Source organism: Chlamydotis macqueenii, chromosome 1 (assembly GCF_036417535.1).
Source record: "Chlamydotis macqueenii isolate bChlMac1 chromosome 1, bChlMac1.mat, whole genome shotgun sequence".
In the NCBI taxonomy this organism is placed as follows: Eukaryota; Metazoa; Chordata; class Aves; order Otidiformes; family Otididae; genus Chlamydotis; species Chlamydotis macqueenii.
In genome coordinates, this window is record NC_141556.1 from 121,398,039 (window position 1) to 121,469,787 (window position 71,749).

General features: G+C 42.3%; 1 protein-coding gene across 2 annotated transcripts; it reads left to right on the plus strand.

Moving 5' to 3' along the window:
- The first annotated feature begins 424 nt into the window (after positions 1–424).
- PDXK (pyridoxal kinase) lies at positions 425–54,904 on the plus strand. Of its 2 annotated transcripts, XM_086766024.1 has the most exons (12): positions 425–620; positions 23,637–23,691; positions 31,019–31,123; positions 33,590–33,673; positions 35,602–35,648; positions 37,846–37,931; positions 38,735–38,780; positions 41,444–41,555; positions 42,934–43,070; positions 43,624–43,690; positions 44,450–44,567; positions 47,297–54,904. In XM_086766024.1, the coding sequence occupies exons 1-11, from the start codon at positions 528–530 to the stop codon at positions 44,560–44,562; spliced, it is 945 nt and encodes a 314-aa protein (XP_086622150.1). In that variant the 5' UTR covers positions 425–527; the 3' UTR covers positions 44,563–44,567; positions 47,297–54,904. The 2 variants fall into 2 exon arrangements, with proteins under 2 accessions (XP_086622150.1, XP_086622140.1); XM_086766014.1 differs by having other exon boundaries at positions 44,450–54,904.
- Positions 54,905–71,749: the final 16,845 nt, after the last annotated feature.

Sequence of the window (71,749 nt, forward strand, 5' to 3'; positions counted from 1 at the left end):
AGGCGGGCGAGGGGACGCGGCACCCTGGCTCGCCACAGGACTGAGCCGCGCGGGCCGCTCTGCCTGCGGGATGGCGCCTGTGCCAGCAACGGCGCCCGCCCGCGCCGCCGCGTGCGGCAGGGGCGGCCGGCGAGGCGCGTGACGGCGGCGGGGCGGAAACCGCGGCGGGAGCTGCAGTGAAAGGCCCAGAGGCGGGAAGAGACGGGGGGGGGGGAGGGGGGGGGTTAGGTGCCGCGGGTGGGCGCCGCGACCCCCCCCCCCCTCCCCACCCACTGCAGCGCCCAGCCGCGGCGGCGGCTGCTGCTTCTCCCAGCCGGTCAGTGGGGGCGGGGGCAGCCATTACGTCGCCTGACGGTTTGGGGGCGGTGGCAGCGGCGGGCCCGCGCGCTGCCTGTGTGACAGGAGGGAGTGCGACCGCGTGACGCCCGCCCCGCTCCGCCTCCCCCCCTGCTCCTGCTCCCGGCGCCGTCACCTCGGCCGGGCCCGGCGCGGGCGGCGCAGCGGCACCAGCGGCAGCAGCAACAGCCATGGAGCCGGAGCATGAGTGCCGGGTGCTCTCCATCCAGAGCCACGTCGTCCGCGGCTACGTGGGCAACAAGGCGGCCACCTTCCCCCTGCAGGTGAGCGGGGCGGCGAGGGGAGCCGGGCAGGTGGTGTGCCGGCAGGGCTGCCCGGCGGGCTCCGGGAAGGGTGGCCGCCTCCTGCCCGGCGGTCATGGGACGGCCGAGAGCCGCCCGGCTGGGCGCCCTCCGCGCCCTCTCAAGTGCCAGGAGCGCGGGGGAAGCCGGGGGCAGTGACCGTCCCGGGGCTCCGAGCACCCCTGGCCGAGCCGGAGCTGGTGCGGCTGCGCCTCCCGCCGGCTGCGCGCCGCAGGGCACGGCCCGGCCCGCGGCTCCCGCGAACGTAATCTCTTCTCCTTGCTGGCTTGGGGCTGTGAGCCCGCTGCGGGCGGGTTTCAAAGGGTTGGACGGTGACGGGGGTGGGGGGGTGAGGGGAGCGCTTCTGGTGGGTTTGCTCTGCGGGCCGCCGTGCCTGTCGCCGAGGCGTGTGCGGCGGCACCGGCGCCGCGCTCCTGCCTGAGGGTGCCCGCGCCGCTGTTCACAGGGGTACGAGGCTTGGATTGGGGTGTCCCGCCCGGGGATGGGGAGCTGGGCTTGGTGGACCGGTAGCCTTGTGCTGGTACAAAGCTGAGCCTCTCTGGTCCTCCTGGGCAGTGGAGCTGGGTGAACCCCCACCACTCTGTTTCTGGGGATCTAGGGAAGCTGTAGTAGACTACAGGGACCACTTAATTGCCGTACAAGGCTGGGCCAGAGAAACTACTTTACATGGCCCGGGGGTTGAGGGTATAATTGGATCTTGGCCTTCATGGCTGTCATGTGCTGACTTGTTCCTTGCTGATGTCTAGCTGACAGTGGGAAAGCATCGTCGTGCTTTGGGACAAGCCTGTGTACATCTCGCTATTCTCTCTTATGAAGTATCTGTTTCATAAGGAGCTAATCTGGTGCCTGACCGTCAAGAGGTCTTTGTCCCTTGACACACATGTGGCTGTATGAAGGTTGCTGTTTAAGAATCTCATTGCCAGAACACAGTGTCTTGTGGCATCAGTTATCTTGGTACATGCTTAAAAAACGATGGTGTAATCTCACTTGACTAGACATGCGCCATGCACGTGAGACCAGACCGGCAACAAGCTAACATCACACCCCCTCATCACCATCTAATTATAATGTAATGTCTCTTGAAAATTAGTATATGGTGAACGGTGATGTACATATGAAATCCATGTATTGTGGAAAAGTCTGTGTCTCTGGAGACCCGTGCCTGAAAGGCTGTCATGATCTGCAGGCCAGCTGTCCTTCCTTTCCTAACAGAATGATCTCTAAATTGTGCTCCTCCCTCCTCAACTCCCCCAGCTATTTTTGTGGTAGTAGAAGGACACACATTAGTTCTTATTGCAGACACCTCCAGTCTCTTAAAGTGTTGTCTTCATTTGTCACCTGAATGTTTGAACCTGCGTCAAAGGTTCTCTTTACTCTTCTGTAACTCAACCTTTTTGTGGCATATGAGCCTCTCTGTAAGTGTCTCACAGGACTTGGCAAATTGGTTCCTGTAAAGTGTCTTTAATTCCTTAACTATGACACTGTAAAATGCTACTGTAGTTAAAAAGTCTATTGTTGTTGCAGCTGGGCTCTATTTAGGAGGCTGTCACACTCACACTGTGTAATGTTCCTCAATATATAACATAACAAGAAGCTGGGGGGGGTGGGGAAGATAGCTGGTGAACAACTGAACTCCTATCACTACAGGCTGCACTTGAAAATCCTGTGTAGGCAACCCTTAATGAAGCTGTGCTTGATAGAAAATTATTTAAACTGTGGTTTTGCTAGAGCATCAGATATAGCAACTTGCCACAAAGTAGAACTTTCCTTTTTTATGTTTTCTTGAAACAAGGAAAGGAATTACAAACCTGAGTCTCTCTCTCTTTTTTTTTTTTTTTTTTGAAATACACATAAAAATGAAATCTGATGCTAGTCTTGAGGATGGGTGCAAATTTGGCATGCTTATGTTATTTCCCATTCTCTTTTTTACTTTGGTCATTTGAACCAATAGTGGTTAAATGAGGCTTCCTTCTGAGCTCATCAGTATCAGGTTTGCAAGGCACAATATGTGTAGATATGCATGTGTGTGTGTGTGTGCATGTGAGGTCTGATGGGCTGAAATCCTGACAGAACAGTTCAGGAATCTGCATTTGGACAGCAGCATCCAAATAGAAAACCAGAGGTGGTTTCACCTGCTGTTTGAAGACTTCTGCAAAACTATCCATCATGTTTGAATGACTTGATCTTTGGTGTTTATTTAATGACTTGGTCTTTATTTATTAGCTACAGCCTGTGTCGCACTGTGCATAGCGTAGAACTCTTTAATGTCTTTTTTTTTTTTAACCAGTTGGTTTTGCTTTGTCAGGCTTCCATTACATTAAAAGCTACGTTATTTTTAAAAGTATTTTAAAAGTAGGTGTGTGGAAATACTATCTCTATGACCTGTGTGGTAAACAGTTTCTATATGGCAAACACAGTAAAAAAAGACCATATATTTGAGCAGTTATAATGGAAGTAACATAGCTGAGTGAGAAATGCTAGAACCCTTTACACCATTTCAGGAAAAAAAATACATCAGTTTAAGTAGTTTGAGATTTTAGATTAACTAATAGGTCTTAGAGAGGAAACGCGCACCTGGATTTTCCAGGTAATAAAATGCCAGGAAGTGAACTGTCCTCAGCTGTGCTTTGAATTCTGCCATGTAAAGAGTTTAAATATTTTTTACTTGCATGGTTTTACTATCTCTTTAAAAGTTCTGAAGGTGGTTCTGAATTATTTTTAAAATAGTCAGAAGTTATTTCGCAATCATGTAACCTGAGCAGCTTTTAGTATCAGGAAATGGTTTAGGATTGTCCAGCCTTTAAGAGAGGAAGAGCAGCAGGGTGTACATTAACTTAGGTAGTTGCCACTGTCAATCAGGTAAATGGTTTTAAAACACCTTCTACTTGACTAAGGGTTGTCATAGTTTTTGTGATATAAAATAAAAATGCATGCTTTCACCGTGCCATTCAACATTACTTTTGTCTTATGTGTTTTCTTCCTTAGAGGGATCTCTTACCTGTTACTTTTAAATATAACTTTAACTTACCTTTCCTGCCCCACTTTCTAGGTAGGTAGAATGTGGCAATAAGTAAAGAGTGCAGTAAGGTAAAGGGCAAGCGGAGTGTTACGGTCCTCCGCAAACCACAGAGTGAGTACACAAGCACAAGTTCATTTTTGCTCTGCAGAAGTACTTGATTCTGACCATCAGGAAAATTTTGGTAGGCAGGCGAATTTAAGATTCATATACTACATCCATCATAATATCAGCTCTTGTGAATGAGTGTTTTGGTCTGTATGTTCAGTCCTTTGGGCCTCTGTGAGTTTCCAAGAAAAGAGGTTTGAAAGTAGGGACAGGAGAAAGTCCCAGCAGATTTCACCTTGGTGCTGGACGTTAGCATCTGGTTTCCACTGGACTAGGTTATACTCCTGTCTGCAAGCCAGAAACTGTTGATCTTTGCTTATTTATGGGTAACAACGAGCTCCAGAGTTTTGTACTTTCTATTCTTACCTTGTTTGATAATGCTAATGTAACATTATTATTTTTTGTTGTTGTCTCTCCTAACATTCAGAATTTGAGAAAATCTTGTCTCTGTTTTGAGTATTTAATTCTTGACTTCCTTTTATATCTGCTTGCCTTGAAGATGGAGCTAAAAGCAAGGACAAATGCCATTGATTATTTGGGTCTGGAGAATGAAATTGTCTGTTCTGAATTGTAGGACACCACCATAAACAGCTTCTACGATACAGGATAAGATGGCCTTTTGAAATGTGATCAAGGATTTCTTTCTTTTTTTTTTTTTTTCTTTCCTCCTGCTGAATGGAAATAGTTGTCTCTTTAGGTATTAATAAGGGCAGATGATTCTCATTCTTATACTAGTCCTCAGTGATTGTCTCCTGCAAAAGCAACGTAAGTGTACATTTTTAGCTCCTTCTTAATTGTAAAAAAGATGGGAAAGCAATTTTGGTCAGCACAGACGGTAATTTCTTTGATATTTAAGGATAGTCTTGAATTGCACTGTTCAAGGGCAAGGGTATAATTTGCTTTCATATGCTGAGACCAAAACCATTATCAACCTGTCTTTAATGATTATCTGCTGCCCTCACAAAAAAGTTTAAGACTTTTTTTTTTTTCCTTTCTTTTGTTGAACTGTGTAGTCAAACAGATTAAGTGTTGTACAGAAAGGGAGATAGATAAAGAGCATCTCTTATTTAAGATGACTGCTTGTTCTTTTTTTTCAAAACCTACTTCTATTGTGTTAATTATATGAGTTGAAAGAAGGATGAATCAATCAAAAGTCTTTACAGAATAACAGTAAGACATGTTCCTGCTGGCTAGCCGTTACTTTTATTATAGATCAAAGACTGAAAAAAACTAACCCTTAAAAAAAAAAAACAAACAAAGATAAAATAATCTGTTTTCTCTTTGTAGTACCCAAAGATTGTCCTAAATTACGTATCTGAAACAAGAATTGTGGCTCTAGATTCATACTTCAAATGAAGTTTGTGGAAGCATGGTTTTTTTCTTTGCCTCTGTTTTTGTTCTTGTAAGAAACATAAACAAGGGACAAATGAGTTTTTTAAAAAAAACAACAACAAACATTCCCGACCCCTCAGGGGAGGCTTATTCATAGCTATGTAAACAGCATTTTCTTGTGATGTGCATGTCGGTAGATGTAGTGGCAGAAGTCCAGTGAATATCACGTGCAAGGTGGGGCCCTGAAAAAGACTTGTAATCCAAAAGGTCCTAACGAGGTGGTTCCTGGCAGTCTGGATTTCTAGGAAAAATGCTTCACCAGAACTCCTTTACCAGGAGTGTTTGTCCAGATTAACCTGCTTATGAAGAAAGAATGGCTCTGGCTCTCTAGTGTACTGTGAGAACTTTGAACTTGTGAGAAGATTGCAGGAGATGGACTTTCAACCTGTATGGTAAACTGGAAGAGGAGTAAGAAAGGTCTGAGGGACGTCAAGAAAGTTAAAAACTTCCTGAAACTAAATAATATAAAATAGGGGTGGTAGTGGTGGTTATTACATTTTCAGCTCTTAACGTTGCTTGAAGAAAGACTAGACTGAGGCAAAGAACTGGAAAAAATGTTGGGATCTCACTTAACAGTAGTAGTTTACGTTTGTGCAGCACTGTAAACTAAGAAATCCCAGATTTCTTTACAAACTTTTTAAATAAATCTTTTCAACTACTAATGCAAAATGATAAATTTAAAAAATTTAATTTCAACCTGCCTAAAAGAGGTGCAGCTAGGACTGCTGATGTGCTGTGGATTCTGAATTGCAAGACTGAGCAGAGTCTCTAATAAACAGAGAGAGGAGCTGACTGAACAGTCATCGTATGAGATTGAGTCTAAGTGTGTGACAGTAGTATCCATAACTGCTCCTACAAATCACTTCATTGTAGCAACTTGTTAAATAAGCTTTTGTCATGAAAGTACAGAAATACTGAGGGGTGTTCCCACAAGTTGATTGTATATTACAGTTGAAAAGCTGAAAAAAAACATTTTAAGATGCATTAAAGTTTATTTTGCAGTGTGTGTATGGGGCCTTTTGACCAGTTGCCATTTTAAACTTTTTAAAAAGGAGATAATAAATATTTACAGTTATTGATTGTTATTATAATTTGCTAACTTTTTCATGGTACATAGTGAAAATTTGAACTAGGCAGATGCATAGACTGATATTTGACATAATATTTACAGTGGAGTGTCTGCTATAGTGAAGAAACAGTAGCTTTTTTCAGACATAAATATAATATTTTGATTTAACACAATGCAGCAAAGTAGAAAGATTAAGAAGAATCTCATTTGGTGTCTACAAGTACATGAAATATTTGACTTCAGAGCAAGCAAAACTGCCTTACTCTGATTCATTCACTTTCTTTGGGAACAAAAAAGAGCCGTCAAGAAATTGGAAATCTTATTAAAGGACAGGAAAACCTTGCCTAAAGGTGGATTTGCACTGTTTGTATAGAGAATATTGTGTACTCAGAGACTCAGTAGCAAGAGTTTACTTGCTTAAGGCTTTTTTTTTTATTAGGAATTGTCCTTATGTTCTATCTTTAATCCTTAGATTTTTTGATTGTTTGTATTCTTGCAGTTGTTATGTCATATTTCTGCTCCAAATGAAACAGTAGAGAGAATATTTTTTCCTATATAAACAAAAAAGAACAGACAACAGAGTCAATATTGATGAGATTTCTGAAGAAAGTGAGCTTCAAGTTAAAGTTAATTTATATATTAAAATGTACCAAAATAAAGTAAAAGTATGATTTGAAATAATGAAATGAATCTTTAATTGTATGTATGAGGATGGGATGAAGATACACCTGAGAAAAATAAATTCTATTTATATCCAACATGATGGTCACCTTTCCTTGATGTTCATGCTTAGTCATTTTAAGTAAGGGATACAGCATTTTCCATGGCCGACTGAACACACTCCAGGCAGGTATTCTTAGCCTCTTTAGGCTGAAAAAATGCAAGTGGAAGTTCTACTTCAGTTGCTTGTGTTGTCTGGAAAACAGACTTGAGTTGGTGAAGCAAGGTTAATGTGAGGAGTCAGACATTAGTCCTGCTACATAAAATGTCCATTCTTCTGAAATTACTATGTGTGATGGAGTGTGCAGCTGTATAGTAATCTACAAAGAGGAAAAAAAAATTGATGAGCATAAAGTTTGAAGCGTGCCAAGAAGATGCGTGTTGATAGATAATACGTGCCCCAACAGAAACCAGACTAGTTCATTGTCTTGTGGCTTGGCAGCAGTGGGATGACTTGTCATAGCAAAAAAGTCTTACTGAACTGAAATTTGTCTATGCTGAACTACCTGAATTTTTACAAGCCTTTGTTCAGGACTCTTATTTGTTGATGCTAATTCTGACACCTCCGAGCTCTGGTTCCCTTAACATCTGGAACAATTGCCCATACAGCAGGAGAGAGAACTGTGATACCAAAACCTCTTATGTGGATCATTACAAAAAACCCAAACAAAAAAAGCAAAACCCTAACCAAAAACCTCACTTCATCTTCTGTCATCCTATGTAAATCTTAAGCATATGGACTATTTTTGGGCTGAGTAGAAATCCTTCTCATGGGAATGCAAAGCACCTCTTGCCAGAGGGATGCATAGGATTGAGGAGCTGCTAGAGCACATACTGAGAAATGGTAAGTGTCTGCCATGTGGCAAAGGAAAAGCTAGAGAGCCACTTTCTGATCTGTAGATGCAGTGGTTTCTGACAGCAGAAGTAAATTATTTTCCTGACCAGCAGAACCTTTCCAGTCGGAGCACAGTTGTTCCTCTTCTCCCTGCTGCAGCGTCCAGTCATGTTTTCCTTCTCAGAAGAGGATCTATGTGGAAATCTCAAGCAAGGATGACATGGCTATCAATGAGATGAATAAACTGAAGGGAGGAATCCCTAACAATCTTCAGTAATAGCATTCGTAGATCATCATACTTGAAACTGCCGAAGAAGTTAAGTGCTGGTCAGTCCCACAATACGGCAGCGTTTTTTCTCTTACTTACCTTGCCAGATTGCTAGCTAGTAAAGCCAAGTATCTTCTCTTCCATACTCCCCTTAATAGTTCTCTACTTTAGTTGTTTATTTATTGTTAACCCCAAATTATTTGTTTTCCTTCTGAATTTTACTCTGTTTGTTCATAGCTCCTGTACACGATAATTTTGTCCTCATCTTCTGGAATGAGGAAAGAAAAAGAATATAAGTTGTAACAGAAACAAATGGCTAAATTATCAAAATTTGATACTGGTTTTGCAGAATTTTATGCTGGAGTATGTGTCAAAGTTTGGCCTAAATCTAATCAATTAAAATATCTATGTATTTTTTCTGTGTATCTTATCTATTTTACTTCATTTGTTGTGGGTTGTGGGTACTACTGAACAAGTTTAGGCATAAGGAAAACTCCTTTTCCTTCTCTCCAGCTCTTCACTGTGGTTACTCTCACATTTCTGGCAGAATACAGCCCCTGTCTCATAGGGGTGAGCACCACATTACCTGTGAAAGCCATCAGACACTCTGAGCAGCTAACATAAATGGAAAAAAATGTTTTAAAAATAGTCAGAACTGAGGCCAGCAGGGATAGTATTTCCTGCAGCACATTAATTATGTGCTGTTGCTGTTTGTGGAGCAGCACAAGCTACAACCTGTGTCACAGCTCGTTCCTTTTGTAGTCAAATGTTGCCGGTAGCTCTCTACTGGGGACCGTTGTTCCTATTCTCACTGTAATTAGTGGAACTAACATTGTGCCTCTACTCATTCATATGGCAACTAAAGAAATGTGTAGCAACTTAGTGTTTAAATTTTATAGGTTTTATATTGTCACATATCCTCTAGGGTATAGTTTCATGATCTGCTGGCTTCAGCAGCAAAGCCATCTTGAGAAACTCTTGCTTTTTCCTTCCCAACAGCAGTTGGTTCTTCCACCTGCACTATTCTGCTGTCCACTTCAACTCTTCAAGGAAAGTCATTTTGTGAGGCCATGCGGTAAACTGCTTTGAGAAGCCATCCAGGTTATAAATAACTCGACAAAAAAAGGGAAAAGAAGAAAATTTACCTTGTGAGTCAATTTCCTGATCCAGTTCCTTGTGCAGCCCCCTAGACAGCTCTTTTGGCGTAACTGAGGTGCCAGAGGAGGAGCAAGCCCCAGACTCCTGCACCTGGCATTGCCTGAGGGCAACATTCCTCAAAATATACTCTTGCTCTGAAGGAATTGTTGAGACATTTAACTGTTCTCTAGAAGCACCATCCTGTTCTATTTTTAGGAGTATATGTTATCTTGCAGTTTAACATCTAAAGCTTTGGTAGGAGAGTGGGATCCATTCATAATCCACTCAAGAAGGCCAAAGAGAGTGTATGTGCTGGATAAACAAATCTCTCTCTTGTAGGATAACTGCACTTCAGATGTGTGTAATGTGCTTGCCACGCCTTGCTAATGGACTGACGGTTAGAGAGTGTGCTCTCTCTCTCTCTCAACAGCAGAAGTAAAAATAAAAATCAGAGGAAAAGAAAGTGTTGTGGAATTCCCCACACTTTTATTCACTAAAATAAACAAGAGATTGAGTCCCTGCCTATTAGACCTGTTGCTGCTGTGAATGTCTGCCTCTCCTAATCAGTATTTGTAAACTTCTAGTGTGGCACTGCGCATGATTCCAGCTGGCAGGAGTTTGGAGTGACAAGTATGGTGTTTTTGTCAGTTACATCCAAGTGTAGAAGGAAGCACACGCAGATGGTGAATCTGAAACTTGCAATGAACCTGCAGATTTTATAACTCTTCAAAAGAATATGTGAAGTGCAACTTCTGCATCGAAAATTAGTGTCTGAAGTCACCCTTACCTAACAGTAAACAGAGTCTCAGGATAGGGAAGAAATTGTATTTCTTGAGTGGAAGGCAGTCAGACACCCACAGCACCACCTCATTCTCCTTTTTTTAATATTTGTCCTTTAGTGGGAAGAATGAAGGGAGAACAGAAGATGTTATTTCCCTGTCTTTAATTACCTTAGCCCTTACAAATCAATGTCTTGCAGATCCATCACTTGATCCTACTCCAGATGGAAGGAATGACCTCCTGCCCATAGGAAGGTTAATAGAACAGCTATACCACAAATCTTTCGACTCTGCAGTTGGGTCAATCCTGAGCTGAACTGGTGTAATGCATGGAGTAATGGTGATGAACATGTGCATCTTGCAGGCACAAGAGGCTGTTTGAGTAGTTTATCAACAAATGCTGATGATGTGGTCAAGGAATTTTTTAGTCCTGAACAAAGTGGCTTAGAGGGAATTTTGATAAAGGCATGTATCTTGCCTTGGATAGTTAGCAGTGCATGCCAATCAGTCAGGGTGGAAAGTAAAACTGAGTGACCTGGTGGCATTTGCTCTGAAACATTCTTGTGTTTCCAAGGCTCATTTGGAGGAGCATCTTTAAGGCACTATTATCCTTATCTTGAATTTGTCCTGATTATGTTTCAGATATGTACTTATGTAGCAAGTCTTTTCAGAAAAATCAAGAAATATATGATTTGAGAACAAATTCACTGCAGTCTCAGGCTGTTCTAGACTTTTCCATTCAGATGGTCATGATGTTACAGCTAGATCAGCCCATTTGCAGATTCTGAGTAACTACCAATTTTGCCAGAGCACTTCGACAAAAATTGCAGTCTGCTCTGGCAGAAGAGAGAGGCATTTGTTTTATTCTCCAGTCTACAGTATGTCCTCTGTGGTGTCCAATGCTGAAGTCAGCTTGTAAATCCTGAAAATTGGTATGCAGTTGATCAGAGGTGAAAAAGGAATGTCACTCAAAAAACAGGCATTAGGCTACTTGAGGTGATCATCTTGTCTTGTTTTTTGCTGATGTGGGGCTAGTTGTTGATGGACCTGCAAATTTGTGTCCATAGAGCAACAATGAAGCATCAAATAAACATGGCTGCAGTGTATATCAAATATCCCAGACTCCTCCACACCTGTCTTCCTCTCATGTATGTTTTTTTTTTTGTAACTGGAAAGCTAATTTGGGAAGGAAAGAAAACAGTTTAAGAGATGCATGGAGTTTTGACTTGACAATACAAGAAGTTGAGGTGAAAGGTAGGTTCAGGTAGGGAAAGGCATGGTGGCTTGTGGGTTTTCAACGGTTTTTAATTTTTTTTTTTCTTTTTTTAGTGTGAGGGTGAACAGTCCTAACCAGGTAGTTTGTTTGTATCTTATTTATTTATTTATTTAGTGTTTGTGCATATTGTTTGTATAGTCTTTGTAAACTGTATTTTGTAGGTTTTTAAAAGGGTATAAAGTTCTCTTGTTTTTAACAAGTATCAGTATCCCAATACTGTGATTTTATATCTGTTATAGCCTTTTCTGTGTTTCCTGTGTCTGCCTTTGTCACTGATGAAATAACTTTTTTTTTTCTTCCTCTCAAGGTCATCTGCTGTATTTTTTTATTATCTGGTTTTAAATTGTCTATTTCTAGCCTCAGAATTTGAAGTAATCTATTTGGTACCTGCCTCTGGATTAATGAATCACCAACAAATCTCCAGCATCCGTGTTCCTAAGCTAATTTATTTGCTCTTGTATTTTTATCCTAGCACAATATCTTTGATATCTTGATGATTTTTCATTGCAGTACTTTGTCAAATGCCACACTAAAATACAGCTATATTATATGTACAGAGTTCTTATTGTCTACTTGGTATGGTTTATTAAAAGCTCAGAAAGAGAAAAAAGATTGGGTTAGTCAATAGCAGTTTCAGTTTGATTTGTCAACCCACGCCAGCAATTATGCCTACTTCACTAATTGCCATGACATGCCTTTTCTTTTTCCCGAGTTCCTTTACTCAAACTGAGTTTGTCTTCTAATTTTCTACACGCAGTACAATGTAAGTTTTATGATTCAATAACAAATGGAAGGAGATGCAGTTAAGTGAAAGAGCTGGCACACAGTGAGAGCTGCAAGCTGCAACTGGGAAATCCTTTCTCTTTCTCCCCTCCAAATTATTTTGATTACAGAAATTCAGTCTTTTTAAATATGCTTCTGTTCTGTGTCCAGAGGAGTACAGTAGAACAGTGATGTTCACTGAAACAACAGTGATGGCTGGGTAAGGTAAAATTCCAAACTGTCATACGTAAACATTAGCACATACAAGCAAAATACTTGTAAGACAATGGATACATAGCGTTTCATGGCCTGATAGAGCGAGTTTCTTATTTGAAAGTATTGCTGCTATTGCTTAGCAAAAAAAAAAAATCCCCAAAACTTAATTGCTTTGTTTGACAGGGCCATTTTAACTGTGGCAAAGTAAATTATGTTAATGACTTTCAATTAAGCTCATTTTTAATATATCTAAAAAAACTGGAAAGGATGGAATGTTTTTGGGTTATGTGATACAGTGATTTCTGTAGACAAACAGAGGTATTTCTGGCTAATTCAGTTTGTGGATTCTACACATGCTGTGCTACAAGTCAGCAGTTTGGGGACTTACAACAAGATTTCTTGAAAATTCTTCATAAATTATGTCTATTTAAGTCTCTATAACCCTCTTTGTTTATATATGTCTTTATGCTATAAAACTTTGTCCTTTGACTGATGCATCTGTCAATGTTAGTGTTACATTAATTTTCCTGTTGATGTAGGACCTACATATGTGTGTCCTGTTAATAGAAATGAAGCCAGCTGTGATCTAAATTTGGAGGTCCTTTGGAAGAAAATACCATCATATAGTGGGGCTCTTCAAGCCTTTGATTGGTTTTGTGTTGCTGTCATGTACTCTCAGAAAAAGACCCTCTGAAGTTAATCAGATGTGCCTTACGCAGTCCTGAGCAGGGCAGCTGTTTTTCTTTCAGTACAAACATCTTTATTCTGGCAGGCTACTGATGAGTTTTTTTGAGATTCTTTCCCCTTGCACTGGGCACCAGACACATTCTGTTAATATACCTGTCAGCTTCTTTTTTTTTGGCTCAGATCCATTTATTCAAGTGCCTTATGCCAACTCATCTTGTTGAATTTCCTTATGTTAACGGGATTTGTGGAGGCAGGGAAGTAAGACTGTAATTAGGCAATTATTAAGTATGTTAATAAAAATTCATAGTCACAGTTAAGATATTTCTGTTGGGATGAACTTCACATGTTCTTAAGATTAACAAAAATTGTGTTTGTGTTTATTTGTATTTTGTGTGTATATATTAGAGATGTAGGATTTGCTCTTAAATATTAATTTCTGGGTTTTTTTTAAATGCTCCTGTGTGCTTTAAATTATATAAATCAAAGCACTTCCCCATTACTTGGAAAGCTTGACTGGCTCTTGCAACTGAGGACCTTTTTTTTTTCCCTTTCTGTAGAGCCCCTAGGCTTCTCATGTGCTTCCATTAACTTTTGAGAATTAAACACTACTTTTTGTTTTGAGTATATTGGAAGGCATCCATAAAAAGCCATTCATTTGTGGAGAAAAGTAGAGGATTTTTGAGTCTATTGTAGTTGTTGCAGCAGCAGGTGGCATGGCTTGTGTTCTGAAAAACAAAGTACGAGACCACACATGTTATACAGTTCTGTACAGATCATGGCAGTACACAGATAGAGTATAATTGATTCTGTGCAGCATAAATTCCCTAAGCTGTTATTTGGCATCTGGGAAGGACCAGTGTCTTATTCCTGGCTGTATCCTTACTGTGTGTTTGAACAACAGGACATTGACTTTTACATCTGAGTTCAAGTGACAGCCGTTTAAGCATAATGCTTTGCAGAGTGATGGTCTCAGTTCTTTGTCACTCTTTACTGATAATATGGTTTCACATGAGCGTAACACTTGTCTGCTTCACAGGGCTCTGTGAAGACTTATATTTTTAATGCTTTAAGGAGGCAAATGTGCAGTATTCAAAACAACATTTATTTTTTACAACTTCTGATGCCTTCCTTCTGCTTCTTCAAATGACAGCACAATGGTTAGAAAGGATTTGGAAATACAAAATGATCTGGAGGTCAGACTGGGATGATTTTCTTGTGCTTTAGAACTTAAATATCTTGATCAAGAGCACAGCTAGCTGCAAAATCCTTTAGTAGCACTAATTGCTTGTTTTTACCGGGAGGATGAGTGCATACACTAAAAGGTGAGGGCAATACACTCTTTTAGAACTGGTTTAAAACAACATCCTAATTTCTGTCGTGGTTCCTTGCTTTCCAGGCTGTCCACAAGGACATTTTCTCTGCAGTGATAGTAACTGTAAACTCAGGCAAGAGGTTTTAGTAGCAAGTAGGTCAGAGTCTGAGCCAACTTGCAAAAAGACAAGCCTGACCATCACTCCTAAGTGAAAGCTGTGAGATTTGCCTGGATTTCCTGACTTTATGAATCATTCCTAGGCATCACAATTTAGTCATCAAGTAGGAAAGCAGTTGAAATTAGTGGTTGTTTCTGAAAATATGCTTGCATGTTGATCTTGCCCAGTAAAGGAAAATTAGTCACTAGCACAGCTGAGTTTTCATACCTGAATCCTTGATTTGGAATCCCGCGCATAATTCACCATGCTGCCTTTTTAGGCTTTATCTGGATGGTTTTGATTCACTTGTCTAGTCTGTGTTAATGTTTTTCTCACTGTTCTTAATATTACTTTGCTCTAACTCAGCAGTTTGTTGCCATCTCTTGGCACAAAGGACAGGACATACCTGGCTTGGATGGTTCATCATTTGAATATTGATTTAAACAGAGTCATTCATTTTCCATGAACTTTACTTATAAAGTGAATATCTTGCTACAAAGCAGAAGAGTTGAAGTGCAAGGAAGTTAAGTGTTGTGATATAATGCTGCATTTATTTTGGAGCAATCTAGATCCATACAGGTCAAATCCTTTCAAAAGTGGAGTCTCAAAGGTTCCCTTCTCCTAGTTAGAATCTTATTCTTTCTTTCTTCTTAGTCAGTGCTCTTTTCTTTTCAAACTGTGTTTCCCATGGAGATAAACTTACCTTTTAGAGACATGAACAAAGAAATTATATAGTAGGATTTTCACCTGTGGCACATTTGTAGCTCAGATCTGGATGTGAAGCTCTAATTACGCATACAAGAAATGAGGTACTTTGTGTTCACAGTAAAAGAATTGATAGGAGTGATTGGCTCAGCTTGATTTGCAATTTCAGCCTGTGTTATTTTCCCTGAATTTGTGGTTTACAAACAGTTTGGTTTGTGGGCTCGCTTGGGGAAATTTGGTTTGATGTGTTTGGTATGGTAAAGCTAACATTTTCCAAAACTAAGAACTTTAAAGGAACTGGAGGGTTTGGATGGAGGTCTCGGCTTTGTTTCATGACATGTAGATACCAACCTGTGAACATGTATCAGGGAACATAAAGGGAAGAAACATGTATGCAATTTAGAAAGTCTTTTTTTTTTTTTTTCTTCCTCACACAGCTTTTTTTTTTTCCCTTTCTCTGCTTTTGCTCGTTGTTCTAGATTTTTCTTCTGACTTGAGTTGCAGTACTGCTTTGTGTTTTTAGTTTCAGACCTTAAAATGAAATGCCACCAGAGGCATAAACCCAGTGGCCAAAGAAAGAAATATGTACTGACCATGTTGCAGAATAGAGAGGTATTTTTAATTGAATTTAATTCTTGCAGAACTAGGTCATTGTTCTCTAAGGTTGTCGAAATTAAGTACAAACTCAAGCATTCTAGTTAAATTGGTCCACTGATCGTTAACAGCAAAGGCCGTATTATCTTTATAGACAAAGCTGGCATAGTTAATAGTGTAAACATACCATACCACTGTTTTTTGTCCTTAAAACTTTAGGATAGGTAGCAGGTGATGATATTTTGTGTAATGTTACACATGGAGTTTGACAACAGATAAAGCTCAACATTTTGTACATAACAGTATCATCAAATGACGGAGTGACCCAGACTGGAAGGGACCTCGGGAGGTCCCCAGTCCAGCTTCCTGCTCAGAGATGGGTCAGCACTAACTTCAGACCAGGTTGCTCAGGGCTTTGTCCTCTTGAGTCTTGAAAACCTCCAAGGCCTGCAATTCCGCAGCATCTCTCTCAGTCCTCTGTAAACCTGTTTCTCTAAATATGTACATATAATGCATTAGAACTTGTTTGTTTTGTTTGTTTCTAATGTTTAGAACCCAGGAAAGCAATAAAACATCGTTCAGTTCAGAAGTTCATGTAATTCCAGTGACAGTTTTTCTTGCACACTTAGGAGATTTTAAGATATTTATGTATTTTTTTAAAAACTTTTTTTTTTCCCCCCAAATCAAATACAAGCAAGGAAAAAGGAAAACTTGAGTCCTATAAAGTGTGTGATACTTTTGAAAATTTGCTTTTTTCTCTATGGGAGCGTAGTAAAGCTACAACATATTTTAAATGGAAGTAGTTCAGTAACAGCTTTTCACATTTCTCTAAGCATTTCTCAGAGTAAATAAAATTATTAAATGAGAATTTATATTAATATTTACTATGAGGCAGAGCTAATCTTTGAAATTAACAGTTTTCAGTCTCAAGTGGTGTTAACAATCAAATAACAAATAGGATTAGGAGGTAAAAATGAATACTTTTGTTTCTCTCCAGACCATTGGTACATAATGTGGATTACACAAGTATAAACATAGAGCTTATCAGTCATTGAAACGGAATTTGAGATGTTGCATTTGCTTCACAATCTTCCTGTTAATTTCTCACAATTTTCCGTAGTATGGAATATTTTTCTTCTTGTTATACACCCCCTCACACTTTACATAACAGGCACAACTTAGGCTGTCCTCTTGAAATAAATGCATGTTTAGAATCATAGAATCATAGAATGGTTAGAGTCGGAAGGGACCTTCAAAGGTCATCTAGTCCAACCCCCCTGCAAGAAGCAGGGACATCTCCAACTAGATCAGGTTGCTCAGAGCCTCATCCAGCCTGACCTTGAACGTTTCCAGGGATGGGGCATCCACCACCTCTCTGGGCAACGTGTGCCGGTGTTCTACCACCCTCAGTGTAAAACTTTTTGTTCTTATGTCCAGTCTGAATCTACCTCCCCCCAGTTTAAAACCATTACCCCTCGTCCTATCGCAACAGGCCCTACTGAACAGCCTCTCCCCATCTTTCTTATAGGCCCCCTTGAGGTACTGGAAGACCGCTATCAGGTCTCCCCGGAGCCACCTCTTCTCCAGGCTGAACAGCCCCAACTCTCTCAGCTCTCCCTTCTCTCTGGAAGGGAGAGGAAGAGAGACTGTAAATTTCAAACAAAGCTCTAATTCATGCGCTAACACAGTGGCAAAGTCCAAAAGGTTGCATTTTTAGAGGTGAACCAGAACTGAGATCTAGCTATATATATAACCCATATAACTGAAGACATTTTCTATCTGTCTAGGTCTTTAGGTTGTTATACTAGTAAAACAATGGGCATGATTTGTAAAATTTAAATCCTGAAGGAGATCCCATTTTTGGCTTCTTGTTTGTGGCTTGGTGGCTGGATATAAGTTTAAATTACTTCTGTGCTTTTAGAAAAGCTAAGCTGTTGGTCCAGTTTTCCAAAAAGAGTCAGCACCTTTAGAGGTTGTCTGTGTATTCTGAAGTCTCCTCGTGCATTGATTTTTCCCTTGAGCCTTTGCTAGTTTGGAGATGGGTGCTTAATAGTTTCTGTAGAGTAGATGCCTGCACAAGTGACACACCTTCTCTTTGCAAGGCTGGGATGGCACTTTCTGCATTGTGGGAAGAACTGGATGACGTTTGTCCCTTTTCTTCAGTTATTTGTGGGGAAGAACTAAGCCCAATTTGATCTCATGCATAATGCTGGAGTCTGTATTTCATGCTAGCTGTTTCTTCAAACGCATTCTGCTCCAGTGTGAGTATTTTGATTTAATCTTCCAAATATTTTTCTCAAATGTGTCATTCAGACCTGCCAGCCATGCCTTCCAAATATAAAACTGCTCTGGTTTTGATGTTTTGTGGTTTATTTTTAGAAATGTAACAGTTCTGCCTCCTTTGCTTGAAGACACTTAAAAATAAATTAGAATCACCCATTCTCCTCTGAGACTTCAGTCGCAGTAAATGCCACTATATGGTATGATGTAGGCATCCTTAGTTTGGATCTTAAGAATGTTGTTTGACAATGTTCTGGTTTTATTTAGTGAGGGGTGGCTATGGTGGCACCTTCTGTAAGAAACTGCTAGAAGTTGCTCCCCTTTGTTCAGTGGACTTGGCCGGGCCTAGTGCTGGCCACTGCTTAGACTCAAGGCTGAGAGATTTAGGATGAACTTAGTTACCTTTTTCCTTTGAAGAGTGCTTATCATCCTTACCCAAACTGGCTATGGCTTTAGATTTGCCCAGGATTTGCAATTCCGTGGGCAAATGATATTTATACTGAATGACAGCAGAGGGAGGGTATGGAAACTGTGAATTGTTCTCTGCTGGAGGGCCTGTAAGAGACCAGATCATCCAAAACAAGGGATAGTGGATGTGTGTCCCTGGCAGCTGGACACTTGCAGAGTATCTGCCGTAATGGACAATTCCAAAACCAGAGGCAGGAGTATCATCACAAGATGCTTTCTATAGGGAGCAGGGGAAGTAATACAGGTATAGACTGTTTACAAGTTGGTATAATGAAGCAATAAATTAAGCATTATTGTGCATTTCTTAGTCAGGTCAGCCCTCACACTATAAATAAGATCTGAAGGCATTATTTCTGATCTAGGCAAAATCCAAATGGAGTGAGTTCCTTCAGTTTATTTACTCAGAGTTGCAAGGAGCACATACATGCATACACACATGGAAAAATGACAGTTTTTGGGTCATTATCCAAATGTAGCAGACTGATAGATGAAGAAATTCAGGAAGCAAAGAGAAAGTGGTGCATCAGTGGGTATAAGGTGAAACTGTTGATATCTCAATGAAGGTATTTATCCCATGCGTAGACCTAGCAAAGTGCTACTTGTGGCTTCTGCTGTATTTTTTGAGCAAAGCCTAGAGACAGCTGCAGGTTTCAGTGAACCATGATAAACCATTACAAGCTTGAATTTGTTCTCTGTTGACTGAATGACACAAAACTACTGTATAGATCTCTCTTTATTTACCATTTCATGCGCAGTCTTTAAGGAATTACAACATTTAAATTGCTCACAAAATCACAAAAGGTGTTAAGGTGGCAATTTAATTGGCATATATATATGTAGTTGCTTCAGAAACATGGAGAGGTTTGGTTTTAAATGTAGAAAAAACATCAATAACTGTGGATTGATTTTAAATGTATTAATTAAGTTATTTAAATGTGTTTCATATCAACAAGCAAGAAACTTGATATAAATAATTGAATTTGTACTTTCTAGTCATTTTCCAAAGGAAAGGTTGACTCTTACTGGTTTATGACATTGGAAAAATTGTTGATATCCAACTGAATGCATAATTTCAGGTGATATTGGGTACTTATGTGTGCAAATGCAAGCAATGATAGACTGTCTTTCTTTTTTTTTGGTATGATTTATCTGATTCAATATATTTGCTCTGATCTCAGTTTTCTAGGTCTGCGTACGAAAATAGTGTATTTCTAATTAGGTAGTTAGCTTTCACTTAAGATTTATTTAACTTCTGGTTTCGGTAGAAATTTTCAATTAAATTTTAAAAACCTCAAACTCAGTGCTTCTAGTTAGCTCTGCCCAAGAAATGAAAAATACAAGTATATATTACAACAATTTAACAAGACATCTTTTGAATACAGCTCCCTTTGTAAACAGGGAAAGTATTCATCATTCAGTAAATCAGAAACTGTGATACGTATGGTCCTTTAGGTATGCAAGGATGATAGTTATTAGTACTGTTTTTTAATTGTTGGTTGAAGGAGGAAGCTAACATTTCCTTATCCACTTTAAATGATCAGGTTGTTAAAATGAACTATGCAAACAAAATTAAGACACAGTTTTCTCTGTAGCCATAAAAAAGATGATTACTGTCGACAACTTTTTTTAGCACTTCAGTATGCCCTGTTTTCAGGTCATCTGATGATTAAATTCCATGAGACTTTTCAATGCAGTTTGCCTTGGTAGCAAACATACAGTGGCTTAACATGACTTCAGTATTCTTTTTGATACTTTATATTAAAGCCTACGCCTTCAACATCTATTGCTCTCGTTACAAAGGTAGTACGTGTTCCTAACATCAGGGACCGGCCCTGTTTAACGTCTTTATTGGTGACATGGGCAGTGGGATAGAGTGCACCCTCAGCAAGTTCACTGATGACACCAAGCTGTGTGGTGCCGTCAACATGCTAGAAGGCAGGGATGCCATCCAGAGGGACCTTGACAGGCTGGAGAGGTGGGCCTGTGCAAACCTCATGAATCCCCAGCACAAATACAGGCTGGGTAGAGAATGAATTGAGAGCAGCCCTGAGGAGAAGGACTTGCGGGTACTAGTGAATGAGAAGCTCAACATGAGCTTGTGATGTGCGCTTGCAGCCCAGAAAGTGAACCGCATCCTGGGCTGCATCAAAAGAATTGTGGCCAGCAGGTTGAAGGAGATGATTCTGCCCCTCTATTCTGCTCTCATGAGACCCCACCTGGAGTGCTGTGTCCAGCTCTGGGGCTCCCAACATAAGGAAGATGTGGACCTGTTGGAGTGAGTCCAGAGGAGGCCACGAAGATGATCAGAGGGCTGGAGCACCTCTCCTATGAGGACAGGCTGAGAGAGTTGGGGCTGTTCAGCCTGGAGAAGAGGCAGCTCCTGGGACACCTTATAGCAGCCTTCCAGTGCCTAAAGGGGGCCTACAAGAAAGATGGGGAGAAACTCTTCAGCAGGGCCAGTTGTGATAAGACATGGGGTAATGGTTTTAAACTGGGGGGAGGTAGATTCAGACTGGACATAACAAAAAGTTTTACACTGAGGGTGGTAGAACACTGGAACACGTTGCCCAGAGAGGTGGTGGATGCCCCATCCCTGGAAACGTTCAAGGCCAGGTTGGATGGGGCTCTGAGCAACCTGATCTGGTTGGAGATGTCCCTGCTCCTTGCAGGGGGGTTGGACTAGACGACCTTTGAAGGTCCCTTCCAACCCAAACCATTCTATGATACTGTGATTTATTAGGAGTTTTAATTGTACTTTGTTTTTTAAATGACACTTTATGTCTTTTAATTACTTGCTCTGTTTCGATAAGAATCTTTGTAATGAGAAAACCCTTGAAGTAGAGCAACTGTTGAAGGGGGTTGAATCAGAACTAGAAAATTGGTAATTGGGTGTCTTAGATAAGTCATGTACATTTACTCGAAACAGAACTTTAAGGCAAATTAGAAACTGTGACGGAGTAGACTAACACCATTAAGTGATTGTTAGGGACACCTTCCAAGGCTTTTTAGCCTGCTTTGCACTGATGAGAAAGCTCTTTTGCTGAATTTGAGCTGTCTGTGACTTTCCTTGACTATTCAAAAGCACTTTAACTCTTTTTTACCAAGTGTTCAGCTAAGCTCTTGGAGACAGCTAGGTGTCAGGTTAGAGGTGGCCTCCATTGTATTTTCCCTTCTGCTGGTTGAAGCAGGTAAACCAGCCAAAACAAACTAAAAATCAAAAATCCTATGGAAAAGTTTGTTGAGAAATTGAATGATAGCTAGTGCTGGTGGAGACAATAAAGGCGGCTTGCTCTTTCTGGTGACTAGCAGCTGGTAGAGTGCTTGTCCGTACTATAAAACAGCCCTCCCTACAAGCAATTTTGCATGCTCTTCTTGCCTAAAGCACGAGGTGTAAACCTGATTAGCTAGTAAATCATAGTGTGTTCAGTAGTATCAAGTGTTTAATAGTTGGAAAGATGTGATCTAAATATTGCGCAGAAATGGATTAATTCACAATTGTTGCCAAGACGTTTGAAGGAAATTAGAAGTTCTTAGGTCGATTAATTGCAGGGAGGGGAATTGAATATGGGATGTCAGTCTCATTAGAAGCAGTATTCTCATTTATTTCTTTGAAGAGCATGTGCATCAAGGTCAAGGTCATAGCAGTATTGCCATGTTCTCATCCCTTTCATTCCTGGGTCTTTAAAATATAATCCACCAAGGTGAAATAAGAAACGGGGGTGAGAGTAGAAGCTGAGGTTAATTTTAACTTGATCAAGATCAGACAACCCACCATTCTGTCTATCATTAACGTAAAATTACTCTCCTTTCTGGTTAGGAATGAAAGAAACCTTTATTATATATTGAAAGAAGAGGCTTGTTCTCCTAAGACCTGAGTGGACTCTGAGCTGTAAAATGACAGAAATGCAGTACCTGCAGGCAGAAGGAACTACCCGTTGCAGCACGTACCTCCATCTTGTAACAGCTCAGGGTTTGAAATAAGGGGTTTAAGGCTTAACAGCTTTCACGTGTGAGAGAAAGTACATGCACAGGAAAAACCTAATGTCTGACACCATAGGCTGAGAGATTTTTAGCGTATGTGAAGGGGTTGCCTTTGTGATGAAAAGGGAGAGGCGTGCATCTTGGTGAGAAACGTGACTGGCAAAAGCTTTGTTTCTGCACTCCCCCCTCCCTAGCAAATTGCCTGAAAGTGGATCATAAACAGCAATGCATCATTACTATTATCTCCCGGTATGACTCACTGAGCCATATATAGCAGCTCATCTTTTGAGGAGAATTCTTACTCAGAGCAAGTAGGATGTGGAAACAAATATTAAATGTCAGACTGTCACTGTTGCATTAGAATTTGTTTCGTGGCACATAAAAATGTCTAAAAATGGCTTGAACAGCAATGCCTGTCTGTATTAAGCAGGTATTGTCAAGTTAAAAATCCTCATTTGTTTTCTCCTAATTCAATGCTCTTATTTTCATAATACTTACCTCTTTTTGGGCAACAAGAATGTGTTTGTTGATAGCACTAGCACATTCTTGGATGTTTCAATATTTGAATGACTGGTAATGCAAGGTAGCAGGTGGCTTTTGGAGCATGCTTTAGACTTCTTTTACTTTGTGTTTTTGAGAGCTCTCTCCCTTTGATTGCCTAATCATGCCCCAAATTAATTTTCTGTGATTTCTTTCTATTCTCCTTTAGTCGTAAAGAAACTGCTTGTGAAATCCAAGTATGGCTCATAACATTGATCCCTTTTAAGATTCTTCTGTCCTCCTTTTAGAAAGATTGGCTTTCTGGAATACTAACAGCATCCTCCCTCTGTATTTTATATTAATTTCGTACCTTGAAATTTAAACTGCTTTTCTTGTCAAGAAAGACTAGCCAAGGCTTTCTTCAGGGCTTCAGTGATTTCTGCTGGACCAGCCTCTCTGTCCTTATCCCCAGATGAACTCTAGTCTGAGGATCCAGAGCTCTGTTTTTCTGGTGCTGTCGCCAGTCTCACTTCTGTTCCACGTCCCTTGCTGTAGTAAAGTACTTCATTGTTTGTTTATGTTGCATGTATATTGACTCAGCTTTCACTTTAAAACAGTGTTCAGTATTTTTAAATATGCACTCAGAAATTAGAATCCTTTCTTGTGTTCTGTGGTATTGATAACATATTAACAAAGCTGTGTTATTCAAATAACTATTCCTGTGTTCTGTTACAGGTTTTGGGATTTGAAGTTGATACGGTGAACTCTGTCCAGTTTTCAAACCACACAGGTAAAATTTTACAAATGTCTTCGAATACCACTCCACAGTCGCTCACCTCTACTAACATGTGGCTCACCTCATCACATGACAGTGGAAAGGAGATCGGTCTTATGTCTTCACTCACATTTTCAGGATATAAACAGAAATGTAATTTTCATGTTTTGGTTAAAGTCTCACAGAAGTCTGGATTTGGGATTAAGGCATGATATGATGTGGTGGTGTCTTGTTCTGCTACTTCAGAGTGTGAGTTTCTTTTGCTAGGCAGTAATCTAATAAACTCAGACAGTGAAATATCACAAATAGGGCCATCTGTGCAGGCAGGCCTGTGAACAGGGGACTCTTCAGTACTGTTTTCTGTGCATTATGGCCCTCTGACACTCCTAATCGTATTTCCAACCCAAGCATCAGAAGAATACTGAGCTAGATGCAATCTTTCTTTATGTGCCCACCCAGATGGCTAGCAAGTATCCTAGAATTACATTCTAATGTGAGGAAGGGGATGGTGTGTTAATACATTTGGGTATATTTTTACTTGGGTTCTATGTCTGAACATGATGCACTTGCGTAATACTTTCAGACTTCCTAACACTCACAGTGCTAGAGGACTTTATTTTTCAAAGGAAAGCTGAAATTTATGTTTGTGTTAGCACTGCCTTTCACCCGTAAAGAAGCTCCAAGTGACTTGCTATTTTTGGATCAGTCATATCTACTGTCATGGTGGTGGCAGGTTGTTTGAGGGGAGCTCTACTCTAGATAAAGAAACTTTAAGGGTGTCTTAAAAAATAATCCAGGAACAAGTGCAAACTTTAACATCTTGGACAAGAGCCAACATATTTTCTGACAGGGGAAAAAAAAACAAGACAAAAGTTGAGATACTTTCCTAGTAGCTCACAAGTACAGATGTATTAATAAACTGCTAGTTTTTGGAACAGAGAGCAAACCAGGAGGCCTCTGTCCTCTCTTACTATTTTGATCTCCGTGCAACATTCAAAAGGTTATAATATGTTTCTGTCCTGAAATGAATTTTGTCATCACCCTGGGAGGAAGAAATGAATGTTTCAAAGGTAGCTAGAAAGCCATTTCTGCCTGTTGAGGAAAGACACAAAAGAGGTAATAATTAAAGAAGGAGTAAGGGTCTTTAGTGGCTCAGGCAAAAAGCTGCTTATTTTGCTTGTACCCTTTGGCACAGTACAAAGGTTCTCTCATGTTTTTAAGCGATACTTAGATGTGACTTATGTTTCTTTAATGTATTTAGTTTTGGAGTTTGGGATTTTTTGTTGTTTAGTTTTTGATAGCTGGGTAAAACTGTTGTAATCTTCCAGAAATTGAGCAATTTTTTCACATGAAATAACTCAGTGCTCAAAATGGAGAGCACCTGTCGTTTTCTGGCTTTCAGTTTCAAAATTAAATCAGCTTTATAGGGCGTTAAAAGAACTTAATAGAGGTTTTATTGGACCATAAACTGAATGTGTCTGAAGGCTGGAAAATTAAATTACCAATAAGATGATCAGGTTCTTAAAACAGAAAAGAAGGATTTTTTTTTTAATAGCATTACAGCTGGAGAAAGGTTACTAGTACTTCATTCAAGGTTTGGCAGACAATGAAGATAGTAGAAGGAACAACAAATCAGTGATTTTGTTTTTTCCTCCCTCCTAAGAAGGCCTAAATAAACATCTCAAAACCAAAAATGTCTCAAAGTTCGCAAGTCTTTAACATACTTGAAACTTTTGTTTTGTCTCGTATTTAGGAGTCCTCCCATTATTTCTTTTTTTTTCCTGTAATCCTGATTGTCTTAGTAAATGGGTTAAAAAATCCCAAAGATCACTGCACAACCTTGTGCCTTTGGAAGCACAGCTTTCAGAAAAAAATTCACAATATGGTAAACGTTTGGCACTTGCCAAATGTGAGTAAAGGGAGATTATAGTTAGAAGTATTGGTCATTTGGCTGAAGGAAGAAGCAATGGAAAACAAAGGAAGGGTACATACTCCCTTTTATGGCAGGTCTAGTTTTCTAACACTGCAGATCTTCCATGAAGTCCTTTCTACCTTTTCTTAAATTGAAGGACAGATTCTAAGCCTCCTCTTTGAGAGAGACATGTAGGAACATGTGGTATCCTCGTATGAAGACTTTTCCAAGCTTGAACATTTACCCTTGCTTGCACACAAACTTGCACTAGAACATGGAAATCAATGTACGTGCCATCTGTGCGACTGCAGGGATTAATGAGCAGAAATTGCTGTGCTGGGCTGTGGCTTGTGTTTGGAGCAGTGCTGCAGTACGCAGGAATTGTACTGGGTGAACGATTTTCTTGTACTGGATGAACTTGATTTTGTTACAAGAACAAGATCTTAGGATAACCCTTTTGGTGGTCAGTATTAAAGCTGAAGGGTAAATTTTTGGTTCAAAGTCTGCGAACTCCAGTTTCTAAAAGAATGAGAGGTACCAGAGGGAGCACAGGTAGCAAAGTCTGTGAGGTTTTGGACATAGCGTGCTTTCTTTTTCCATCCCTGTCTTTAAACCTGGTCTTGTCAGCAAAAAATAAAATGCAGAGAGAATTTATGACTAACAGGCTTTTTGGTGAATCATTATTGCTTTTTAGTAAGATACCACAGGCCTATTTCTGCTGACTCCTGCTCAGAAAATTCAGCTTTCTTCAGTCTCTATTAATCCTGAAATTTAAAAAATGTGCTTTAAATCAGTCCCCCTGGGAGAACAGTTTGTCATGTTGCTTGATAAGGAACTTTTATGATTAGAGTGACTCACTCTTGAATGGCATCGTGCTTCATGTGCAAATAAAAGAAGCTGTCATGCAACCTACAAAGATTCTGTACTTTATTCTATTTTAGTGCATTGTTTGCAGAAGCATCTCATTGTCTGATGTGCAAAAATAAAAATAGATTTTTTTTTTTACTTGTATCGTTGATTTTTGGGGTGCATTTTTAATTCTTCAGTAATTTGTATTTTTGTTTTTAATTGGTAGGTTAGTAATAAGCATATAATGTGCTTGCTTTGCCATCCAAATCCTATCTTTGAAACTGCTCCAGAACAAATAGCCTGGGTTTTTTTCTGTTCCTTTTCTTTTTGTTTTTAATCAAATAACTTTTTACTTCCACTTAGTGGGTGTGTAGTGCGTGATTGGGTTGGCTGGTAGGTCTAACACATGAGAAATTATAATTAGGTTTTGTTGATGTGATTCTGCAGTCTACCGCCCATATGCAGTCATTCACACCTGTGCAGTGCAGGACAAAAAGAAAAAGATCTCCACTCATGCCTAAAAGTGGTAGTATTTTACTCCTACACTGACCAGCTGTGAAAAACCCAATGGAGAATTTGGTACTGTATTTTGCATTTTATTGAAGGCTTTCTTGTAGCTGAAGATTAAGTCATGTATTTAGATCAGGTTATCTGCCACAGTTTGCATGTGAATTTTGTGACAGAGCTGGGACCAAATTACCTTCCCACCATGTGCCTTAAATACTACATCTTTCTTCCTTTTTCCCATGTGAAATACTTGGTTACTGAAGCCACTTGGAATAGTTTTGCAGGGAGCACCACAGGAGTAACTCAAACCTCAGAACAGAATGTTCTGGCTTGGAAAACAAAGAAATCTTACATGCCTTGCTATACTTAAATGGTAGCGCTTTTTTCAGGTTTTGTTTTCTGGTGCTTGTTTTTTTTTTTCCCTTCTGGTATGCCCGAGATTTTTTTTCTTTTCTTTTTTCCTTGTTTTTGAAAGTAATTAAGAGGCTTATAAATACATTCCAACAGAGAAAAAACTGTACCAGTGGAGGAAAGCAGTATTAGCTGCCTCTCTTGGTTGTGTGGGGTTTTTTTGGTTGGTTTTTTTTTTTTTTTTCTTTTCCATACAGATGAACCAAGACATTTTCTTGGAGACTAATGAATACGTTTATCATTTTAGAGGGATAAGTGTCAAGAGGCATCATATCTTACCTGTTTTTCATTCCCTTATCTGCTTAAAAGCAAATATATAACATTTAATTACAATAAAAGGCAGATATGCAGAAGGAGTATAAAGATGTTTAAATGTTTATGTTCATCTCTGTGTTTAAAATTATTACTAATCTGGGAGCCAGTCAGTCTGAGCCAAGTGTGGTTTTGGAGAGCTGTATCATGATTTGCAGTGTTCTCTCAGCTCTCTCAGTCCAGCACTGAGGGGAATTATTTGGTTATTATTTTTGTAACCAAAACAAGGAAGACTCAGCTTTCTTCCTTTGTGGAAGATAGAAGCCAAGATCTTACCTTAGTATCCAAGATAAAAGAGTAATAATTTCATCCAGCTGCTATGCCTAACCAGCTCTGTGATCTCCAAATAGGATGCAGTTGCTTTGCCAAGTACAAACTTGAAACTCATTTTTTAGGTTTCTTGGCTGTGGTTCTTGTACAATGTGTGCAAATAGCCAGGTACTGTGAGACTTTGAACTTGTTTTGTTGAGTGCCACAGTGGAAATATTACTGCCGAGTAGGGATTAGAGTAAGTGGACAGTTAAACAGAAGATTTTAAGTTTTTTCTTGCTGTTTCCCAGATATTCATATTTAGTGGTGTAGGCACAGGGATAACATCTCAGGGAAGCTGACTTTTAGGTCTTGCAAAGCAGCTCTGGACCTTCAGATGTGCTTATTGCCAGTCGAGTTCTCACGTCTATCCGAGGAAGATAGTGGTTCCTCGTTACCATCCTTATATCCAACCATTCATGCTTTTCCCTAAAGCCACTTGGACTTCCCATGCTTGCTGTTGGCATTCCCTGCTAACTAGCTCTGGACTCAGGGCTATGCAGTGGTTTTTTGACCACACATTATCTATCTGGATTTTTTGCATTTCCCCTTTCAAGATAGCCTTTCTCCCTCTGCCTGGAACCCCAAGGTATCAATCCTTCAGTTAGTGAAACCTTTTTTGGATGTGAGTAACTGACTTTTTCTTCTGTCCCTTTACAGAAGCTGCTTTTTGGTTTTATATTCCACCAGGAGACTAGGATAAATGCAGAGTCGTTGAATTTGCCCCTTGTTCATCATGAAGTTACCCCACGGGAAAGCGCTTAGGGTGGTTTCCATCTTGCCAGCAGTTTTGATTTTGTTTCTTCTTACTCAAACATCATTCAGCTCCTAGTGAAATCACGGTTCTTTGCAGATCCAGTGAAGGCACTGCCCTTTTTCTTCTGTCTGAATAGCTGGGGCTTCCCTGAGTGCTTCCCTAGGGCTTTTTTTTTCCCTCCAGCTATCATGTGATTTAGGTTGTATTACATGTTGTTACCAGGTAGTAAAAAGGATCCTCTAGATACCCTTGGAAGTCACTGCTACAGAGTTTGGACAATGTCCCTGCTCTACGTGGATAACTTGACCGATTTCTGAGCTAAGCTGGGCTACTACCTAACATTTTGTTTCTGCATTTATTTCTCTTCCTCAGTGGAGGATCAGCGTGACACGGATCCTGTGCGTTGACTGTTTAAGACAGCTTGATGTAGGAAGGTTAACTTTTAGCTAAATTGTGAATGTGCAAAATCCCTCTGCAGAAATAGCTCCTGAGAGTATCTAGATTTTCCAGACAATCTATCGTAGGTAGTTTTATGGCCATATGTAAGATGAATGACTGCTCTTTTGCCAGCTGACTTTGATTCTGGCTGAAAACTGCACTCAGTTTCATTAATGGGCACACTGGAATAAAAGGAACTGTTGTGTCCTCTTTGTAGTATAGATTCGGGGAAGAGGAAAGGGCGGATTATTTCTCTCTTGATGCTGTAGATGTGACAGAACAAACATCTGCATATGTGTTAAATAAACCAAATACTTGAGTCAGTTGTAGTGAAGGGTTCCTCATATACTTGGGGCTAGACCTGTGCCTGCATGTTAGGCGTTGCTGTTTTGAATATCACTGTGTTCTGCAATGGAACTAGAGCCCTCACATATGGGAATCCCTCACTTGTCTTTTTCTTCACAAAGACTTTTTAAAAAGCATTTAGGAGGAGATCACAGTGGCTGATGTGAGTCAGTCCTCCAGCCAACTGGCAGCAAGTCGTGTTTTAGAGACTAGGCCTTTGTGAGCTGAGGAGAACAAAATGATCCATCTGCTCACTCTGCATTCGAAGAAGGAAAACCAAAAAATGTGCTTGTCCTAGGCTCTAGGCATCTTTTGGCTGTTACTCTAATAACACAGTTTAGAGTGATCATCAAAGCCAACAGTTTTTATCACAAAACTTTATATCTCCAAGAGCAGAAATTAAAACAAACAAAATACCATTGTCTTCACATGAGGGTCGTGTGGAAGAAGATAACATTTCATTTCTCCCAGCTCCAGTTATTAAAAAGATAGCTTTTTAACAAACTCTGAATTTATGGAGGTTAGAAGAGTTAGATTGTGGATGTTTCATCTAATGTCCTGGAGGAAGCCTCATTCTTCTATACAAGGGAGTGATAGCTCCCATCTAGGAGAGCAGGCTTTGCTGACAAGGGGCATGGTGCAGTTACATTTTTTTAACAAATGTTTAGAGTCTGTCAAGGAAGATTTTTTTCTTTTTTTCCCCCTTGAAATTGACTGCAATGGAGCTTGGTCTGCTGTTTGCTGAAATCAGTTCAGCTTCTCCCAAGTAACTTCACCTTTCATTCGCTTCTCGGCCAAGAATATTGGCTTGTAATTCTTAAGAGGTCATTCAAGTAGAAAAGTGTATGGATATTATTTTTCTGTTCATAGTTTCTATCTCATACTTATTTGCCTCCTCCAGGATCCTTATCATTAAAACTGTGCTATTTTTGGAAGAAAATCTGTCAGATGACATTGTGTGTTTCAAGAGCGTGCATGACTATGTTCTGCTATGGTTGCTCTATCTGTTACATGCAGATACCAGTGAACGCTGTATCTGATGGGTGCAGCAGTGCTGCATGCCTGTGTCCAGATAGATTGTCATCTAGCTGTCGATCTTTTCCTTTTATTTACAGTATAAAATAACAAAAATAGATGATACTGACACCCTCCTCCAGTGAACATACATTTTTCGCCCTCCACACGCAATAAGGGATCATTGTGTAGACTCCATGGGAAAGCTTGCAGGACCTTGTGTGTGGTCTGCTCGATTTGCTGATAAGGGACAGTCTCAAACTCCAGTGTATTCACTCTAGATTATTTGGGAAACAGAGGTGCTAAGAAATTGAGCATGTAGCTGTTTTGCTGATAGCAGCTTTCATTCAGCAACAGTGTTTTATGGGAGAGGAGGTGGAAATGCTTTCTAGAGCTAATATCTGATATGGTCCCTCCAAGTGTATAGTCTGTGTGATCCCAAGCAGAAAATCTATCTCTTGAAAAATTATCTGGCATTTACTTTGCAGGTTATGCCCACTGGAAGGGTCAAGTGTTAAATTCAGATGAACTTCATGAACTGTATGAAGGACTAAAGCTGAACAAGGTCAACCGGTACGATTATGTACTCACAGGTAAGAAGAGCTTGTTCCTTGGAGTTCCCATGAGATGTAAACAAAAGTAAAGAAATATAAATCATATCCCTCCTTATTCCAAACCAAGCAATTACATTTTTCCTCCTTTGATTCCTCCTACAATTTCATCTGTATATTATATTCTAAACTACTCATGCTGTTTAGTTTGAAACATCCAGTGTTCTCCAGCCTAAAGGTTGTAATTGGCTGGGTAAATTGATCCCTTTGTATAGTTTACAGACTTGTACAGGCTAGTAATGTACAGGCTTAATTAATGTTTTGGGAGTGCCTCTACTGAAAAAAGGATGAGGACTGTCAGAGTACTATTTTTAGATTTAATATGAAGACACGAGTTTAACCCTTTCTCCAAAATCTGCTGTGTTGGCACTCTGCGGTTCTTTAGCATGATTTTATACAAAGTTGTCCATCTTTTTTTTTTTTTTTAACTTGATCTTTAAGGGGTAGTGCTTTGAATACAAAGCGAAGTATAAGCAGGTTTGGATTTTGGCTTTGACTCTGTCATCTCTCTTGATTTTTTTACTCTTGTTACTATGTAGGTCCTCTGAGTGTATACATTTCTGCAGGACACAATGACTGTGCAGTGTTTTCCTTTGCTTGCCATTAGGTGCAAAGTGTTTCTAAATATAGTCAAAGAGAACTTTCTGTAGAATGCTTTATAGAAAGGAGAGATTCTATGTGCATTTTTTATTAAAAACTGCTTCTCATCCAATTCCTGCTTCTCAAATGTAGATTACTGATTGGGTTTCACCTCAGTAAGAGCTATACATTTGGTTTAGATTATGGTATCATTTTTTTATAGAAGTGAACAGTCGCTTTTTAAAGGTAAACAGAAATATATCGCCAGATATGATTGATTTCATGGCTTCCACATGTAGGAAAGTGCTTTATACACAAGAAAAACTGTAGACTTTTAAGTGTATGGATTATAACCTCAAAGCAGTCATTCTGGCTTGAAGGGTGCGGCACATCTGAAGAGTTACTGTCAGTTCTTTTAAAGGGAATATCTCCAAAGTAAAGCAGACTAAATAGAAAATATACTGAACTAAGGTTAAGAAAGTATTTTCACCATGACTTTGTTCTTTGTGACTGAGAAATGGACAAACACCCTTTCTCTCCTTGAAAGAACTCACACAGAGGACATCCAGGAAAAGTGCACTGTACTGTAGGAGTTTTCAGGAGATGTTACCATGCAAAATTTGTAAATAATGTTTGAGTATTCTTTTAGCTGAAATGTTCCTTTTTTATTTTACTTTCATCTCTTGGAAGAGACTCCAGTTCCTTTCCTATCACTGTCTTGTACTGGCAAAACAGATATAAGAGATAAAAAATGATAGAATAGGTTGGGTTGGAAGGGACCTTTAAAATTCATCTAGTCCAACCCCCCTGCAAGGGGCAGGAACATCTCCAACCAGAACAAGTTGCTCAGAGCCCCGTCCAACCTGGCCTTGAACGTTTCCAGGGATGGGGCATCCACGACCTCTCTGGGCAACCTGTTCCAGTGTTCTACCACCCTCAGTGTAAAAAATTTCTTTCTTATGTCCCATCTGAATCTATTTCCCACCATTTTAAAGCCATTACCCTTTGTCCTATCACAACTGCCCCTGCTGAAGAGTTTCTCCCCGTCTTTCTTATCAGCCCCCTTGAGGTACTGGAAGGCCGCAATAAGGTCTCCCCAGAGCCTTCTCTTCTTCAGGCTGAACAGCCCCAGCTCTTTCAACCTGTTCCCATAGGAGAGGTGCTCAATCTCTCTGGTCATCTTCATGGCCTCCTCTGGACTTGCTCCAACAGGTCCACGCGCTTCTAATGTTGGGGGTTCTGGAGCTGGATGCAGTACTCCAGGTGGGGTCTCACCAGGGCAGAGTAGATGGGCAGAATCACCTCCCTCGGCCTGCTGGCCACAATTCTTTTGATGCAGCCCAGGATGTGGTTGGCCTTCTGGGCTCTAAGTACACATTGCTGGCTCATGTTGAGCTTCTTGTCCACCAGCACTCCCAAGTCTTTTTCCGCAGGGCTGCTCACAATCCATTCTCTGCCCAACCTGTATTTGTGTTTGGGATTGCCCTCACCCATGTGCAGGACCTTGCACTTGGCCTTGTTGAACTTCACGAGGTTGGCACGGGCCCACCTCTTCAGCCTGTCAGGGTCCCTCTGGATGGCATCCCTTCCCTCCAGCATGTCAACTGTCAAATATTCGAGCATTTTGAAGTTGTGTGAGTCATTCATATATAACATACTTAGTAAATGGATTTTTAAGCTTATATTTGTAATTGTGCAAGCACTGTCTGAATTTGTCTTCCACCTGTTACTCCTGAATCAAATACTGTAATGCCCTTGTTTTAAAAATGCATCGTTCCAAAGAATGAGAAGTATGCAGCATTCCTTTAAAAAAAAAAAGCATTCATGCAAATAGACTTCAAAAGTGTCTTTTTTTTTTTTTCCCCAAAGGATATACAAGAGACACATCATTTCTTGCAATGGTGGTGGATATCGTCCAGGAGTTGAAGCAACAGAATTCTAACCTAGTATATGGTAAGAATGTGTATGGTAATCCTTTCTGCTTCATCATTGTATATGCCCATCATTTTCGCGTTTGAGGATGAAAACACTGTTCTGATGTTACCCAGCTTTTCACAACCATCCTGTGCTCTGATCTGGCTGGGACCAGCTGAGATTCCAGTGAAGTTTCATTTCAGCGTTGCTTAAGTGTTGAAGGAGTTGGTTTTTTGTCTTTCTGATTTTATGCTTTATGTTTCTTGGGATTGTGCTGTCCAAAGGAGAACGTGCCTTGAGGACTGATTGTCTAGGTCAAAGAAAGGCTTGTAAAATCCCAGCTGACTGCTGCTGTTCATGGTTCAGAGGCATAGGCTGTAAGCGCTGATAGCTGAAGCCTCTCCTCGATTTGCAAGTTAGTCAAAAGCAGGATAGACTCTCCCATGTTGCCCTGTCATGGTTTCATGTTACGTCCCAGAAGTGTCTTACTGTGCCTTATAAGCTTTATAATTTAGCTAAACTCAAAGACTTTTTTAACTCTGGTGCCCTCTGCTAAGATTACCTAGGAGCACTCAAAAAGCAACAGATTCTAGCAACTCCTGTCATTAGCGTGTCTTGCCAGGCTTAAACCTGTGAGAAAACAAATTTCCTTCCTGATTCTGAGTGTTTTAGGACTTTCGAACATAACCAGTGCAGGCTTGAATTGAGCAAGACGTTTAGAGTGACAGGGCAAAGTCAGTGGGGATAAAAAGCTGTGAATGATAGTTCAAGCCTGTCATCTTCAGGTTCAGTAAACTGTGTGGTCAGGAAAGATCTGGAATGGTTTGAAGGATTTGCAAGGTGTTATACCATGGAGTGTGATACCTGACTTAAAATGGACAAAGCACAGTTCTCATTTAGAAAGATGTATCAAATATATAGTAATGAGCTTGGGTTTTGTTGCTTTTTAGTATTTATTAACACTGTTCCATTGTCAATTTCTCCAGAGCCTTGTGCTAGTAAATGAAAGCTAAAAACTCTATTGGAGTATGAGCAGAAAGAAACATATATCTGTATAGAACAGGAAGGAAGTGATCAAATGGTAAGAACAGAGCTAGGTGTATAAGATCCATTATATTTAATAAATAGATTATAATGTAAGAAAAATACTTAAAAAATTTAAAACAAATTACCCTCATTTTATTCATAGAAACTTCCTTAAATACTGATTAGACATTGACTTGATACTTTTGGACTTGTATTTCTTTTTTTATCTTGCTAAAAGCTCTTTTAATACAATGAACAATGTTCCTTTTTAAAGTACAAGGCTAGGCTGTTTCCATCCTCACTTTGAAGCTGAGGGCACTTGGAATGTGTTGTTAATATGCTGATGATTCAGAACCTGTGGCAAATATGTGTTTATATTATTACACCAAGTATGAGTTTATGTACTTTGGCATGGATTTTCTTCTTGTTTTGTTGTAATACACGTACGTTTTTTATGTGTACACGCAGCATTTGGATGTGTATGTTTGGCACGTATCTTTTTATACTAAAGCAAAAATAGGACACTCTTCACAGCTATTAGCTTCTCCCATGTTTCTTCCCCACTGTACTACTATTTCAGAGTTTTGGATTGGGGAGTGAACTGGAGGGCGCTCTGCATTTTCCATAACAAAAGTCCCTCTACTCCCAGCAGTCAGACCCTCTCATCCTCATCACCTTCAGACGTAACAATATGGAAGCAGGTAGGAGAGGGTGACTAGGACCCTCTGACAGTTGTTTAAGACACATGGCCTACTTGTTCAGAATTAGCAGCCACCAGTTACAAATTTGTAGGTTTAGTGTGCCACAAAAGCTGTGAGAGTATATAAGCAATTAGGTGCTCAGTGCTGTTACATAGCCACTACTGTTAGCTAAAACTTTTCCCTCCCACCAGGATCTCTATAACTGTACCCCATTTCTAAAGCTAGATTGTTCTGTTGCAGTATGCGATCCAGTGATGGGTGACAAATGGAATGGAGAAGGCTCTATGGTTAGTACTTATCTGTTCGGATTCTCTGTATAGTGAATATTTGCTATGTAAAGATGTATAAAGGTTTATTAACTTTTAAACACCAAAACTAAGCTGTTTTACCTAAGTGTGGCTTTCAATCCCAGCATCAAGTAAGTTTGTCCTTTAATTTCCTATGTCTGAATGAGTTTAGTATCCGGGAAGAATGTTGGCTGCATAGCCCTGGGATAATTTCTGACTCTCTGCTGGGACAACAGGCGGGATACAGACCCTGTCCGCAGGAAAACAGCCCCCTGCTGCCCCTCGTTGTCTCGCTAGAGTTCTCTCATCTTCTGTCAAGAGCTCTGTTTTGCCTGGTAGCCTGGCTGGCATTGTCAATGATAGTGTGAATTGACATACCACTTGAACCTAAATGAAGATGACTTATTTCATGTGAGATCCAACAGCTGTTAGGCATTGGGCTGTGATCAGTGACAGAAAGGTTCTGTGTGCCAACACCAGACTGCATACTGACAGAGGAACATGCCTTTATGATCAAAACTGGCAAATAATTTCAGTAAAAATGCAATGTGGGAAGACATCAGCAATAATGATATTTTATGTTTTCTTCTGCCCTAGCTAGTCATGCGCTATGAATTCCTCTTTCTCCTTGTGCCTTTTTACAGTTTACCTGCTCATAAAACATCACATAAAGTAGCACTTAGTAATAAATTTGCTTTTCTTTCATTTTATGTCTATTGCAATATTTATTGTCCTTGGCTTTTTCTAACAAGGCAGAGATCTAGCAGCTGTAGAGTCACCTTGCAAAGTTTTAGCTCTTGGGAGAAGTCATAACCATGGGCCTACCTATATCTTTTGGGTAGAAGATAAGGTAGATGGAAGAAGAGGAGAATATTTAACATGCAACCCACCAACTCATTCCTGCCATAAAAAGTAATAAAATCATTATTTAAAATGCCTTGATTTACACGTGACCTAGTCTTGCATTTCTGTATAAAGGCAGAGTCCCCGTGACATCATCACTTCACCATGGCTGCATGAGTGAGCTCAGCATCAGCATGAGGGCTGTTCTGGTAGCACCTAGTGGTCAACACTGCGGTGAGGTTGTACCTGTTGCTGATGTAATTGGAATGGGAGACAGCAACACATGGGCACATGTATACATGGCTCCTGCCCTGTGTAGCTTATGAGACGAACAAACATGGACAAAAGGGGGTATTAATCCTGATTTAGCAAATGGGGTTCTGCCAAAGAATATCAGCTACTAGTAAACAATGAACTTATATTAAAGATTTGGTTAAATTGAGTTACAGCAGGACTCAGGAAGGTGAGGTGACCCCTGTACCCATCTAACCCAAACTCCTAGCTGAGCTCCAGCGTGTGCCAAAACAGCTGATGCTTTTGAGCTTTGACTCTGAAGAGCATAAAGGCTAGTGGGCTCCTGTTAACGTCTTGGTGTATGTCACCTCCTTAAACAGCCAGTCTTCCTTTGCTGATGGGCCATATTTAGCTAATGAAGATGGGATAGACATAGAAGAGACAGGCAGAAAGGGGAGTATTGGCCCTCATTACTTGAAGAGCTGATTCGGCAGGCAGCGAAGTGTTTTGTTAGACTTGCGTGCAACACAAGCAAAATATTTTTAATGTCCTTATCGGAACTGCCTAAACAAATTACAAATCTGATTCCTGTTCACACATACTGATGTACATCACACTCTAGAAATACTGCACTGAAAGAAAGGCAAAATAACACATAGCATGGATGTTACTTGTTCCTAAGCCCCACAAAGCAACACAATCAATGTAGGCACATGCTGCCGCAGCAAAGGGCCTCTGTACTGTTGGTACAACAACAAAGTTTCTTTTGGAGGCAAGGACATGAGAAAGGATTCCCCATGTTGGGGCATTGTATTTCCTCATGCTGCTGTTTCACCGTGGTGAGAGGGAATGCAAAAACTCTTCATCCAGGCACCACTTCCTTTTAATGCTGCCAATTTAGGCCAGTCTGCTTAGTGGTGCTTCCCATTGCCTCCAATGAAAGAAGGGCTGCTGGGTGTACTGTCACCAGCCACAGGATGCACTGCCACTTTAGTTACTGCTGCATAACAGTACACTGGGAGCTGTCAGGTTACTCAGTGACAGTGTGAATGGGAATTGAGGGAAGGAGAGTTGCAGTCCCAGTTGCTATCAATATTTGATACTGTTTCTTCTCCCCTAGTATGTGCCCAAGGATCTCCTCCCAGTCTACAGGGACAAAGTTGTACCTGTTGCTGATATAATTACTCCTAACCAGTTTGAAGCTGAGTAAGTTCTTATTTCCTTTTATAGATAAAGAAACCTGGGGATAAAAGCAGGGGAGATTGATACCCATTATTTTATTTGTCTTAATACAGTGCCATATTTGTCTATGTGTTGGGTTTTGCTTTTTAGCAGTTTCTTTCAAGTGGTGCTTTTCAGCAAACCTCCAACTGTTCCATAATGAAACCAATTAAAAAATCTGGGAGTTATGTGAGGAAAAGATTTCTCTTGTTTCCTCTGGTCTTTCATGTTTGTGGTTACTTCTTGTTGTTTCTAAGGGGCAGGTTGAAAAAATCTCTCTTCCCTTCCCCATGCTTACCCTTACCCTAGGAAGAAAATTATTATATGTCAGAATATCAAAACTGAAATAGTTTGACTCAAACTTAGAAAATTAGATTCAGAAATACCACCATGGCAATTTCTCATAGGAGTTAAGAATTTAAATGCCTCCTGCCTGTCCTGTCTATATAGCTGTGACTCTTTGGTAAGGAGATGATCTTTTGTGATAAATCACAGTCTTCCGAGGGAGCAGCTACACGGGAGATGGAGAGAAGACACTTGTGAGGGAATTTTATGACACAGGGATCTCTACAGGAGGCAGATTAGGACTGGTGTGAGTCCACTTCAGAAGCACTGTGTATCTCTGCACCTAGCTTTTAAAGACAGCAGTCAGTACAGCAGACCATGTAGCTACAAACCATTTAGCCCTGTGTGGTGCAGTGCAAGCTTTCCTCGTTTCAAAGAGTAAACAAAGCAGTCATTGCCTGGAGAACTTGTGCTCTTTTAAGTTTCTTCTGTTTCATTCTCAGGTTACTCACAGGCAGGAAGATTCACACAGAGAAAGAAGCTTTGGAGGTGAGTAGGCAAGGGGTAGGATGTGTAAGATCTCTTTCTGTTTTCCTGCCTGCAGTGCTGCAGTTTGCCATTTGTCTTTAACCTTGAGTCGCTTTGGCCTCTATCCTTTCTCTCCATTTAACGTTAAAGCTTGTACACTCCAGGCACAAAACACTTTCTGTTCTAGTGTCAGACTTCTGAAGAAACTTCCTGAAAGAACGACAGATAAAGGCATTACAGTGGTAATGAGGAGATCTCTGTGAGCTTGTATTCCTGCAGTGTAAGAAGGGTAGCAGCAGCACACATGGCAAGTAACCACACACTGTCAGTGCTGTGGAAATGCACTGTTCCGGAGTGAAAACCCCGGGTGACCCTGAGCATTAGAAACCTGCCTGAGTCGCTCCCTCTGCTGTCCACATGTGAGTCGTGCAACAGCGATGCTGAGCGTTAGGACAGCCGTTTACTATTCTCCCATACAGACTTGCAAGGAAGAGAGCTTACTAACAAACTCTTAGAAGGATTGATTGAATAAACTCTGAATCTCTTCCTGAAGGTGTTTGTTGGTGCTCTGCTTCTCTTCCTGAAATTCACTCAGAGGGGATGAGACTTGGATTGCAAAAGGATAGATTGCGTAGATGAGAAACGTGACTGGGAGCGATGGTCTTTGGGTGCTTCCTGGTGAAAGACAGACAAATCCCCACAGCAATGACAGCTGCTGTCATTGCCACACAGAGATGCAAATGTACTGTATTGAGGTATAAGGATTTACCCTTTTACACAAATTGAAAAAAAAAATTAAAAGCTGCAGGGCTTGGTGATGAAGAACCAAATAGGATTATGATTTTATTGGTGTCTTGAGAAGGGCTGAGTTCTTTCCTTTGTTGACTAGTCGAGTGCTTTCATAATGGACTGATGTTATTTCTTCCAGTTTGGTTTTGAACTTCAAAGGAACACAAAATCTTTAAACAAACAGCAGCTGCAGTGGCACCCTGGAGAGTACTTGGGGTCTGTCAGCCCAAATGTTTGTTGGTTTTTCCTCCGGCAACGTCATGCAACATGGGTTGATTACCATCTCTTCTTGGCAAGGAAGCAGCTCCAAAGATCTCAGCTCTTCTAATCCCTCTCCCCCTCTAGTTTTCCATTACCCCACTGTGCTGGACAAGGGTGATGAACTGTGCTTCATGCCACCAGCTGCTAACTACAATGCAATTCTTCTATTCTCATCAGTGGAACCACAGTCTTGAGAGCAACACTGTTAGCTGAGAAGCCATTAGTTTTAGGGTTTGTTTCAGCTGCAAACACAAGTTGTGTGTGCTAAATAATTTTACAAGTTAGTTTTCTGACTGTCTGTCTGATTCGTATGACAGCTCTTGTACGTGATGGGTTTTAAAAAATCTCTTCTGAAGAGATTGAATTCAGAATAGAGACATTTTAAAAATAGTTGCTTGCAGGATGTTATATTTTAATCTATCTGTCTCCCTGGCTGCATGTCATACATGTGTCTCTCCCTCTGAGTAATAATCCATGCTGGAATTTGTCCCCTTGGAGGTGGTAAGAATTCTGGCATTAATTTCCATGGTGACGTGCTTTCATTCATTTCTTTAGGAAGACTAGTGACAACACTATAGTGGCTTAACATAAAATTAAATATGACATAATATTAATGTAGCAGAGACTAAGTCCTATAACTAGAAATACTGGTGATTAGGTTCTCGGTGAATTGTGCCTGAGAAATGAAATTGAGTTTAATGTTACTTCACAGGTTGATTATGTCAGTGTATGCTGGTGGATTTACTGCTTCTTTAAAACCCAACTGATGTCTGTGCGAAGAGGTCTGACAGTTGAAGAAACTTGGAGGCTATGGCAAGAAAGAAGAGCAGTGGAGAATTAAAAAATAGCAGAAATAAATTCTTATCATTTAACTGCTCATGAGTCATAGCTAGCATGAGGATTTTTAGTTAAACTTTTCTGGGAGAATTAGTATTTTGTCTGTGTTTTATGCTAAACTCATTATTAAACTCATTCTTTCTTCTGTGAAATCAGAATCACTTCTGTAGCAACCAATTGTGATGTCAGAAGTAGAGTATTAATGAGTTTAAGTGAGGAACACAGAGTGTAAATACACCTGCAAAAGTACATAACTTACAGGTGTAATTTGGGGTTTGAAACAGAATGAGGAAAGAAGATTGATACAGACACACCTGTGCCTATGATTTAGCTTTCTAACTCTTCATTTTTTGTAACTCTTAAAGTAGTAGCTAAATAAGACTTCATGACCTGGAGTTATTGGCTTTTGAGAAAGTGCTTCAAGATGCCAGCTTGGGTGCATGTGCCTGTATATTTGCTTTCTTATTCTTTTGATAATATGTTCTGAAAACATGATGCAGACAAAAATTCTGATCACAGCTGAAACAGAGTTTTATTTTCAGAGAAGCATCCAAAGATAATACAAATAGAGATGGTTGTATATTTTAACAGGTGTGTACGTTTAAATACAGCTGTTTTGATTCCCCTATTTCAAATTAATTTCCCTAATTCAGGTGAATTGAGTAGAAATTACTTTTTCTCTCTACAAAAGATGCCAAAATAAGATGCTTGTCAAAAATCCTGAGTACTATGCATGATGCAAGGTTTAATTAACACACATTGCAGTCACTGATTCCTGCCTTTTTGCACGTGGAAAGGTAATGGATATGCTCCATGCCATGGGACCAGAGACTGTGGTGATCACAAGCTCAGATCTACAGGCGCCTCTAGGAAACGACTACCTAATTGCTCTGGGCAGCCACAGAAAAAGTAAGTCATGAACTCCTTTGTTAAACTGTACTTTCTTTTAACCTGTTCTATGCTTTAGTTACTTTTTAAAGAAGTAGTTTCATCAGACTCATCTGTAGTGCATAGTAGGAGCTTAGGTCCCTAAGTGAACTTTTTCTGCTACAGTAATATCAGAGAGTGGTAAGAATGGGGCTGCTCCATGAGGGAAGAAAAGCTGGTAGCTGAGCGTGATCATAGCACAGGCAGAGCACTGCCCTCACCAGCAGGGCACAGGCCCACAGGTTCTGAATAAGGTGAGCAGAACAGGAGCGGTGATGGTGGACGGGTCCCGTTGACAGTCCAGTGATCAATGGAGAAAGGTGAGACAAGCCAGGTCTGAGATTAATCTGGAAAATCCAATCAGTAAGTCAGGACACCGGGGCTGTACACAGGTACACCAAAATACAGCTTAGGCAAGGATGCTTGTGCCCAGGCCTGAGCTTCCATGCAGCTCCTGGGCAAGTGGGCAGAGGGTGCATGGGTGGAGGATGTCCTAGGTGGGGCTGATCAGGGGTGTTAAAGCCTCTAGTAGTGGCCCTGGCAAGTAGTAGTAGTATAAAACAGGAATGCTTTTATTAAAAGTTACACTGTCCTGTTAGCAGATTGTTCCTTTCCTGACAGGTTGTAAAATGTCCTTCTTATTTATATTCTCTTCTATACCATCACCAAGATTCACTGTGTGTCTGGACTGTCACAGGATGTTTCTACCTGAGAAGGGCATAGTTATGTGGGATGGTGTATGATCTTGTTTTCTTGTTCATCTAAGGGATCTAAATGTGGGCATCACATTCTGGACTGCTGAGAGACTGAAAAAGTCTTGATATTTAGAACAGATTCCACTAAGAATCAGTTGGTGAGTCTTAGCACTCAGTGTATGTCAGGTCTGTAATAAATCTGGTCATTCCAATGCTGATTACAATATGACATATGGATCAGATATTCTGTGCTGATGTCAACTGCTTTTGTGCCTCCATTTAACCCAGAGATACTTCAGATTATGTTTTGGGATGCCCCATCTAGGATTCAGCAGTCTCCATAAATATGCAGTTTCCTGAGCAGGCTGCTGCTGCTGTCTAAAGGAGAATAGGTGGCTCTCAGTCTTTCATGAGAATGACGGTGCTAGCTACCTGCTCCCTTTTAAGTGAAGCATGTACAGCATATAAATTGCAAATGCTGTCCCAACGTGGCGAAGTTTTGAAAGGCTGCACGTTTAACAAGAGCTGGTACAAAGTTTACAATACTCCTTACAAATCTTTACAAACAACAAAGGAATTCAAATCTGATGATCACTTTTAAATTATAGTAAATGCTATTGTATTAATTGCTGGGTATGTTACTTAACTGTCTATCTGTGTTGTAGCTAAAGCGGATGGTACCAGGATGACACAAAGAATTCGAGTGGAGTCTCCTAAAGTGGATGCTGTCTTTGTTGGAACAGGGGACTTGTTTGCTGCTATGCTTTTGGCATGGACACATAAGCACCCAAACAATTTGAAGGTGTGGGAGAAGTTATTTGTTTCTCTGCAAGTTTAGACTATGTTTCTTTTTTTAATTACTTTTAATCTATGATGTTATTTAAAGACTCTCTTCTGTTTTGGCTTTTATTTCTCACCTCTGAGGAAAAAAAAGCAGAATTTCCCTTTTGCCAAAACATTTTAGCTTGTACAACTTTGGATGGTCACATTTCAGTTATATGGATTTTGCAATATAAGGTGTTATTCTCTTTCTATCTCTCCCCCCCCATGCATGTTTGTAATTTTTTTCTTTACCCTCATTTTATGATTACTGAAAATAATTTATCAGATCTATTTTTCTGTTACTTTCCCTTAAGCACACAGAGTCCTTGATACGACTGTATGGTTTCTAATACCTGTTCTGAGAGAATTAAGAGAGTTTAAATTTTTTTTTCCAAACTCTGCATTACGTAGTTACCATCTTATTTGCGTCTTGTCAGTCATGTTTGCCTCTTAATAGCAGTGGTTTTTAAATAATAGTGTTAAAGTAGGCTGCTGAAATTTTACTAAAACCTGAACATATTACATTAATACAGGTGGCATGTGAAAAGACTGTGTCGGCCATGCAACACGTTCTGCAAAGGACCATTAAGAGTGCAAAAGGTAATTAATTCAAACCTTGTTCCCTTGTTCTGTTTCGATTTGCATCAGAAGAAACATTCAAAGAGCTATCTGTGTTTCCTGAGTAAAGGCAGCCCTCAGTGCAGAAGCAGACAGAGAATTTACAGAATGAGAGCTTGATAGTCTTAGTGCACGTTCATTACTGTGTTCTCCAAGCCGATTTTTGACAACACCCAACTGAAGGTGTCACTGTTCAGCTTTGTAGTGGGAATACAGTCTTGCTGACTGTGCTTGACAGCTTCACAAAACAGTGGCAGGATAACTTAAGGAAATGCAAAGTTTCATGTGCAAGAGAGCTTCTGTTTTAAGTGTAGCTCACTCACTTTCCCTTTGAGTGCATGTGTTTAGTATTAAGAGGAGTTTATCAACTAATAATAAAATGTCTGTTTGCTGTGTTGGTCATGTGAGGAGTGATTTTTTTTTTTCCCCAGCTTCTCTCCTCTTGGAGTTCCCAACTTTCAGTTCCTAAGGAGATCCAGATGGAATCTGTGGGTTCTCAGAACATGTCTGTGTCACTTTCTAATAACAGCAGTGTTTCTTTCCTGGAGAGAGGTGCAGAACAGGGGTGATAAGAAATCACAGTGCTGACCTGGATCTTCCGGCTTGGAAGCCTTTAGGAGGGGATAGTAAGGGAGACTGCAGAGGGGAGGAGGGTAGGAAAAATACTGGGGTAACAGAACAATGTAACTTGTTTCTTTTTGTACTACTGTTTTTAATGACATTCTGATGTCATCTTTTTAGCACAAGCTGGAGATGGAAACAAACCAAATTCAGCACAGCTGGAACTGAGAATGGTCCAAAGCAAAAAGGACATAGAAAACCCAGAGATCATAGTGAAAGCCACTGTGTTATAAAGGCTGTACGTCTCCAATAACGCACAATGTATTGATGTCCTCATTTCTTTCCTGTAAATTGTAATATTTGCCTTAGATCTGTGACAGAAACCTGACTTTCATGAAATAGTGCCCAGCATAGGCAGATATCCACTCTCAAACATATGTGCTGGCCTTGCTCAGTTTTAAAAACAAAACAGTTAGTGTGCATTGAAGCATATTACCAGGTATCAAAATGGCTGTCAAATTCACTTAGTCTGTGTAATTACCCAGGGCAAGAGAGTACAATGTTCCTGCCTTGCCAAAGACTTTAGATGTGAATTTGCTAATGGAATGCTTGACTGACTGGAAAATATATTTCAAGATGGCGTCTAGTGCCAATGGAGCTGGCTCCATGCTCCCTTTTCCTGGAGATACCTGGTTACCTACTCTGGTATTTATCTCAGCTGCTACGTAACTAAGCAGGGTTAAAACTACACACAAGTTCTGGTTGTGTGTAGGAGTACTTTGAAGATATTTGGCATTTAAGTACTCTGAAGTGACCTTGAGGTGTCATTCATGTTACTGATAACTGCTCCTGTTTCTTGTCTATGAACAGTTTCAGTTTTTGCGGGTACTGGCTGCTTATTTCTAATGTCTCTGAGTGCCCATGTGATTTTCTTCCAAAAGCTGCTCCAGAAACTTCTTCTTTAATAAGATAGTATCTTTATTAAGTAGCACTGATTAGAAGTTCGTAGTTCTACCTCTGAGGCCAGGTTTGATTCTTTATTTAGTTTTTAACTAAGGACAAACATTCTGTAATGACAAAAGAAAAAGCAGCTCTTACCCTGAAAGCCGCCTACCCTAGTTTGCTCTTCAGATGTGGGTGTATTTACAAACTACATAGGGCACTTCCACTTAAGAATAGTGAGCACTATTGGCAGGCTTATCAATGAAGCAATGTGCTAAAAGTAGTAATTTTTGTTTAGTAGGTTACATATATTTACCAAATGCAGTGAAACATACAAAATTAATTTGTTCATAAGGTAAGTCTCTGCAGCCTATGCTGATTAGAGATTACAGAAATGCATTATTATGAATGCATCTTTATTTCAAAATTCTGCTCTATAAGGCTTCAAAATGGGATTCTTAATAATTTCAGTGTCCTACACATCACAGCCACATATTATACCAGTAGGACAGATATGCTGACAGATACTGACCTCTTGTACTTCCGTATGATTTCTGTATGGGACTGAGGTTCTTGCTTCTCCCAAGATGAGGTCTAGTGTGTTGTTAAATTGAAATTCAGTTGATGAGTTTTATTTGTCTCTGATGGCATAGGGAGATTAAAATTGCATTTCTGCTTGCAGTGATATGAAGCAAATTTGCATTAGAGGAAAGGGCTGAGTTTTTCTTTATTACCTGAGTACACTCAGGAAACTCAGTCTTGTGTGTCTCCAAAATACCTTTCCTGCATCCTCAGCACACCTGCCTAGCTGATAAGTGTCACTGGCATAGCTTGGGAGTCCCCGGAAGAGCTGGTTTGGAGACTGCTTTGGCCACTGAAGTCTTCATTTATCTGACCATTTTTTTTGTGTATTTTCTGCCATTGTAAAAGTTAATTGGTTTCACCTAGTAGAAGAGTAATTTATCCTTAAAGTGAATTTTTAGCTGAACAGATTTTTTTTGTAGAGTAAGATTTCATAATTAATACACTTCTGAAATCCCTCATTTTCAGTATCTCTGAAGCAAATGAACTTTAAGAGATTAACACGTTTTGCAGTAAATGTAAGAGGCGAACTTCAGACTTTCACTCTCAACAACTAATAATAATTTTATTTCCCCTCATACATTTGGCATTAATTTTTTTTTTTTAAAATAAAATTATCAAATAATATGATTAAGGGGGGCGGGGGGAAAGAGAAATGACCTACAAAACATGACTGTACTGCCACAGTTTATAGTAACCACTGCCGTGAAATAACTTTCTAGCAATAATAATTTTGGTGATGTGAACAGTTGCTAAAATTAGCAGTCTGTAACAGAGATGAGCTCATGGCTGATATCCAACATGTAAAAAGACATGAACTGTCTTAACAGTGGGTATAAGTATCTGATGGGAAGTGGTAAAGAAGAAGGAGCCAGGCTCTTCTTATTAGTGTCCAACTAAGGGATAACAGGCAGTGGGCAGAAATTTAAATACAGGAAATTCCATTTAAACATTAAAAAAATATAGTTCACTGTGGGGATGATCAAACACTGGCACAAGTTGCCCAGAGAGGTTGTGGAGTCTCTGTCCTTGGAGCTATTCAGAACCTGACTGAACACGGCCCTGAGCAACCTGCTGTACTTGACCCTGCTTGAGCAGGGGGGTTGGACTAGATGATCTCCAGAGGTCCCTTCCAACCTCAACCGTTCTGTGATTCTGTGAAGCACAATGAATCGCCTTTCTTTGCAGCGTTGTATTTTTAAATTGATGGAAATATTTTTTTTTCTTCCTGAGACACAGACTTCTAGATAGGCTAAAAAATAGCTCAGTATTAATAATTTGCCCCCTTTTTAGATAAGCTGTTTTTTGCTTGGGCAGTTGTGCCAGGAATACAATTACCTTTTTTAGATAGTTTCTTTCAGCAAAGATATTCAAATACTGTAGCTGGTGATGCATTTCAACAGTTGAACACAAAGGATTCTAACTGTTTCTAGCATTAATTAAAGAAGTGCTGCATGCCATATTCCAAACATAACTATGAGTTTATTTGTCTTTTAAAATTAGACTATTTCATTTGGAAGTGTATAATCCCTACCATCCTCTTTGGGAAGAAGAGATCAACATACTGAACTTCCCAGCCAGTACATATCATGGTCAGCTTTGCGGAATTATGCTTGACACCCTTACCCAGCTGTATCTAGTTTTGCAGCCAATATGGGTCACGTGCAGAAATCTTCAGATGGCCAAGCTTTGAGACCTCTGCTATTTCCCTCGGATTGCCAACAGTTAGATGAATCCCAGGAGCAGTTCACATGCAATAAATTATGTTTGATTTCTAGAGTCCCATGGCTCCAGCGTGGGTCTTAGCTGGGTCTGGAAGTGGCTCCTGATGCGCTGTCGCTTATAGCCAGGGCTGTGGCTTGTCTAGCACCCCCTGCAACAGCATTAGCTTCATTGCCAGTCACGTAACACAGCCTGACTGGGGAGCTGCAGAGGGACGAATCAAGAGCCATGTGGTGGCCATCCCTGCGTCTGTGCGGTGCAAAAGTGGGGTTCTTCAGTTCTTTACATCAGGGGATCCACAGGAGAGATAAGCTCAAAATTGGCCTTTTAATTTTTTTAAAGCAGCAATAAGTATGCGCTATTTGCTATCAAAGAAACCCTTACCTGTTGTAAGCACATACTACAGAAAAGCCCTTTTACTAAGTGTGAGACAGCACAATTTTTTGGCCACTAAAGAAATAGACTTTCACAAGGGAATTGAGAGGAAAGCAAAGGCTGATTTTTTTTCTGAAATAAAGAAGCTTGGAATTTAGGAAACTTAAAGCTACCTTGCAAACAAGGTTTTATCTGTAAACTGTAATGAACTGTGATCTTGTCATAAAAAAGAGATATGTTTGTTGGAGCAGCTTATACCTGTCAGGTGTGATCTTCTCCCACTGCTTCAAAGAATAGATCAGTTCAGTAGTTCACATCTTCCTTAGAACCTGTGACATATCCATGTTGGGGAAAAAAAAAAGCAGCATGATACCAATGTGCTCACTTTGCAAATGTTCATGTTCCGCAGTAGCTGGATTCCGTAGCAATGGGCTGCTAGCTTCTTCTGCTTAAGTCCCTGGGAGTTTGCTCTTGTGGTATCTGTTTTAAACTCCCACTGACCTAATATAAATTAGGTCAGGTCTATGTCTTCAGTGAAGAATTGGGCTTAACATCTCTTGCTAGCAACAAACATCAGAAATTATCTGTAAATATATTCTGTAGCTAACATTTTATAGTTGCAACAGACTAACAAGTACTTTTAAATGTCAGGGTATACATACTTAATACTTGGATGCATTTTTATTTGTTCAGAGTTACACAGCACTTTTTCGTAATGTTTGCAGAACAAAATTCAAAGACTCAGCATAGTCCTGTCCAATCTCTTCCCTCCTTTCCTCCTGCATATAATATCGGTGTCTGTTTTTGAGTTCCTGCTCTCTTTCTGGTGCAGCTGGAAAGTGTCTCAGTATTAGACAGCTGCCCACTATTTATTTAAGGGCTTGGAGGAGAATAATCAGGGTTGTCTGGTCCACTTGCAGATCCTTAGGTAAAGAAAAATGGTTACTCTAAACTAGTTTAGGTCTCAATTGATTACAGAAGAACAAGCACTTTAGCCCAGAGAGTGGAATCAATACCTAATGGATAATCTTCCATAGCCATCCTAACAGCATGAAAGGTGTTTGTAACCCACCGGTCCAGCATTCACCACTTAGGGACTGCTGACTTCACTGCCACGCATACTCCCATGTGTACGCGTGACGTTAGCAGCGAAGGATGCTTCTAATGCTGAAGTACATGTATGCATGGGAGCGGTGAATGCTTTGTGTTTGTGTCCAGTCGACTTCCCCACCATTCTTTCTTTGCTTACTGGAAGTAATTTGTGTTATATCCCTTTTTTCTGGAATTAACTTTGCAGTGTATGTGGTCAGCCATTTTGATTACTGCAAATGCACTCATTTGCGAAGCCATTGTGCAGGAGAGACCAAAAGTTGTTTACAAACGATCTACTCTATTCTGGGCCCAGATTAGTCTCTACATGTGTAAAATTCCCGTGTACATCTTTGGGAGACGTGCATAAAGACATTGTGCTAAAAACAGTGCTATTCACACTCAGTATAAACATTTAAGAAATCTACAGTATGCATTGTTAACGTTAATGTTTGTTGATTTTTATTAGAAGTGGGAGAAATCTATCATCAATGTGTTCTATAAAAGAATTGGAGGACCAAGGTTTCCAGCTACTCATACTGCCTTTTTGAGTACTTTAACTGTGTCTTGATTGGATGGTGTTAATTTGTTGTCTGAGCCTTGTTATGGTGATTGTATTGATTTATTTTAAAATATGTGGCAAGGAAGATTGTAATAAAAGCATCTACATTTAATATATCGTACACACACAAATCATTAGATCCTATTTTTGAATATGTTAATATTTCAAAATTAAACAGAATAAGAACAGTTTTGTAGTCTTGCTGAATAAAATGGATGTAATTAAAGGTTCCCTTTGTTATATCCTAGTATAGAGAAAGCTTAGTTAATGGAAGAGTGCGCGTTTGTGCACTGTAATCATCTCATTGTTAAGACAGTAGGTTTGTGGAACTGAGTGACATCCTTCTTGTCTTAATCTTTTTTTTAAAGAAGTTTCATGAGAAGGCAACTGTTGGCGTTCTGCCCCGCTGCTCTTGTATGCCTCTTACTTGCACGTGTAGGACCTCTCTGTGTTGTGCTCTTTGTTCCTGCATACAAGTTGAGAAGAAGGGCTTGGAATAAGAACCACAACTCATTTTGAGGTCTGTTTCTTGTGCAGCATTTACCTGCCCTTCTCTTCACAGAGTAATTTTTATCTTACTGCCTAGGCTAGAGCATACAAGACCATACAGTAGGAAACAATTGTTCCTGGATGTCAGAGCAAGTGCTTCTGTCAGCACACTCCAGTGTCCTGCTACAGCAGCGTTTTGCAAGAGGAAGAGAGCAGATATCCAGTCTAATGAGAGCACTAGTTATTGGAGAAGGTGCTACGTCGTTATGTTTATGCCCACTGGAGAACTTTGGCTTGTATTTATACTAAAGAAAACCACCTCTCCTGAGTAAAGGTCCTTACCCATTTAGAGAGTACTTTTAGAAACAGAGGTGTGTTACAAATTTTGGTCACTGAAACCAAAATATTTCTTCATAAATGGAAACAGAACCCCTTCTTTTATATCCCATTGCAGCCTTATTGGCTCCTTGACTAGTCATTCAACTCCTGTGGGAGTCACGGGGTAAGATTATTCAGAGAGCTGTGCTTCATGAAAGACATTTGCTTCTGGTGAGAGCCTACTGATGAACTTTCTAAAACACATCCATTAAAGTAGCTTTCTAAAACATGTCAATTAAAAACACATATCAACCATGAAAACTATGCTTTGAGATGTTCAGTCACAGCCCCAAAAATAGCTCTTCTCTTTTAAATAAATGAGTAAAACAGCGAGTTTGTACATGCGTGCAGGAGCAGATTTAAGGTGAATCCACAAGGTTCAATCAGAAACTGGAGGAGTGTGCCCTAGGCGCCCAGCAAAGGGTCTTGCATGCAGAATGCAAGGGACCTCCTATTGTCAGCACACTTTTCCAGGAGAGCCCAAGCTAGTTTTCCTGTTTTCCAGAAGGGAAGAATGTGGTTTGGCTTTCAACAGCCTAGGAAAGCTCCCGTTTGCTTCACCAGGAAACCAGTGCCAGGTGACAGCCCCAGCACCACCAGCCACCAGTTTGGTGCTTTTACTGCTCCAGCAGCAGTGGACCTCCAGGCAAATGGGATGCTCCCAGGCATGCTCCTAAAGACGCACGCATTCCTGACTTAGTGCCTCTGCAGCGCAAATACTAGTAATAAATCCAGAATTTGCAGAGCAGTGAATAAGGCAGCACATCATCCAGACAGAGAAAACCAGCAATATGAGAAGGCTGTGCCATATGTTACCACTGAAATCACGTGTACTCCTTACCTATTGCCCTTGTGGTTGCATTGCTATGTAGAAAAATCAGTGTGTAGAAGAGTGTAATATATGTACTCTCTCTGTGTGTGTGTGTGTATGTTGAAGCTTTATTTGCAATGTGGTGGGGGTGGGAAACAGAATTTGGGGGCTGGCTGTGTAGGCCTTCAGGATGTGAGCAGAAGGTCTTAAAGAATTCTATTTTTATAGATTGTGCTGAAGCTTTGGGTCCCAGCCACACATAGCCTTTTCTTCCTGAAAAGCAAAATGGTTTGGAAAGAGTCAGGTGGCTGTAATATAGTAGGGACAGTACAACCCCACCAGCCCTGGACAAGCTGAAATAACTTAATAAAAGATGCCTTTTAAAGTAATATTTTTTTAGTGCTGAATTGTTAAACAAAGAAATATTTATGAGCAAACTTCCTATGTACTTAAAGTTTGTGTGGTGCTTTGTACTGACTAGGTGAACCTGTTAAATGTTTACACATCTTAATGATTGTCCTCAAGGCGTGTGTAGTAACTCAATGACTTTTATGCCAGAAAAAACAATGAAGTTCTGTGTAATAGCAAATTATTTAATTTCTAATGAAATTGTAGGCTTTTGTAGTGTTTGTGTATTTTTCTGGTTGGCGGTTGCGAGTTGTATTCTTTCTGCAGTAAGGCTCGTACGCTTGATTGTAGAGAGAGGCAATAGGATGGTAGATACCATTGTTTAAAACGAAAACCCTAAATATTGCTCCCTTATCCATTGCAAAATCAGGTAAGTTGTGGCATAAGACTGAAATGTAGACTTTGCATTGGAGGGAAGTATCAAATGCATCTAGGACAGGTTAAAAGTAGGTGAGGGATTTGTGTATTTAATTACATGGGACTGGGGGATCTTACATGTGCTTAACAGCAACACATGAACAGCCAGGCCCGGAGACTGGATCAAAAGTAGCTCGTTCACGTTTTATGGACCTGGCCGAGCTAACTTCATAGCTTGTGCTGAATGCCTGCAAGAGGTAGCTGAGAAGGCTAAATGGAAGAAAGTAAGGATTTTTTTCCCTCCGTCTGTCCATTGTAATAAAGTGAAGAATTTTAGTAGGATGATCTGAATTTAAATTCATAAATATATTAGCTTTCAGATGAGTTCAGTTACCAACAAAATCCCATTCAGTCAAAAGGCAAGCTGTTAGCGCATTTGAAAATCAGAGCATGATTTTTTCGTCTTGCTATACTTGAGTCTTTGTTTCTTAAAACTGGGAGTCTAAGTCTAAAGCACAACCGTCCATATATATATATTTTTTTTTTTTTCTTCTTTGGTTGTTGTTTGGAGACTCTCTAGAAAGAGCAAGGGTCTGCAACATAAATCAGTTTGCAGAGTACAGCCCTCTGCTGAGTATTGTGCTCCTGCCACAACAGTTGGTGGGTTGGAAAAACTGAGCATCGTTTATTATGTCTCTTTTAAGAAGCACGGCAGCATCCTCACCGCACTTCTGCGAAAATCACTACTGCAAAAAGTAGAGGAGACTTTATCAGAAGTTTTTCTCTCAAGAGTTCCCGAGTTCTGGATATGCTAAAAGAGAAGTACTTCTGCTTTGCTGAGTTAGCAAGAAAGATATCACCGAGATTAATAATGCATTGTCGAGGAGAAGGCTACGAAAGGGAACAGCTATGTTTTGCTTGCTGCGCTGTGTCTGGCTTTTCCTCCCCTGGGGATCTGTGGGTGCAGTGTACCTGTGGTGGTTGGCAGAGTGGCTGTTTTGCCTGCACCCTCCTTTGAGGGAAATGCGGAGGAGTTACTCTGAACAAGTGGGAGATGAGGTCTGTGTGACGTTGTTGGGCTGTTCGCGTCACAGTGCTGTCCCAGAGGCCTGGTTTAGCACAGCTCTGTATGCACTTTAAAGCGTGTGATGAGCAGCACTCCGCTTTCCTGGCTGCAGTGTAAGGCAGCAGGGTATTCATTCTCCTCCCTGTTTTAGGAACCTGGTTTAGCCATGTAATTTCCCTAGACTTCACGTATAGGCCATGGAGAGCACAAGACTCTAAAAGTGAATTATTCAGATGATTTAGGCTAGGCTCTTGTTCTTTGGAAAAGAAAGGTAGAGAATTATTAGCTGCTGTGATAGATCTAACTTGCCCAGCTCAGCTACACTGCAGAACTGCACCCTAACCTTCCTCTCCCATCACTTGTGCTGGCCCTGGTACCTGCCTGTCCCCATAAGGAGTGAAGTGAAGGAGCTAAAACCAATGGGGAGTTTATCCAGCCAAAACCCCTGACGTTTTAATCTCCTTTCGTTCCCCTAACCACCTTATCCTGGGAACAGGTGACTGCTTGTGCAGCTGGCTGGACAAAAGCGGTGAGAATGAGGTTGCCTCTTTTCCTGGCAGTGAGATGCTAGTTAGGCAGAGCCTAATTGCAAAGCTGTACAGGTAGCGGTAAAGAAAGTCAGTCCCTGTCAGCTGAGTACTTGAAGGAAGAGCTGCAGATTTAGTAATCAGAGTTTGGTGTTCTGAATCCAGCCCCTCCGCTGTACCCTAAAAACATTATACCACTAAAAGATTTTGCGTGGCTGGTCGTAATGATCTGTGTGATGCTTGTGCCTAGCAGAGTAGAAAACAGCACAAATTAAAGCAGTTATCTAACAAGGGAACACAGTGGGAAGATCCAGGTGGAGAAAGTTTCAAGTCCCCTTTCATAGCATTTGTGTGGTGTGAGAATTGTCCAGGTCTGGTTCTTTTCCTTCCAGTCCCCTTTAAGTAAGGAAGAAATCACATAAATAAGTAAGTAAATAAATAAAGGGAAGTTACCTGAGGATTTAAGTGGGGTTTTTTTGCCTACAGATTTTTAAATCTTACCACACCAAAGGTCTCCAGTTCCTAAGGGATTTTCATAAGATGCCTTGCCAAGCAGCGTGATACAGCCTGTGACAGCTGGCTTGGAGCGCAGCACGCTTCTTGTGGTACCCTCCTTACAAATGGTGTTGGGACGCCACCGGCAGCAGGGGTACTCCCATCGTGTGGCCTGCATTTAGCACAGCACGTGTATTCGTGTGCCTCATGCACGCGGTATGTGAATACGTGCCTTGCTAGGGAAGAAAGCTGTAGCTGGAGACACGATGAGGGAAGGAAGCGCTGGAGAATTTAGCACCGTCCAGTGATCTGGCAATTTGCTGTTAGTGATTTTTGGTGCGATGTAGCCTCCTCAGTGTTTTTTTTCTTACCAGAAGATGGGAGGGTGACAGCCTATATGCCATTTTAATATGCTTTTAGCTGGCTGAATAGGAAATATGAATCAAGATTGTTAAAAATGGAGGGGAGGGATAGCCATGAATTTGCCTAAAATCTAAGTAAGCAGAGAAAGGTTTATATTTGTCTCTACTTCAGAAGTAATTCAGTATTGACCAAATGAGTGTCATGTCTGCAACGGAGACTAGCATCTGGAAGAGGCCAATATTTAGGGTTTTTGCCCAAAGCACATTTAGTCCTGCTCTACTGTTTAGTGAAAACGCCCAGTGCAGATGCCACCAGAGCCTCATCTCGTGGAGTAACGCTGTAACAAAGAATGTGGTTTTCTTGTGAAAGTCTTAACCTCTTCTTATGAAAATAACACAAGTCAATATTTTCATGGTGTATAAGTGAAATGTAATTTTTTTTTTCAATAAAACACATTTCCTTTCCTAAATGGTTTGTTTTTTTTTTTTTTTCTTTCCCCATTTAACTGGGAGTGCCCAGCTTTACCAGAACGGTGAGATTTGTGTGCTGGCATTTGCCCCTTCTCACAAATGCCTTTTGAGAATTACCTGGCACTGAGCCTTGTGCCCGTCCTGCTGCATGTCACCTCTCCTCTGCCTTCCACCTCTGGGAGCTGCAGGACTGGGCCGTGGCCTCTGCAGCCAGCCTGCCGCAGCTTTCCTCCTGGGAATCCGGCACAAGGCATCTCGCTCCTCCACGCAGTGCATTGCTATTAACTGCTAATTACCCCCCAGTTCCTGCAGCTCTGAGTGATTTCAAATAATGATTGTAAAGAATGCCAAGTCCCAGAAGGAAAGTATTTAATCCTACTTGTGCAGGGAGATTTCGAAACCTCACCATCAGGCGTAAACCAGTTGTAAATTATGTGGTGGGAATGGGCAGTAAATCTCAGGCCAGCATCTGAAGGGGGGATGCTTGCTGTGCAGGAGACCTAAGCCAGCCAATCTGCCGGCTGCGGCTGGATTTGGTCTCCCTCCTAATCTAATTAGAACTCCTGAAGGGCAAGCCGAGAGGAGAAGTGTGATGACAGGTACACGCCTTCCTGATCCCACCTTGTGAGCCTTGATTTATTTAATTTTATTTACGTGGCTAACTCAAACACTTTGTGTGTGCAGATCCTGGGTGTAGGGGAATGATCAAGGTGTCTCCCGGCTAATTACCTGACCACATCCATCGTGGGAGAGAACAAAATAGTAGAAAGCCACTTTCTGTGCATTACTTGTGGACAGTGTTACCAGTCAAGCTCAGTCAGAGAACGTCAGCCTTCCTAACACCGGGGTCCTCCTGAAATGCCCCCTCTCCGAAGCGGCTGCTGCCCCTGTGGGTGCTGACAGCACTGTGACGGTGCTCTGCGCTGCCATCCCATGCTGTGGCACTGCAGCAGCCTGTCACCACGGCGTTTGGAAGGGGTACGTGTTGAGCTGGCTTGGCTGGGTTCTCCAGCTGATGGGTGGGGTGAGTGTGGAGGGGAAGGGAGCACGGCGCAATTTTCTCTGGCAGCTGTTGGCTCCGGGGAGCAGAAATGGGGAACCAAGCAAAGGGGCAGAAAAGGCAATTTGAACAGATGTTTCAGGGGGCTGTGCTGAAGCTGCTGTCCCCTGCATAGCCCTGTTGTCCTCAAAGATGGGGCTCCGCACCAGCTGGGGCTCTCTCCTGTCATGAGCAGTGGCCCTTTCACATTCTTTGTGTTCTTTGCAATTTGCTTAGGGGAAGAACTGCAGCACATGCAAAGTAAGAGACTTCGGAAAAGTGGTACCTCCTCCAGAGGCAATCTAGCTGAGCCTCCAGCAGGTCCCTCTGTGGCAGCAGGGGCTGCCATGTGCTCTCTCCATTGCTCAGTCCACCCGCCCCCCCCTGCCCCCTGCCCAGTGCCATCAATACGACGTGGGGGTTCATGGGGGTGCGCCAGCCTCCAGGGAAATTGTGTGGCTGACATGAGCCATGCAGCTCTCGTGTCCCAAAAAAAGGAGTGTCTCCTGAAAAAAAAGAGCATCTCATGCATGGACAGGAGGTCACCAGGGCAGTTAACTGTGTCCCTGAGCCAGCTGGCAGCCCAGAGAGCTGAGAGTCGGGTGACAAACGCTGTTCTTGCTGCCATTGCACTGCAGTGAAGCTGGCAGGACATGGGAATTGTGACAGGACCAGGCAGAGATGAGGAACAAAATGAAAGCAGGAAAGCCATAGGAGGTAGGTGTGACTGTGGCAGGAGACACGGGAGCCCTTTTGGATATAACTCAGCTTCTGAAGAGGGAGTTTAACTACTACAGAAAGGCCACGCTCTGCCTTTGAGCGCTGCTGCTCATCCTATTTGTGCCCCAGGGGCACTGCTGTGGATGAAAGGGGTTGGAGTCCTCACATTTCTGTCCCAGCCGTGGACCGCAACTGTCCAAAGCCAAGCCCTCTCCATGGAGCAGGCAGGTTGTCCCTGGCGTAGAAACACGGTGGATTTATTTTATTTTTTTTTTTTTTCCTTTTTCCTCTGGTAAGTAACATTTGTTTCAAACAGAACAAAAAAAAGTGTTGCAGGCCACATATCCAAGAGGAGTTTCAGATAAAAAGGAAATAATAAAAGCTGCCACCACCTCTGCACCCCCTCACCCCCCCTTTTATTACAAAGACTAGCTTGGATAAAAAGCAAAGATGTGTAAAAATGAGCAGAAGGGTAATACGCAGCATTGGCAGCCTTTCAAATTGAACTGAATTATGAGTCAGGTTCGGTGAATGGCTTCAGGAGGACTGGAAAGCCATGGCATTATTCATAATGCTCGTTAGCTGCGCCTGCTAAGACAAAGGCAATGAAATCTGCTTTCAGCAATATCGGAACTGCAGAGAAGCCAGGGAGGAATTTAACACTCCCCTTCACTGGTACCCAGTGTCCAGCATTCCACAGCTAGGTCTCAGATGATGCGTGTGGTGATACAGCACTAACCCATTCGGGTATCTTCAGCCTGGTCTCCTACAGCCGGGGTTTTTCAGCTGTGCTGCTGATCCAGTAAGCCTGTCAGAATGCAAAAAAAACCCCTCCATCACTAATGCTAGTAAAGGTTAAGTTTGGTGTTTAATATTTAAATGAAGTCTTGCTAACTTAGCACTACAGAAGAACAGGTGCCCTTGTCAGTAAGAGCAGACATGCCAAAATAATCTAAGGCCCACTTTTAGAAGTCACTAATGTTATTCCCTGGAATTGAATAATTCTCCAGACTTTGGCTTTTTTACCCCGCTGTCACAATTCGGGCTCTTGCAGCTTCTGAGCAAGTAGCTGGTTGGGCAGCACAGGCTGAAGCAGGCTCTACATTCCTCAGAGGGGTCAGGGTGTTGTGGACAGGGAGAGACGAGGTTTTCAGGTGTGTGGTGAATTTTCTGAGTGCTCTGCTGTGGTTAAATGCCTGTGGTTCAAAGCAGCTGAGGATGCAGCTACACGGCAGCGAAGGTGGATTCAGTGCAGGGCTGCTGTGGCCCCAGTGACCCCTGCCCCTCAGCCCCGGGGCCCTGCCTGCAGCTGGCAAGGAAGCCCACGGCAAGCTGTTTCAAGGAGCTGATCCTGCTGGAAACCCCAACTACCAAAAAATGGGATTGCTTTTCAGCTGGATCAGTTCCCTGAGCCGCGATGCTGCCAGAAGCAGCACAGGCACGAAAGGACAGGGGCGAGGGGGTGGAAGGAGAGCAAGGAGGGACGGCCGCAGCATCCTGGTGCTGGTGGGGACCACCACATCACACCAGGCGCCTCGGGCTCTAGCCAGAGCCGTGCTGACGAGCTGTGCAAACGGCTACCTCAGCTCACATCAGAGCCCTTTCCTGGCTGTCCCTCACCAAAGGCCCTCCCCCACCTTCTTGCTCCCTTCATCACCGGGGCTGAGATCAACCCACACAGCTGAGCAGCGTGTGGGAGAACGGGCATCTAGTCACGACGTGCTTTGAAGCTGGAAAAAGTATCAGAAACTGCCCTCCCACCAGGAGGAGAGAAAGACGTTAGTTTATTGCAGCCAAAATAGTCAACATGGCAACAAAGGTCCTGAAAGAAATCCATCACAAAAAAAGTAAGAAATTGCTTGGGACCTTATCCTCAAAGCATCTCTGAGAGGCTTGTTTTCCTCCTCTGGAGCAAGCTGAGGAGCTGTCGCACACTTTGCTGAGAGGTGCCCAGGAGGACACCCAGCAGAGAGCCTGTCCCTCACCCACCAGCTGCTTGTGGGGTACAGGCCACTGTGTCCTCAAAGTCCTTCCCCCAGCCCAGCCTTAGCAGCAGGGGCTCTGTCCAGAGCTCCCCAAATTAGCTGGCATTACTTGGGCTGTGCCCAAGCAGGCTCACCTGAAACTCAGGTGGATAAAGACTGTTCTCAACACCTGGCTGAGCCCTTAACAACTTTATTTTGGAGTCTGTGAGCAAGTCTGATGCCCCTTTTTTCAAGGAAATCCTGGCTTTGCTCATCTTTGGCAATTCTGTAACACAGCTGTTCAGACATTATCCTCCTATCTTCAGCACATGAAAGAACAAAAGTCTTCCTAACCCCTCTATCACTGTTAACACTTAAATCTCTTAAATCTGCCATCAGTGGTCAGAATCACAGAATCTTTAAGGTTGGAAAAGATCTCCAAGATCATCAAGTCCAACCGTCAACCCAACACCACCATGCCTACTAAACTATGTCCTGAAGTGCCACCTCTACATGGTCTTTGAACACCTCCAGGGATGGTGATTCTACCAGTTCCCTGGGCAGCCTGTTCCAGTGCCTGACCACTCTTTCAGTAAAGAAGTGTTTCCTAATATCTAACCTAAACTTCCCCTGCCACAACTTGAAGCCATTTCCTCTCATCCTATCACAAGTTACTTGGGAGAAAAGACTAACATCCACCTCCCTACAACTTCCATTCAAGGAGTTGTAGAGAGCAATAAGGTCTCCCCTCAGCCTCCTCTTCTCCAGACTAAACAATCCCAGTTCTCTCAGCTGCTCCTCAAAAGACTTGGTTCTCCAGGCCCCTCACCAGCTTCATTGCTCTTCTCTGGATGCGCTCCAGCAACTCAACATCCTTCTTGTACTGAGGGGCCCAAAACTCCACACATTATTTGAGGTGCAGCCTCACCAGTGCCGAGTACAGGGGGATGATCACTTCCCTACTCCTGCTGGCCACACTGTTCCTGATACAAGCCAGGATGCTGTTGGCCACCTTGGCCACCTGGGCACACTGCTGTCTCACGTTCAGGGTTTACTCCATCCCTTTATACTACTTCCAGAGTCATTTGGAGGGTTAGTCACAACTGGGGACTCTGGTCAGTGATCACTCAGGAGGTAGGCAGGATGGAGCTGGGTATGTGCTCACTGTCTGCTGTCAGACAGGCGGTGCCGAACGTGTCCCCACTCTTTGGGTTTGGTAGCATGGCTGTGCAGATTCATCACAAGTCCTTGGGCTGGGGCTGCCCACCCCGTCCTCCTGGCTGCTCTGTGGATGTTGCAGCATGTGTCAGGGGGCTGTCCTCCAGCTGCATCCCTCTCGCACCCTTCCCTGTGCTGGGCCACATCTGTCCGTGCTGGCGTGGAGCTTAGGCTGTCCGTACATCCGCCCACTAAAGGCCCACCTGCCCTTGCTGGACGGATATTAACCTCCAGCAGGAGCCTAGGGAGCTCTTGAGGCCTGGTTTGCTTTTCTGCTCAACTGCTGAAAAGGCAGATGGGGACCTTCTGCTTGATTCCAGTTGACTGAGATAGAATAGAATAGATGTTGGTTAGCAGCCAGCAGGTTCAGGGGCATTAGTCACACTCTGGAGGAGGAAATGGGTCAGAAAAAGTCGTGGAAAGGTGAACTCAGCCCACTCAGCTTTAGCTGAGCCACCGATCAGACGGACACCTCGCTGCGTCTGTGCAGGGCTCAGTCCCCACAGTGCTGGAGGCAGGATGGATGGATGGATAGAGGGAGCAGCGGTGGGTTATGCTCCTCCACCAGAAGAAGTGCAGAAAGAGCAAACGAACCTCCAGCTGTCAGCTGCCTCCCTCGGAGTATTGCAGAGCTGTGGCCCAGGTTTGGTTTCTCCCATGTGGGGTCAAGTCCTGCTGCCATCATGAACATGCTCAGGAAAGCATGCTCCCCCCAGCCTGATTAAGTCAAAGGGAGCATTTCTCTAGGCTGTGGAGGAGAAACCAGAGCTGGTCAGCCCTGGAATGTCCCCCCCATGTCTGTCGGGGCTGGGATGCTTGCCTCCACAGGTTTTGATCTACCTCACTTCAACAGCAAAGGAAGGATGACTGTGCTGGCACGGGCTTTGGACCAGGCTGGACTAGCTTGTCGGAAAGAACTGTTCTGTGCTGCTGTGCCCATCTTCTTGTTATTGCTCATATTAGGTGGCTAAGGATTGTTTGAATTTGAACCATCTCCTGCTCTGCTGTAACAACTCTGTAACCCCAGATTTTCTGTGCAGTGAGCACACTTTGCCTCTCATAACTGTATGAGTGATTCTGGGATGCTTAGGTACCTCAATAATGTGCACGGATATGCCTGCAGACATAGAGATTTGTCCCTTCATGCCACACACAGCAAATTTCTTTAAGGTACTGGAGGTCTTTGTGTTTCAGAAGAGAAAGAGTTTGGCTGTAGACCAGGTCAGGTACTCTTACTGCAATTCGTTTATTGTTTAAATTTCATTAATCTATGGTGAATGCCCGTTTTAAGGGAAGATGTGCAAGTGCTCTAAATTTTGGTGCATATGGGAGAACCACTACTGACTGGGCCCAGAGTTTACCCTCCAGAGTCATCACTGGAAGAACAGGCTAATTGTGTGTATCTGACACTGATAAACTCTTCATGTCCTTTGGAAGTCTCCTGCCAGTCCTAGAGAGCAGAGGCGGGAAAAGCATCAAAGGGCTCTAATTAGCTAACTGAGGAAATTGCCCAAAACTACACAAAATTAATCTAAAAATAGCAAATTGTCATTATAATAGAGATGCAGAAACCCAGGACAAATTAGAACAAAGTAAAAGGTTCCCCTATTTGAGGGAGCTCATTTAAGTGAATCTATTGATCAAATATGACCCTGGTGTGTAAAGCATGCACTTAATTATCTAAAGCTCCAGTCCAAGTGGGAAATCCCCATACTTGGCTGGTGCCTACTGTGGTAGCCCAGGAACGTGCATCTCGAGGCTGCTGTGTAGTCAAGAAGTTCAGGTTGTGGTTCAGCAATTAATGGACCTTATCCTAAAGCTCTGACTTTGAGAACACCGTACTGTACGGTCCCGTGTGCTGTCCTGAGCTCAGGAGCTGCAGCGTAGCATGAGGGTACTGGGGAACAAGACAGGAGCTGGTGTTTAGAAAGTCATTTAATACTTTTTGCATCCCAAAGTGCCATTTTAATTAGCTGCCACACCAACTGTGTGGGCTTGCAAAAGGCCAAGGAAAGGCTGAGAGACAAGGTGTGTAAGGTGGTTTCCATTTTAAAATTAAGTGACCGGTAATTCAAGGCATTAACTCATGACCTCAAAGATTATAAATTGATTTTGGTCTTAATTCATTATTAAATGACTGGGGTTTTCTGCATCTTTTTCTTGCAGGCTCTTCCCCCACCTCAGAACCATGGGATCAGCCTGGGGAAATAGTTTATAAGCCTCAGGGAGGGAAGATGGAGCAGCCAGAAGCCGTCACAATGTGCATTGTCTTGCCAGGGCCTCCGCATGCACGTGGAAGGTACCTCTGGTGCTGCTGCTCGTAAGTGTTGCGGCTGCAGCCAGCAAGTTCTGCTCAGGTGCTACAGTAACGCTGCCCAGATGCTGCCCAGCGAACAGAAATCTCTGCTGTTCTTTCACTGCCCACTCAAACACATGCAAGTGGTTCAGGTGCTGTTTCATGCCAACCTTGGGACCAGAGCAAGGGCTCTCTCACCTTGTTGAGCTCTCATGTGCTCCGAGGCAACGGGGGTGTTCAGTCCCATGCTCAAGCCAGGAGCCAGGAATGGTGTAAACAACAATATGGGAAACTGAAGCCCAGTAGTTCTAAAGAAATGTGGGGCAGAATTACTCATGGCACAAAGAACATGGTGTCACGCTCTGATTTCGGGTGGGAGGAAGGCCCCCTTGCGTTCTAGCCGACCTCAGACGAGTCTGGGAGGCTAGGGGCGGCTAGACCAACCTCACACACACCGGAGCGTGGTTTTGTTCGTATTTCTCGGGAACAGAATTAAGATTCAAAACGGAGTCAAGCGCCAGGTAACTTTATTAACCCGACAAGAAGTTCGCAAATGCAAGAGAAAGGAGAGAAAGAAAGGAAAGAGGGAAAAGAGTTTCAGTTGCAATAGCTACCACCACGGAGCTGCGGCGTCCCGACAGTCCAGTCGACTCGGTGGGGGAAACGTTCCGTCCGATGTTGGTCATTTCTGTCCTTTTATCGTTCGTCTTATCCACGTCACATATTCCAAGAGCGGGTTTGCTTGGCCGCACCCCTCACCTGGCGGTGATACGCATGCCCAATACCGTCTCTGGGCTCCTCTGTTTTTCTGGCCTGGGTCTGGGCGCATACGTAGGGGTAAGGCTAAATTTTGCAGAATCAGCTCTGCATTCAGGTTTGTGGGAAAATAGGAGGAAAAAACAGGAAGCTTCCAGTCCTGTGGCTTGACTGGCTTGCAAGATAAGGGAATCATCTTGCAGGAAAAAACAGGAAGACTCCAGTCCTATGGTTTGACTGATGTACCATTGTTTAGGTGATGGTTTGACGCTTCGACAATGTTGAGACAAACATTTGACACAGTCTCTCACACATGGGGACTCACAAATATGACTGACTTACAGGGACTATGGCTGGGCGCTAACACCTGGACCTGCTGTGCTGCAGAGCATGATCAACAGCAGACAATTCTCACTTTAAACTGATGGATACAGAACCACAGGCAGCATTTTAAGCATAAGTGCTTTAACAGTGGTATCCCACCCACAAGCTGCCATGTGTCAGTTTTTCTGTCTACCTGCTTAAGCTCCCTCCAGTTACATTTTCTGCTGTTTTTCACCTACTGATGGGAGCTTGTGTGGCTCCATGTTGTAAACAGCTGTCTATGCTTAGCATCACTGAAGTGGTATGGAGAACAACTCCTTTATTTTGGGGGGCTTGGGGTCAATTTTTTCCTTTAGACAACCAGCTGGTGGCAGCCACGTAGCCTCTAGGACAGGGCAACATGCGCAGCTGTAGAGCGCTTGATGATGGTCCCAGCGGTCTAAACTTACACTAGAGGAGAGTATATTTAGAGTAAGGATCAGAGAAAGCAACAGGAGCTGGCAGGCATGATGCCAGGTTCTGGCGTTTTATCCAGTGGCCAGAGCAGCAGGAGCCACAGCTGCATCCCCTCGGTGGAAAGTCTCCCCTGTAAAAACAGCCTACGGGCAGCAGCCCCTGTGCCCACGGCAAACCACAGAGTGGGTAGGGCAGGTGGCATACCCGAGCACGCGGAGTACCCCCGGTAGCCAGAATGGGGCCCGGAGGAGATGTAGGAGGGCAGCTTAGCCCTTGCTTTGCTGCAGTGCCAGGTGGGAGGAGGATGCACGGCTGGAAACAGTTAAAAGGCAGAGAAGGGGCTGTGGAGTACAGGTCTGCCAGGGTATTTAGCAACACCGGCCCGAGGTGTTAATGCTCTGCAGCTTTGCTCCTTGCTCCCCCTCGCTCATACAGCAGGAACTTCCGCTGATGATGCAGGGGAGGACAACTACAGACAGATGGCTCCACTAAACGGTTTTTTTCCTCAATATTTTATTACTGGTAGTAGCAAGGTATAGTCTTTTCTGGTTCTCCAAGACGCTTTTGTGGAAACAACTCTGTCCCCACCAAACAATGTGTTGCTTGGCTTTAGAATAAGTTTACAGCTCTCCTTCTCCTTATTTAGTCTTAACATTTGCCTTTCTACAAAAATGCTATTTTGTATGTATTTCATGTCATGCATTTAATATACCTTATGTTCTTAATTGAAAAAAGAAAACTGAAAGTAAACAGCCTTCAGTCCCACTCGGCCAACGTTTACCTCGGTCTGCTCCCTGCCTCATGGTTGTCATTGGTTGCTGTCTCTGTTGGGAAGGCCAAGCCTGCACAAGAAACTCCTGTCCTCTTCATCTGACTGACCTACCTGCTCCCTGTTTGAGGCTCCAGAAAATTGCTGGACTTTCTTATCAACATTACCCTGGCTCTGGCCAGCTGAGACTCATGCTGACATGCGGAAAACAGACTCCACAATCCGTAAGATTGTAAAGTAGGTATGTTTATTCAGCGCTGGGCAGCACGGGGGGGTCCCACCAAAACCATGAGCACCTGACGCGGCAACTCACTTTAAATTTATACAACCAGGTGTTACATAGACATAAAGTTTCGCAATACACCTATACATACGCATGACCTATTCCCGCTTCGTATTAAAATTAGTCCCAAGGGGTCATTTTCATAAACTCCTCCCATCTGGGCTTGCGCAGTGCCTCCTGCTGGTGGTCGTCGGGGGTCGTGGGGATGAAGGTAGGTGACTCTTCTTCGTCACCGCTAGTAACCTTTTGTTCTTGCGCAAACTCAGTTATCCTTTGGCTTTTATTCAAGCCGCAGGGTCAGTTTTAGCTGGTTCTTGAAGCGACCCCCTAGTCCTTACCAGGAACTGTCTTTCATGAAGAATCGCAAGACTTTCTGCTTCAGATAGTTTGCACAATGGTTAGCAAATCATTAAGCAAGTGGTTACCAAAACATTAAGCACTATTTATCAACTTGATTTCTTAGTATGCACAGCAATAATTAATCAATGCCATATCTATTAAAATTTCTTTAACTCCTTCTCTCAATGCCACCCAAAGCAGGAAAGCTAATGAGGAATCTTGGGAGCCGTGAGACCTGTGTTTGCTTTCTTCTCCCAGGCAGGCATCCCATCCTTTATGGGAAACTTGGTAGAAAAAAAAAGCCAATTGTTATTCAGCACAACCTTTCCATCATTCATTAAATTTCCTGGGTTGATTACCTTCTCTACTAATAGTCCCCTATGACACAATAACATCTCAGTGGAGTACCAACAATATTAGAGAATGTCATAGAAATGGGGAAAAAAATTGAAAATAGTGTTTCCTGGGTTTTGTTTTGATCTGTCAATAAGGAGTAGTGTTAATGCTGTTCTTTGTCCTTGTAATGCTGACATATTTTGAATGTAAATCTTGATTTCATATTCCCGCTCTCCCATGCCCACCCTCCTGCTTTACCAAGGTACGTGGGTGTCCCAGAAACCCTGCACCACCCTGTAAGCTGGGAAGGGACCACATTCCCTTTTCACAGATGCTCTCTGACTCAGAGAAGGTCTGTGAGTTACCCGAGACGACGTGGGAAATGTGTATGTTGGGGCAGTGAATTAAAACTCTGACACCAAGCAAGTGGCATACTGCGGAGTTCGTCCTGGCGAGTGGATTAAACTCTACAACTCAGAGAGAGTTACAAAGCAGGTATGTTTATTTGGCACCGGATGCGTGGGGGATTGCTCCTCCAAAAACATGCACTCCATGTTAAGCAACAGGTACAATATCTATGCATCATAGATATACATATTCATAGAATTCTTGAGGATTTAGTTACATATTCATTAGTTTCCGAGACATCATTATAATAAGTCTCCACTCACGTGAGACAGGTTATGCCCCGGTCTCTGTGTCCATCTCATGTCTGTTCTCAGGAGTCGCAGTCCCTCTGGTGGTCGTTTACTTCATCTGCTGGTCGTTCCCTCCTCTTCATCCCTGTGTCCGCTGCGTGAACTCAGTCTTTGTTCTTGCTGCCAAGGCAGTTTTTTACTGACTTGTCTTTGTTGGTTCCCAACGTCCTTGGTTATTCCACCCTATCAGTTGCTTCTAAAGTCCTGAAGCCCCCTTATCTTGGTTTCAGCTCGTGTGTCTGTGCTCCCTCAGGATGTTCCCATCTGACTCATCTCAGCACCTGCTGGGGCCTTCTGAAAGTATCTTGTTATGTTAAATTTATGACTCTGCTGTTCTTTCTCTCAAAGTTAGTAGTTTATATTTTCACACAAGAATTAAACGGTTACTGTTTTATTATAAAGCTAGCAGATCATTAGTTTCCTATATCAAGCAATATGCAGACAGTTAATTAGTTCTCTGTATCAGTCCTCCCTGCTACTCTGGCCCCAGAAGAGTCCCTGACTGCTCTCCTTGTGCCACCACCTTTGGCTGTTGAGGATGCATTTGTTGTCAGCCACTGGTAATTCCCGTAAGGAGCACTTAGATCTTGCTCCCCTCGAGTCACCACCACCCAGTCTACTGAAATTCTGTGATACTTTCCTGCAGTTTCTTATTTGATCTTCTCCACATACTCCTCTCCGTACTCAACACTACTTCAAATTCGATGATGTTTACTTGTCCTCCCTCCTTTCCCTGCTTTGCAACCACACTGAAAACTGAGACAAGCAAAGGCTTTGGGAGCTGCTTTCCCCTCACCCCAGTTGTGATTTTGAGTTAAAAAATATCCAGAGCAAAGTAACAGCAATTTCTAATTTAGTAATCATTTGCTAAGGAAATAAATTAGTAATTGGTGCTCTTAAATGTTAAACTTGTTATCTGTTTAATTACTGTTACTTGGGTTTCCTGAAGACCTTATTAACTAAACATCTGGTTTTACAGATGCAGTTCTTAAGGTCTCAGATGCTTCCTGCAATTATCTGGCCATGATAGGGAACTTATTAGCGTATCCAAATAATGAGTGCAAGGCAAGTAAATTCCCTCTGTTCTGCAAAACCAGAATTATTTCTCTGTTATGTGGGTAAAGGAGCACAGGATAGGGGCACTTCCTGCCTGCAGTGGGACAGGCATTACTATTTTCTCATTCCTCAACGCTGTGCTAACAACTCAGGCAGACTCCCAGCGTCTTCCCGTGTAACCCAGAGGCTACCCTGCAAAACCAGATGAACTATTTCCTTCAAATCTTTAAAAATCTGTGCATTTTAATCACCTTCCCCTCAGATCTCAAACATATATGATGGATGAGGAGCTTATTTTCTGGAGTCCGTACCAACTCATGTCACCCCTCACCCCTTGTACCAGCATGGAGAGGACAAGATTATGTTGGTTATACTGAGGAATGAAAGGTCAGTTTTAGTTCCTGCTTTTCCATTCTCTCTCCTTTGTACAATGGAGTTAATGAAACACCCCCTTCACCTGGCTCCCTTGCAAGCAAAAGGCCCTTTCTCAGCAGCGTGCCTCCATATGCTGAAGGCCCTGTGGCATGCCGCTGTAGTACCTCGACCCACCTTTTGCACTAAGCCTCACAAATTGCTCCCTGGTCCCTCTTCTGGTTTCATCATGTTCCTCAGGGTGAGCCTGGCACTGAAGCCTCTTGGTCCTTGCTAACCAGTGGCTCTCAGCTGTTCCTCTCCTGTCTCTCTCAAAGTCTCCCTTCCTCTTGCCACATGGAGCAATGCCCACGTCAGCACTTACGGGCAGCAGGACAGCACCTCCTTCCAGGCAGCAGTGACCTTGCCTGCCTGTGCAGCCCATGGAAAGGTGCAGCTACAACTCCGATGTGAAGAGCTCACCGTGGGTGGTCTATGGCAGGAGTGATCCTCTCCTGCTGCTCTCTCCTGTTTCCCTGATGATTTTCAACTCCATAGTGGAAGGAGTTGTTTAGGAAACAACTGTTTCCTAAAGCTTTGAAGTTGTTTTGAACAACTCCCTAGTACTGCTGTCCACATTTCTTAGACCTACGCTGTACCTACAGAGAGTGTCAGGTCTGCAGCTCGTTAGCATTTCAAGTCCTTTATTTCAGAATCATAGAATGGTTTGGGTTGGAAGGGACCTTTAAAGGTCATCTAGTCCAACCCCCCTGCAAGGAGTAAGGGCATATTCAACCAGAGCAGATTGCTCAGAGCCCCATCCAATCTGGCCTTGAACGTTTCCTGGGATGGGGATTTTGTATTGCTCTTGCTGATCCACAGAGCTGGTAAGTGCTGTGAACTCCAGTCAGCCTCTGGGAGCCTTCTGGCACCCTGAATGTTCCTCGCAGGCTTTGAAGCAAAAAGCCTGTGGTAACCTGTACAGAGGCAGCCCACCCACCAGTGCTTGCACAACTTCTTCATGCTAGTGTGTCTGCACGCTGCTCTCCGCTGCCTCTTCTTTAGAAGTGGAGCAGCTAATTACCTCCTGCCACTTGTTATCTGATAAATACTGATGCCTCTCTCACCTGTTTCTTGGAGGTGTAATTTTGGGGGGATAGTGACAGATGACTTTGTCATCCCAGGGACCATTTGACCCTAAATTAATTAAAAGTACTTTCAACTCTACCCCCATTTTAGCAGCTTTCCGATATACTTTAACGATCTACACCCTCTAATGATCATTTCACTCAAGATCTAATTTACTAGAGGAACTTCCTTCAGAATACTATTATGGACAGAAAAGAACAGCTTTTAATCAGGGCTGTTCATTAGCAGTAGCAATCAGTCTGGCAGATAGCGTGGGCCACGGCTCTGCCTCTTGATGCATGTGCTCATTAACAGGGAAGTTCAGAGGAGAGCTTAGATCTTTTCTCTTCCAAGTGTTGTTTCAGATTGAATACCTTGCTGACTCTGAATTCAAGCACTGTTACCCGGAGTTTACTGGGGAAACTGGTTTTGGTCCATATGATGGGCTTAGTTAAGGCAAATGCTGAAGAATCTAATGCTTTGGGTAGACTCTTTTTTTAGCCGAATATTTGAGGGATGGGATGTGTAAGTCTATAAATATAAGTATGTGTAAAGGAGTTTGATGGAGTTTGAACAAGCTTTTGTGACCCAAAGTACAGGCTTCCTGAGAGGGGCTGGGATGCTGGCTACCGGGGATTTAGCATGGCTAGCAGGAATCATAGAATCGTTAGGGTTGGAAGGGGCCTTTAAAAGGTCATCTAGTCCAACCTCCCTGCAAGGAGCAAGGACATCTTCAACCAGATCAGGTTGCTTAGAGCCCCATTCAACCTGGCCTTGAATGTTTCCAGGGATGGAGCATCAACCATCTCTCTGGGCAACCTGTGCCAGTGTTCCACCACCCTCATTGGAAAAAAAATCTTCTCCTTATATCAAGTCTGAATCTGCTTCCTTCTATTTTAAAACCCTTACCCCTCGTCCTATCACAACAGGCCTTGCTAAAGAGTTTATCCGTGTCTTTCCTGTAGGCCACCTTTAGGTACTGGAAGGCCTCTATAAGGTCTCCCTGGAGCCTCCTCTTCTCCAGGCTGAACAGCCCCAACTCTCCTAGCCTGTCCTCATAGGAAAGGTGCTCCAGCCCTCTAATCATTTTTGTGGCCCCTATTTCCATTTCTGTGGAAAACTTGACTAAATCTGCATCAAAGCAGGACTTTGTGTGGTCTTGTGCGCCGATTTTGTGTAGCAGGGAGGGCTACAGTGGCAGCTTCTGCAAGAAGCTGCTGGAAGTTTCCCCTTTGTCCAGTGGACATGATCGCTGGCCAGGACCAAGCCAGAAAGTTCCCTGATAATGTCTCTGTGATAACTTATTTAAGAAGGAGAAAATGAAATAAAAAGATAAGAAGCAGAAGCAGGGGCAGAGAGTGGGACGTGTGAGCCTTGTGGGCCTTGCAGGCCTCACCCCCTGGCTTCCCGCCCGGTGGCCAACTGGGCCCAACTCGGCCCAGCCCGGCAGAGAGAAGAGAAGACATGAGATGTGAAGAGAACCTGAGAGGCGTCTGCCAGCCTGTTGTGAAGAATTTCTTGTGAGAGGAACGGCTGCAGACGCCAAGGTCAGAGAAGAAGGAAGGAGAGGAGAAACGTTGCTCCTGGCTGAGATTCCCCTGCAGCCTGTGGTGCAGCCCATGGTGGAGCAGGCTGTCCCCCTGCAGCCCATGGAGGCCCACAGAGGAGCAGAGATCCGCCTGCAGCCCGTGGAGGACCCCATGCCAGGGCAGGCGGATGCCTGAAGGAGGCTGTGGCCCATGGAGGGCCTGCTGGGGCAGCCGTTCTGGAGGGACTGCACCCTGTGGAAAAACAACCGATGCCGGAGCAGTTTCATGAAGGACTATAGCCCATGGGAGGGACCCCATGATGGTGCAGGGGAGGAATGTGAGGAGTTCTTCCCCCAAGGAGGTAGGAGCAGCGTAAAGGGACATAGAATGAACTGACCACAACCCCCATTCCCTATATGCCCTGTGCTGCTTGAGGGCGGAAGGAGGTAGAGCTAATTTGAAATTAAGTTAAGCCTGGGAAGAGGAAGGGGTGGGACCAAGTTGTTTTTGTTCTCTTTCTCCTCATCATGCTTTGGTTTTATTCATAATAACAAATAAGTAGCTCTCCCCAAGTCAAGTCTGTTTAGTAACAGTAACTTGAATGATCTCTCCCTGTCCTTACCTCAAACCTTAAGCTTTTTGTTATATTTTCTCTCTTCCATTCTCTCGGAAGGTGGGGAGAGTGAGTGAGAGACTGTGTATCTTGGTCCTGAGCAGAGCTAAACTACAACATCTTGTTAACAAATACGCTGACATCAAAGTCATCTGATGCTGGTCTCTGTTTCTTCTCACAACTAGAATAACCTGAGCACCTCTCCTGGCCAAAAAGGGCAGCAGATGAAAAAAGGCTGGGGTGCTGGATCTACCCAGAAGCCTAATAGTGGTCTGCTTTACCTAGTGATGAAAACCTAAGCCTTTCCTACAATGTCTGTAAAAGAAAAGATGTAGAGGCAACAATACATCCTGATGGGGGAATGAGAAGTGGATGGGGGCTACTACTAACTAATTTAGAGTTCAGCTGGGAGAAGGCTGGCATTTAAAAAAAAATGTGGTTTTTTTTTTCAACCAAAGATTGCCTCCTTCCCTAGGAAGTGATTTCCCAAGTCTGCAGGTGATTTTTTTTTCAATGTGCTCTAAACTTTTACTATGAGAGCACAGAGTGCTTGCGAGAAGAAAAAGAGAATCCAGGTGTCACTGGAAATTTTATCACCTTATAAGAAATTAACTGGAACTAAATACCTGATGGAGCTGCCATAAAATCTGTTTAAACTGAATATATTCTCAGCTTTTTACTCCAGGCACTTTGAAATGAGAGAATTAGAGTAAAAGGTTTTGTTACCAAGTCACACATAAAACGAAGAGTACTTTCATAACTAGTTTCATGGCACATCAGCTAATTTGGAAAAGCCATGTCAATTTTCTTTTTTTCTAGTAATAACCCTTGCTGACTTCATCCTGGCTCCACAAAGTGCTCTCCTGCACCTCTGGGTGATTGGGACCTCGTCTGCAAGTGCAGCCCTGTGTCTCCAATTGATCCAAAAACAATCTTCTTTTCATATCCTCTACTTCCACAGTTGTGATA

Coding starts and splice junctions, on each gene's coding strand:
- PDXK (XM_086766014.1), top strand. CDS start 528: ATGGAGCCGGAGCATGAGTGCCGGGTGCTCTCCATCCAGAGCCACGTC. Junction 31,124..33,589: donor GTACGATTATGTACTCACAG/GTAAGAAGAGCT, acceptor TTTTCCCCAAAG/GATATACAAGAGACACATCA. Junction 35,649..37,845: donor GGAATGGAGAAGGCTCTATG/GTTAGTACTTAT, acceptor CTTCTCCCCTAG/TATGTGCCCAAGGATCTCCT.